Genomic DNA, 59,281 nt, shown 5'->3' on the forward strand with positions numbered 1-59,281 from the left:
AGATACTATGCAACGTGCCCCTCAATATTATGACTACCTCTCCACCTATTTATACATAGAATTTACGTGGTTTAAACAGATTGGCAAATACTATAATTATTATAAAATGATTTTTCAAAATCTGTATTTGTATCTAACAAAATACTAAAAAAGAACTGTGTCAAAATAAAATATTAGAATTTCATAAGTCTTTTGTGCCTAGAAATTGCTGAGATGTAAACCTTTTTTCATGAATGCTTTCTCTACTGACTCCTCCTCCCCCTGAGTTGATGAGTACTCTGCCCCTTGCTCTTTGTGCTAAACACAGACAAGAGTGAGTGGTGGTGGTCTGTAAGAAATAACTAGATTACAAACATTATTGCATTATCTTTCATAGAAGCCGTAACATTCAGGGGATGGTAATTCATAGGTAGATATAAAGTATATAAGGAAACAACAAAGAAGACGCTTCTGTAGAGCTTAGAGAGAGACTAAGAAGATCTGAGACAGGAGGAGTATAAGAGAAAACAGGAAGCTGACTTGTGGATCCGAGGAAAAGCCCTAAAGATGGGTCTGAATTACAGGGACTGCAGCCAGGTGAATGGGTAATCCTGTGTTAGAACCATCCTGAGGCTCACAGTCTTCTCACTCCGGACCAAGGGAGTGATGCATTTTTAGTAGAGATGGGGTTTCACCATGTTGGCCAGGCTGGTCTCAAACTCCTGACCTCAAGTGATTTGCCCGTCTCAGCCTTCCAAAGTGCTGGGATTACAGGCATGAACCACCATGCCCAGCCAGTTATTTTTAAATGTACAGTTAATTTTTTTTTTTTTTTTACTATAGTCACTCTGTAGTGCTAGCAACTAGTACGTCTTATTCATTCTTTCTATTTTTTTTTGTACCCATTAACCATCCAACCAACTACCCTTCCCAGCCTCTGGTAACCATCCTTCTGCTCTCTGTCTCCATGAGTTCAATTGGTTTAAGTTTTAGCTCCCACAAATAAGGAAAACATGCAAAGTTTGTCTTTCTGTGCCTTGCTTATTTCACCTAACAATGACCTGCAGTTCCATCCATGTTGTTGCAAATGACAGCATCTCATTCTTTTTACCAGATGAATAGTACTCTATTGTGAGTATATGTACCACACATCATTTATCCAGTCATCTGTTAATGGACACTTAGGTTGCTTCCCAATCTTGGTTATTGTGAATGGTGCTGCAACGAACATGAGAGAGCAGATATATTTTCGGTAATTGGATATGTACTTAGGAGTAGAATTGCAGGATCATATGGTAGCTCTATTTTTAGTTTTTTGAGGAACCTCCAAACTGTTCTCCATAGAGGTTGTACTAATTTACATTCCCACCAATGGTGTATGAGGGTTCAACCTGGGGAGCTTTTTAAACACACCAATGCCTGGTCTCATTTGGATCTGACTTTTGGGGCTGGGGCCTCGACTTCTGCTCCCCAGGGGACTTTGGTGTGCACCAGCATTGGGACACATCAGACTGTGGACTCTCCCTAAGGTGGCCCCAGACAGGAGTGGTAACCCTTTCCATCCAGGGGCTTTTGGAAATGTGGGAAGGTATTCTTGGTTGTCATGTCAACCAGGTAGGGCTCCTGGCATTTTGTGTATCAGGGAGGCCCAGTATCCTGCAGATCAGCCCTGTGCAGTGGAGAATGGTTCTGGCCCAGATGCCAATAGCATCCCTATGGGTCCTGCACATTCTCCAGCCAGGACTGGGAGTCCTGTACTCCAATGCTGGTACAGCATTCCCCCAGTTTTCCCCTTCTTGTAAAAATTAGGCTGTCTGTGGTTCCAGCGAGCTTGATCACAGGCCATCAGTTCCTGGGGGAGCTGGCCTTTGACAGGGGCTAGGTGGAACTTGCCCAGCAGGTCTGATGTTGGCCATTTCAACCTTTTAAATAATGCCATCAATTTCTTTAAATAAGCAGATGTTGGTGGATACCTAGTATGCAACTTCCTCAATTTGGGGAACTCACAGATCTGAGACTCTGTCTCATGCAACCTGTCCAGAACAGTGCAATTTCCCTGAGTGGTATTTCTAATATCCCCTCTGACTTTCTGGTGTCATTCTAAGGACACTGAAAGCACAAGTCTGGCTGATCTCTGTTGCATTGTCCTGTGTTGTGGGACTCTTAGGATTTTTAGGTCTCAAATTCCAGACAACATCCCCCAAAATGTACTCAAGGAAATCTGGTGTTCACACATGGTCTAGTCTCAGTCCATCTTTCCTAGTGTGGTGTCAAATGCAAAGAAACAAAGCCTGGAAGAATGCTGAGGGATGGCCAGATTTGTAATAATGTTGTGGAGAGAACAGTTGAAACCAACACACAGGCTGATACCTGCAAAAGGAAATTATAGCATTTTTTACTATGTGTAATATTTCACAATAACAAAAGTTAAAAGAAAAAAATAGCAATAGTTTCAGGTTGTCTGCCAGCCATCTTAAAAACATTTTCCCAGGAAATCCTGACATTTAACCCTCCTAATGGATATTATAATTCCAGTGTTACCACTGAGGCAATAGGCTCTGAAGTTAGGTGACTTGGCTAATGTCACACAGCAAATAAATAGCAGGATTAGAATTTATATTCTAATTCCAAAGCTGACCCTTTGGTCTGGGTGCACCTTTGTTCTTAGGAGATAAATATTTCTTGATGTTAAGATGTTTCATTGTGATTAAACCTCTCGCACTTCTGAGAGATTGAACTCACAGAGCGTTTGGTCAGAATGTCCATGGATAGAATCACAGCATATTAAAGTCATGGGACTTTTTGTTTGAAAGCCCTCCCTGGCCCCCAGATCTCTCCCATGATGGTCACCTGCCAGGGCTCTGACATGGCTACAGACACCTGGAATAAGAGAAGCAGGCCTTTCTCAGGTGTTCCTCCCTTTTATTGGAAGGAAGACAAGAATTCACCCTTGAATTTCCCAATTGTCTTCCTGCTGCCCGTCTGCATAGAAGAGATGGATGGATGTCTTGGGTGCTTTCAGGATCCATGAAGAGGAGTCGGCAGTGGTGTGCCCAGTGATTGACGTGATCGACTGGAACACCTTTGAATACCTGGGGAACTCCGGGGAGCCCCAGATCGGAGGTTTCGACTGGAGGCTGGTGTTCACGTGGCACACGGTTCCCGAGAGGGAGAGGATATGGATGCGATTCCCCGTTGATGTCATTGGGTCAGGAGTTGACTTCTGGGTGACTTGTTTTTTAAGCATGCCTCGTTGCATCTGGCCGACCTGTCAGCGGAGGCCCTCGGGAGGAATGGTTAGCTGTCAGCTTAACTACCTCCCCTCTTCCCACTTTTTTGTCCAGAGTATTTGCTTATTTTTATTAAACATGTCTGCTACACATGTCGATTTTATATGGGTATATTTTATTTATTTAATTTTTAAATTGTGGTAAAATATGCATCACAGAGAATTTACCATTGTAACCATTTTGAAGTATGCGATATTAGGCTGAGCCTGGTGGCTCATGCCTGTAATCCCAGCACTTTGGGAAGCCAAGGGAGGAGGATTGCTTGAGTCCAGGAGTTTGAGACCAGCCTGGGCAACATAGCAAGAACCTATCTCTACAAAAAAATAAAAATCAGCTGAGCGTGGTAGTGTGCATCTGTAGGCCTAGCTAGCTGGGAGGCTGAGATAGGAGGATTGCTTGAGTCAAGGAGTTCAAGGCTTTAGTGAGCTATGATCATGCAATTGCACTGCAGCTGGGGCGACAGAGCGTGACCCTGTCTCTATAAAAAATAAATAAATAAAATAAAGCATGCAATTTTAGCAGCATCGAGCACATTCACAGTATTGTGCAAACATGATCTTTACCTATTTCCAGGGCTTTTTCATCATCCCACACAGAAAATATCCCCACTAAGCAATAACTTCCCGTACCCCACTTCCAGCCCCTGGGAACCTCTGTTCTTTCAGGCGCCCCATGTAAGTGGAATCGTACAATATTTGTCCATTTGTACTTGGTTCTTTCACTTATCATCATGTTTTCAAGTTTCCTAGAGAACATCATTCCTTGTGATGGCTGAGTAATATTCCTTTGTACATATATGCTACATTTTGTTTATACATCCTTCTGTTGGTGGACACTTGGGTTGTCCTTTGGTTATTGTTAAATAATGCTGCTATGAACATCGGTGTACTTTTATCTGCTTGAGTCCCTGTTTTCCATTCTTTCGGGTATACACCTAGGAGTGGATTGCATTCTTGAGGAAACATCATTAGGCCCCTTTGACCCGGGGTGTGGGTGGATCCATGGCAGGTGGAGGAGCCCGCTCTGGCCAGTGGGTGAGTCAACGTCTGAGTAGAGTGGGCCCAAGGGAGGCTCAGCAGCTCTCATTCTGGAGGTGTTGAAGTGATAGCCTGGCTTCTTCCCCCCTTCCAAATTCAGAAGCAAGTGGGAGACAGATGTGGGAGTTGGGCAGAAGGAGGTCAGGACTTCAGCCTCACCACTGGTGTGTTGAAGCGGAAGTAGGCTCTTAGTTCTGCATTCACATTTGGCATTTGGGCTTCTGAATCCTTTCACCAGAGTCCTGACCTTAAGATGACCCGCTGCTGGCTGGAGTGGAGCAAGCAAGGAGAGTGTCCAGAGATAAGGCTGGAGAGATGTGAGCGGGGCCAAGGGAAGGGATTTGGACTTGACCCTGAGCAGGTAGAAGCCACTGAAGGGATCCGAGCAGGAAGTGACCTGAGTATGTGCCATGTGCCAAGTGGTGAGGGCCCTGGAGGGACTGTTGTGGGCAGGGATACCATTAGGAGGCTCTGCAGTCCTCCAGGTCAGAAACAATAGTTCAGGAGATGGTGGGCACTGTGGATTCCAGAGATGGTAAGATGGAAGAACTGGAAGAAATTGAGTGGGAAGTGGGGAAGGAAGGAATTGAGAATGGCACCCAGGCTTCTATAGGAGCCCTTAGTGAGAACATCTTGCTCAATCCCTCACTGAATAGGTTTGGAAACTGAGACACAGAGTAGGAGGCTCTAATCCAGGCTACTTAGGCAGCCTGTAATGAATTCATGGGGGGCCATGAATTCTGATTGCCCCCTTACCCCACATGCTCAGGGCACCTATCCTACCCATCCCATAATATCCCTGTGCCTCAGTTATCTCATCTGTATAATAAGTACCAGCATATCCACCCTGCCTGTTTCCTAGATTTTTAGGATAATCACACATGAAGGTGCTTTGTAGTCTAGAACCTTCCCTTCCACTGGGGATGTTGCTGTTGTCTTCTCAGTTGGCCCCACGCTTGGAGTCCAGGGCAGGCCCCGATGCTGCAGGATGTTAACATTTTTAGTGGTTGTGCTCTCAATGTTCTCTTTCCCTATTTCTTTTTTTTTCAAGTTGGGGTCTCGCTCTGTCACCCAGGCTGGAGTGCAGTGGCATGATCTTGGCTCACTGCAACCTCTGCCTCCTGGATTCAAGTGATTCTCCTGCCTCAGCCTCCTGAGTAGCTGGGATTACAGGAGCGGGCCACCACACCCGGCTAATTTTTGCATTTTTTTTTAGTAGAGACAGGTTTTCGCCATATTGTCCAGGCTGGTCTTGAACTCCTGACCTCAGGAGATCCGCCTGCCTCGGCCTCCCAAAGTGCTGGGATTACAGGCGTGAGCCACTGCACCCGGCCGCCCTTTGCCCATTTATTAATGGGATTATTGGTTTGTTTTTGACCACTGATTTGTTTGAGTTCCTTGTATTTTATGGATGTTAATCTCCTGCCAAATGAGTAGTTTACAAATATTTTCTCCCATTCAAAAGGGTGCCTTGTCACTCTGTTGATTATTTCATTTGCTTTGCAGAAGGATTTGTTTTTAATATAGTACTATTTGCCTATTTTTGTAGCCTGTGATTTTGAGGTCTTAGTCATAAAGCTTTTGCCTAGACTAATGTCCTGAACAATTTTCCTTATGTTTTCTTCTAATATTTTTAGTAGTTTGGGGCCTATATTCATCTTGAACTGGTTTTTCTATATGGTGAGAGATAGAGGTCCAGTTTCATTCTTCTTCTGGTTATCCAGTTTTCCCAGCACCATTTCTTGAAGAAGGTATCCTTTCCCCAGTGTTTATTCTTTACCGCTTTGCCAAAGATCAGTTGGCTGTAAATATATGGATTTATTTCTAGATTCTCTATTGTGTTCCATTGGTGTATGTGTCTGTTTTTATGCCAATACCATGTTTTCTTATTCCCTGTGGCTTTGTAATATATTTTGAAGTCAGATAGTGCAATGCCTCCAGCTTTGCTGTTTTTGCTCAGTATTCCTTTGGTTAGCCAGGCTCTTTCTTGGTTACATGCAAATTTTAGAATTTTTTTTTTCTATTTCTGTAAAAAAAAAATTGGTGTTTTGATAGGGATTGCATTGAATCTGTAGATTGCTTTTTGCAGTATGTCCATTTTAATGATATTAAATTGAAGAGGACACAAACAAGTAGAAAGGCATACCATGCTCCTGGATCAAAAGAATTAATTATTCTTAGTTTAGACATGCAGCTACCTTATGCTAAGGACACAATAAACTTAACTGCCATTACAACAAACCGCAAATCTAGGATACCAGGGTCTTTAAGACCAAAATAATGCTATTCCTTATTATACTCAAAGCAGTGTGAGAGGGAAAACATGTTGTGTTCTTTATCTCTCACAGTGACTATGGGAAGTCAGTGGGAGTTGTTTCATGTGGATAATTCAAGAAATAAAGGTTCCAGTGGCTATGTACTTAGAAATGGGATTCTGTGATAACACCTAATATTTTATGTAGTTAAAACCACTTTTTTCTTGGAGAATGGATATTAAAAGTGGAAGAAGAGGTGACTTTTTACTGTTTGTCTTCTATTTGTTTACAGTATGGATTTGATGCCATAAGCTTGTGCTATTTTTTATGTTTATTAATATTGGTATAATAATTTATCATTTCCAGTATTTTCAACAATTCTGAATATCTTATATGACATGTTTTTATATTGGATCATAAAGCTCTTCAATAACTATATGCACTTTTGTTTATCAATCATTAGCACTTAATTTAAGTACTTGTGTATACAAAAATAACAGAAAAATAAAATTGAAAAAAGGAAGGAGGGGAGATAGAAAGGAAGGGAGGCCTCTAACCAAATGGCTTTGGAAAGAATAAATCAGTCAGTCCCAAAGTAGTTTCATATAAATATGTACTTTTCAAACACCACGCCTAAAGCACAATGATTGAGATTACATTAATAAAATGTTGATTTAAAAGTCCTAACAGTTATTTGCATGAAGAAAAGCATTCAAGATGATATATAGTATTTTATGAATTCTGTTGTTGTTTTGTTAATGTCTACAATCCTCAAAACTAATGATTTCTGATTCACTGGTTATATTTCTTAATTTACCTTACCAGCATTACATATTACACATTGCAGAGATTAGCAGTGTATTCATTTATAAGAAAATGTTTTCTCAAATGAGAAAAATAGTTATTTTAGCATATTCTAGAAAGTTTAGGGAAACATGTAAACGTTCATCTACCTCTTAATCATAAGCTGCTAAAATCTTGGAGAAAAATCTATTTTGGGTAAAAAAATAAATCACTTGTTATTACCATCATAATGTAGTTGATAATATTTTATCCATATAGCATACATCTTCTACATTAAAATTATATTATGCCAACATAAACTATACAAATAATATCATATAAAACTTAAGTGTAATATATATGATATTGTTACAAAATTCTTAAAATCGAGTGTGTTCATTTTTTAATGCAGCCATAAAGAATGGCCACAAATATGGTGTCTTAACACAACACAAATTTATTACCTTAGAGTTCTGTGGATCAGAAGCCCAACATAGATTTAAGGTGTCAGTAGGGTGCATTTCATTCTGAAGATTCTTGGAAAGGAGAATTTGGTCCCTGCCTCTTCCAGCTTCTAGAGTCCACATAGTTTCCTTGGCTCTTGGCCCCTTCCTCCATTTCAAAAATCTGTCGCTTTGAGCCAAGTCCTTCTCATACTGCCATATCTCTGGTCCTCTCTTCCACCTTTATGTGCTCTTCTGATTACATTGGACTGAATATAATCATGCTAAGGTCAGCTGATTAGCAACTTTAATTTCATCTACATATCCTTATTTCCTCTTCGCCATTTAATGTAACATATTAGTAGGTTTCAAGCATTAGAATATGGAAATCTTTGAGGGGCCATTACTCTGCCTATGACACCAAGATATATAGGTGTGCAGTTGAAAATATTAACTGCAAAAAGTAATTATTTCATATTAAATTGTTGTATAAGGTCCTTTTCAAAATGTAGCCTGTTTTAAAAATGAGACTATATGTAATGCATTTGAATAAATATGCAAATTATATATATTTCATAAACTGAATAAAAACTAAAATGCACAAAAGCACATTACTAAAAGTTTTCTCTATCTTCTTTTATTATTATTCTAGCTATTATATTTGAAATTAAGAATTTAATTTGGTTTATAAATTTATATACTACATTACTGAGTAAGGAGTGTAACCATGCCATTTGTAGATGCAACTTTAATCATTATGATATAAAATTATTTAGTTTCTAAGAAACTTAGATTAAAAATACATATAATTTAGTAAGTATTGTATCACTTTGAAGAGTTTTTCATAAAATGTTAGAAAGAAAAGTAGTCATAAAACTTCAATACAGAGTAATTAAAAATCATTTAGTTTACCAGTAATCTCAGTATTAGCCCCAAAATACTAAACTCTCTCTCTCTTTCTTTTTTCTCTCTGTCACAGACACACACAAACACACTCACATACACACACAGAATGTTCAAATATGTAAAGATATTAAGAATAGAGAGCCAGATTTTCTCTTAATTGAAGAAAGAATTTACAAATTTGAAGGGTAAAAACTTGTGTGGTTGGATCAGAATTAGAAATAAGAGAAATAACAAACACATATTTAATATGCAGACTTTTCATCACCTCTGTCCCTTTCTTGATGCACTGATGCTTCTTCCCCTGCATCAAGATCCTCCCTCCCCACCCCACAACAGTCCCCGAAGTGTGATGTTCCCCTTCCTGTGTCCATGTGTTCTCATTGTTCAATTCCCACCTATGAGTGAGAATATGCGGTGTTTGGTTTTTTGTTCTTGCGATAGTTTACTGAGAATGATGATTTCCAGTTTCATCCATGTCCCTACAAAGGACATGAACTCATCATTTTTTATGGCTGCATAGTATTCCATGGTGTATATGTGCCACATTTTCTTAATCCAGTCTATCATTACCATAAAACCTAAAGTATAATAATGATAATAATAATAATAATAATAAAAGAAAAAAAAAAAAGATCCTCCCTCCCTTGTCCAGATTTCCCCATAATGTGCAGACAATTGTTTACAAGAAAGCCCTTCTTGAGCTGGTTTGACTTGAACTTCCAGCCCGAGTGTCCCCTAACAGAATGTTCTCAACCTGCTCAACTTCTAACACCCCACACCAGGCTGCACACCCATTTCTAGGCCTCTCTTGGACTCTGATTTCCATGCTTGAATGCCATATCGTTTCTCACCTACAACACTTTTCTACCCAGCCTGGACTCTGACAACATGCCCTCCGTTTTGTTTCCCCCTTCTTTGCACAGAGACACTTTCCTAATCCACCTCATGTTGGTGTGTCCATCTCTTGTAGAAACAAGCCTCACCCTGCTTTCGCTCTGAAATGATGTCCTGGGTCACCATCCTACTCATTACTTTCTCACACTACTCAAAACACACCACTAATAATCCGTCCCCACGGCACTCTTGTCATCTCCCTCCCACTCCTCTGTCACCTCTTCTGTAACACTGTCTTCCCCGTCCTTAACATAATGCTGCTGTATTTGGCCCTACCTAGGAATAGAGTAGTTGAAGAAGAGAAAGGAATAAAAGGGAGGGAAAAGATGAAGTGGTTGTTTAAAAGAAAGATGATGAGGAAAATGAACAGCCCAATATAATTCTGAAAGTCATCAATATTAGTGTTTATTTCAGGTTAAATTTTTAAATGAAGTATCTTTATATCTTTGATGAAGAAGATACATCCAATGTACAGTATTCAGCTCAGGGTTTTGTATGGAAAAGAAATGTTTACTAATGAAGATCTAAAAAACTGTGAGCAGGAAGATCAAGTGTGAAGAAAATCATGTCATAGAAATATCTAAAGGCACAAGATGTGGCATAGACAAGTAAAGTGTTTGGAACATGAATGTATGATGATCTGAGTATTAATCGGAATGCCATATGCAAAACCGCTGTATTTATTCTGTGTGGTTTTGAAGGGATAACTGGGTAAAGCATAAACAGAAAAACCTAAACTAGCCTTTCTAAATATAAAAGCCATTAAAAAAATAAGAAAGGCTTTTTTAAAAAATACGGAGGTATGAGCACATGCTTCCAACATTTTCCTCACTGGATATGCCCTCCATCATTACCTAACAAAAATATTTGACTAGCCAAAAAGTATGTAGACACGTTGGAAAAACTGGATGTATGCTGGTGATTTTAGAAGTGTCTATTTTCAAATTCAAATTATGTGAGCATTCTTTTAGATACTGTACCAATGGATCAAGATGAATAGAAATCAGCAAAGATCAAATAAAAACTTGAGTTCCTGAAACAGGTCCTCCATGGCATGAGAATTAAAAATAAGCAACATGAACAGAACTCTACCAGTAACTTCAGAGAGAGAGAATGGTAGGTCCACTGGGCACACGACTGCTCCATAATCACATCTGCTTTGTTTGGTGTGACATCAGATAGAAAGCCTGCAGCATGGTGGCCTTTACTTGTCAGGGCTTTCTCTGATGCTGACCGTTTCTCCATACTTCTCACCCCTGTGAATTTGGAAAACCCACTTACATTTTGTGAGAAAATAAATGGAAGTGACTACTGAATTGGGTAAATACACCGAACTGGCATTTAAAGCCATTAAAAGTTTAATTAACTGAAAACTGTCTAATTAAAACTCAAAACAGGATTCCATTTATTTTTCTTTTTTCCAAATGCTCACATTTACCTTCACTTTGACCCCTTGTTTAAACTTTTTTTTTCTATTTGTTTGCTTGTTTTTGTCTGTCTTCGGCTAATAAATGGAATGAATAGGGGGATAAAAGTGAAATAAGATGGAAGAGAAAGGGGAATAAAGAGAAGAAATGAGAGAAAAACTTTTTGTGAGGTAAGTTTAGATATATAAAGTGAGCACTGATATATATAAGTACTAGGAACAAACTACAGAGAATGCTCCAATGTGTGAAAAGATTTTAATGTGGTGCTAAAGGAAATGTGTAAGACTGAGTTAAAATGGGATGCCATGCACACAGTCTTTATTTGGTGTGGGATCTGGGGCAGGACAGTTAACCATATACAGCCCTTTCTTCTGTCAGTGATTACAGCATCAGCTGATGGAAGAGGTAATAAGGAAAATAATTTCATCCTGTACTTGAAGTCGTGAAATGTAAGGAGAGAGAAAGCTACGGTATGGACATGACAGAATACTTTTTCTAAAAACTCCTAAAGGTATGAGTTACTAATAAAGAAATAAGGATTTCTAGAATTTAAATCAATTCATTTATAGCTGGAAAGAGCTAATATGCCTTATGTATTTTGTTATTTTGTACAAGCCAAACTAATAAATTTATCTTGGTAGGTTTTCAAATAGGAAACCTATTGTGTAAATTTTAAAACCAATTCTGATACGTCACGAACTGTAATTCCCAAGAGCATACTTTTTCTAATTATATCTTCTTTAAGAAAATTTACGATGAATGTAACACAAAATATATTAACATAATCTTTCAGATTCTCTCAACACACATTCAAAGCTAAAATGTTTAAAAGTAACATGTTATAACACAGCTGGATTAGAACTACTTGACATGACACCTTTTAAAACACCTGTGTTTCAAAGTCTAGTAGTAGGCTCAGTTGGAAGATATAAAGCTGAAAAGAATACTTAGCACAGGGAGAGGGTTTTACAAACCGGAACTGCTCGTGGGTATTACAGTAATAATACAATTTCTCTTTGGCTTGAAATCCACTATGCATTGCTCACACTCTTCGATAAAGAGGTTTGAGTTCCAATAACCCGGTCTCTTCTGTCATCTCTTTGAGATAGTTCAATTGAAGAGCAGGTAGTTTTCTCAGTAGGTGTCTTTACACGAGACCTTAATAACTCAGTACCTGCATTGGTCCACAAGGTGAGAAATTGAGTTAAAAACTACATGAAAAATGTCGCTATGCTAAAATTTGTATAATGCCAAATTAAATTTAGTAGTGATTTTAAACTAAATTTAACAGTGATTTTTTTTGGTCTTATAGTGGCAGAAATGTCAACGTGGCATTGTGATGTTGTGTAAGCATCACCTTGAGTACTGTCATAATCACTGGCACAGCATACACAATGTGCTCATGAATAAAAAATAGGTGGTAGTTTGATTTAGTTTTTATAATCATATATTAATCATAAACAATTTTATATTCTACTCTACATAAATTACAAGCATAAAGGGAAAATATTTATGCAGTGAGTCAAATATTTTTACCAAAGCAAAAGGTATTCATAAAACACTAGGTAATAAAGAAAATAAATTATGCTTTTTTGCTTCCTTAATAATGCTGGGATGTTAGGAATTCAGTATAATTACACAGATAAATGGAGAGTCAGTATTAGAATTAAAATGTAAGGGAAATATATTAGTGACTCTGACAGCACAACACAACTAATTTAAGGGAAAAAATGCAAGAACACATTTATAAACATTTCAGATTTCCATGAGTTTCAGAAAATAACATGGTACATAGTCATTTGTACTAATATAAAGTAAATATAAAAACTAACAGAATACGAATAAAACATGCAAAAGCTTACAATAATGTACCTTTTACAAATAAGTAGCATATATTTGCTATTCAATTTGTGTGTTGTGTTTGTGTACAAAAACAAAAAAACCCAAAAACGCATATTTAAATTATTAAATTTTATTTTTATCTGGATTGAAATACACACATTGTACGTTACTAATTATTCCCTAATTTGCTAATGTCATGCACTTAGCCAAACTTTGGTTAATAGGTGGTTGTGGTACTGAAGAATGAGAAACAAAAGATCTCCTTCTTCCTTTTATGAAAGTAAATGTAATTTATTTAGTGTATCAGTCTTAAGAACTTACATATTAATAAGTCTTCCAATTGTTGTTTTTTGCATTCCAAAACAAAACTACTGTCTACCATATTTTTAGCCAATTTGAGTGATTTTCCTTATTCATAATCATTTTGTTCTATTGTGGCAAATGGGTACATTTATAAGGTGAAGAGCTGATTGTAAGGTGCCATCTGTTATGCTACATAATAGTCTTTTTGTTTGATGTGCTGTATAAGGATCAGACCCTCAAACTTGACCTCATCAGCATCATGAGATAGATAATGGATCTAGTTAGTACCGATATAACTCATTCATATTCTATTGTGAAACACATTGGAGTCTCAACTCATATTTGATTACATTTCCATTAATCATTATTAAAGATTCCTCTGTGTAAATGAAATGGCATTTAGTTCATTTAACATATAATTGAGTTCTAGTGGAGCAGAAACTGTTTCGTAGAATTCTTAAGTACTTTTTGAACGTAAAATAACACAGGTACCAATTTGTCGGTAGTTTTCTGTACCAATGTTTTCCCATTAACTTCAATTTCCATATACTGGACCAATAGCTATTGGTTCATCTTGCCCATCACGGTCCTCATTCCTCATTCAGTTATGTGGTATCATACACTTAATGAAATAAGTTACACCTTTGGATATCTTCTAAATGAAATATTTTTAGTTTTGTATGGAGCGATAAATGTCCTCATCGTGAAAAGAAAGTGTAAGCACGCACTCTTCTGTTAGGGAAAACCTCATATTTAAGAGGATGCTATCTGTAGTTTATGAGTAATTCCTTCAAACAGAATTAAAAGTATCTTATTTACCCTAATCAAAATTATAAATCAGGGTTGGGCATGGTGGCTCAGACCTGTAATCCCACCACTTTTGGAAGACGAGGTGGGTGGATCACTTGAGGCCAGGAATTCGAGACTAGCCTGGACAAAATGGCAAAACCCCGTCTCTACTAAAAATACAAAAATTAGCCTGTCTCAGCTGCTTGGGAAGCTGAGGCATGAGAATTTCTTGAACCCATGAGGCAGAGGCTGCAGTGAGCTAGGGTCGCACCATGGCACTCAGCCTGGGCAACAGAGCAAGACCCTGTCTCAAAAAAAAAAAAAGAAAACAATCTTCATCAAATGTTTTCTTCTTAATTTTTTGCAATTTATTGCAATTTTGCAATAAATTTTGCAATTTATTCCCAATTTGAGAATTCAGTCCTCTATACAAACCATTTTTGTTCATTTTTACATTCATAACTCTGTAAGTGTAAAACCTCTGTAAGTTTAAAACTTTTAATATAAAAGTTTTATTTGTTCTTAATTTTTAATATCATTTGATCCTCATTAATCTTGGATCCCTTGGAAATTTGTCTACTTCATAAAATTTATTTATAACCTCAAAATTAACACTAGCAGCACTTTTGTGGTCATTTGTGGACAAGTGGTGAGTGGCAAAAACTTTCATTCACATTGTGCACAGGTTCCCAGCTAAAATTAAATGAGCCAAAGCTGTTTGTTTCAACTCTATATTGTAAAGAAATGGCCCTTTCATGATCTAATTGGTGCCATATTTTTCACAACTTTGTCCTTTCTCTTGGTGATTTCACTATTTAAATATCTCCCAAAGATAATGCTGAAGTGCTGCTTGGTTTTTCTGAGGGAAAACAGCTGATATGTCTTAGGAAGAAAATCTATGAATTAGCCAAGCTTTGTTCAGACATAATTTATATAGTGCTGTTGGCTGAGTTCATATAAATAAATCTGTATTTTAACATAGATTAAATAACATGTCTTTAAATAGAAATAGACATAAAACTAGGATATGTGTTGATTGCTTGGTAAAATGTGACCAGAGACTCACAGAAATCTAAGCCTGTGTTTCTCCCAGGAGTAAGCCTTCAACATTTGTTAATTCAGTGTTATCTGTGAATTTATAGAACATAACAACTGCATATAAGGAAAAATGCTTGCATGTGAGAGAGTAAGCTGGAAGAATTTGGAAAATAATATTTTTATCAATCTTAATATTTCTAATCTCAAAAAGCTTATAATTTCACTTATGAGACCTAATATAATCAAACTCATAGAAGCAGAGAGTATATTGGTGGTTTCCAGGAGCTGAGAGAAAGAAATGCAGAGCTATTGTTCAATGGGTATGAAGTTTCAGTTACGCAAGATGAATAAGTACTAGCCATCTTCCATAAAACATAGTATCCAAAGTTAACAACGCTCTATTGTGCACTTAAAGAATTTTTGAGAAGGTAGAACTCATATTGTGTTCTTAAAACACACACACACACGCACACACCAACACACACACCAACACACACACACAGCCCAAAACCAAAACAACAACAGCAATCAAGAAAACAAAGGAGCCTGAGGAAGCTTTTGGAGGTGATGGATGTTTATATCCCTGTGGTGGTGATTTCATGGGTGTATGCAAGTGTCCAAACTCATCACATTGTACACATTAAATATGTGCAGCTTTTTGATATATCTATTATACCTCAATGAAGCTGTTACAATCACTAATCAAGACAGAGAATATTTCAATATTTTTTAAAAATCAAAATTAATCCAACAAAGCTATGTTGACCAACATATAAAAATTTAATACATGAAATGTAACTCTGCAAAAAAAGAAAGAAAATGCAAGTATTTTCAATCTAATTTCAGTGTTTCCCGTATGACTCTGAATTTCTCAATCACTCGCTATACAAAATAAAAATTCGTGTATATATTTGACCCTTTGTATCTATAACCTTCTGCATCCGTGAATTCAACCAACCACAGAGCAAAAATATTTTTTAAAAAAACACAAAAAATAACAATACAGTAAAAAATACAGATAAAAATACAGTATGCTATTTACATGCATTTATATTGAAGTAGGTATCATAAGTAATCTAAAGATGATGTAACGCATATGGGAGAATGTACGTAGGTTATATGAAAATACTATGTCATTTTATTTATTTATTTTGTTTGTTTTTGAGACGGAGTCTCGCCCTGTCACCCAGACTGGAGTGCAGTGGTGCGATCTCGGTTCACTGTAAGCTCCGCCTCCCGGATTCACACCATTCTCCTGCCTCGGCCTCCCAAGTAGCTGGGACTACAGGCACCCGCTACCACGCCCGGCTATTTTTTTTGTATTTTTAGTAGAGATGGGGTTTCACCGTGTTAGCCAGGGTGATCTCGATCTCCTGACCTCGTGATCCACCTGCCTCGGCCTCCCAAAGTGCTGGGATTACAGGCGTGAGCCACCGCACCCAGCCAATACTATGTCATTTTATATGAGGAACTTGAGCATCCATGGATCTTAGTATCCAAAGGAGTCCTGAAACCAATTCCCTATGGATACCAAGGGAGGACTGTACATTGTTCTAACATTTGCCTTCATTTTCATCCTATTCTGAGCTGTACCATATCTATTATAAACATATGAATGTGTATTCATTTATTGTAAGCATTTTTTTCTGTAAACTGATGCAAAATATTTTTAGTGATCTTGATCTTGTAAATACATAAATAGGAAGCCAATTAGCATTTTAGGTTCACATTTGCTTTTGAAATGCCAAATCATCATGTTTGAGTTATTCATAGTGTCATTTATAATTGGGGTTGTTTTTATTTTCACTTCAATTTTTAATAATGTTTTAACTTACTTTGTATTTTGTTCATGACTCTACCACAACATTCTGTTGCATCTTTGTCTTATGTTTTCTAGTTACGATCTTTCTTGTTGCAGCACAACATGTAGCTGTTTCACTATAGACCTCTTTGTTTCTTATTTTTTCTCTGTTTTACATACCTTTTCATATTTTTATATTTTTAGAGAATTTCCTTTAGTACTACTCTCATTTCACATTAGTTTGTATTTAAAATCATAGTTTTAATTTCTCAGAGATGCATAGTTTCTATTTTTTATGGCATTTCTATCTTTTTATATACAGTATCTTCTCCAATAACACTGAGAAAATAAATTAGTAATTTCTTAAATATTATCCATTGTGCACTGATCTACTTCTGTTTTATCCTCAACTTTCTAAATATATTGACCTCCCTCTCTTCTTCCTAGATGCTGATTTTCTTCATATAACTATTGATCTATGGCTATTTGTTCATGGTTTAAGAAATAACTGGGTAGCTCCTTCTTTCATGAAGGATTGACTTTTATGAGATTTGCCCTCATGCTAAATACAACTAGAACCTTCCCCCCAAAAAATGTAAAATGATTTATTTTAAGACAAGGAACATTAGGTAGCACAGGACTGTGATACCTGAGAGAAGGAAAACAGAGTAAATTCAAAATCATTGTCAGGCCTCAGAACAAGTAGGGAGAACCCAGGAGGAGCAGTGTTCTTCTGCTTATATGTGGAGATGAGGGCATTAAGTTCAGGAAGGCAAAGATGGCTAGACTGCTGGGTGGGGTACTAAGAGGAAGAAGCTGATACAGAGAGAGTGACAGCTCAAGGGATGTGCTGAGGCATTTCCCTGAATCAGACCAAAGAGTGATGTACACATGTGTGAGGAATCTCTCTAGAATAATGGAAAGACACACCTTGAAGCACACAACAAACCAACTGGAGCTTCCAGAGGGCTAGGAAACATTTTGTTTCCACCAGCTAGGATGGAGAAAGCTTGTAATAATTCACAGGGCATAAGAAATAATTATAAGGAAGGTCATGTTGTAGAAGGGGGCTGCATTTGTACCAAGTAAAGAAAGGCTGTTATGGATATATTAATTAGAAGATTGGAAAATGATATACCATGGAAAAACAAAGTCTGAAGTAGACTTCAGATAAAATACTATTTCTAGAGATAAAGAGAAATATTCCAAACTATAAATGGTGTAAATTCATTAAGAAAACATAACAATCTTAAATGTATATGTTCCTAACAACAGAGCATCAACAAATACAAAATAAATACAAATATGAAGTAAAAACTGAAAAGAAAAATCCTGATTTTTATCAAGTAATTTAAATTCACATTATATATTTATTTATATTATAAATTTATTTATATTATATATTTCTCCAGTCTCAACTCTGAGTGCAAGTTTTTATCTGCTTTTTTCTCAAAACCTATCTGTGGAAAAAGAAATAAAATGGTATTTTGAAGGAATTTTTGCCCCCAAGGTTTACCATTTCATGTTTGTCCTATCCTTACTTGCTTGAAACCTTCCTATTGCATTGTATGCCTTTAGCACCATTCTAAATTGTTTTTACATTTTCAAGGATGGTTTTAAATTCCTAAGATTTGCCTTTTCCCAAATATTTATCTCAGAATTTTTGAGACCTGGGAATTTCGGGTGTCTAAAGCACAGAAAGGCTTTTACCTCACATGTTGAGATACCGTAAGAAACTTAGGCTGTGGTACTTTTCTCTGAATTATCAGTTACCACCTTTCCATCTGCCTTCTATCTTCCAGAAATGTATTGTTATCTCCCTGCTACTAATTGTCCTAGTTTTATAAATGTGCTTGGTCTAAATCGCCAATGTTCTTTTGAAATAAATTTAATGTGGCCTCTTAAAAAGGAGGAGATTAATATATATAGTGAGGCAGCTATGATAATTTCAAACATTGCCATGTTTAATCCATGTTTAATATATTTTATGTGATTTAGTCTTTTTCTTATTTACTCATAAACATCTATTTTTTAATTGACAAAATTATATATATCGTGTACAATATGTTTTGTAGTATGTTTACATTATAAAATTGCTACATATAGCTAAGTAACATATACATTACCTCATATACTTTTGGTGGCAAGAACACTTAACATCTCTTTTCTTAGCAATTTTCAGGAATTCAAGGCATTGTTATTAACTATAGACCTATGTTGTACAAAACATCTCTTGAACTTACTCCTTCTAGCTAACTGAAATTTTGTATCCTTTGATTAACATCACACCAACACTCGTCCGCACCCCCATCTGCAGCCCCTGGGCACCATCATTCTATTATCTAATTCTATGAGTTCAGCTTTTTTAGATTCCAAATATAAATGAGATCATGTGGTCTTTGTCTTTCTGTGCCTGGTTTATTTAACTTAACGTAATGTCTTTCAGGTTCACTATGTGTCACAAATGATGAGGTTTTCTTTTTTAAAAAAAGGTTGAATCATATTCCATTGATTAAATATACCACATTTTATGTATTCATTTATTAATGAACAATTATGTTGATTCTATATCATAGCTAGTGTGAATAATGTTGCAATTAACATGGGAGTGTAAACATCTTTTGGCATACTGATACCATTTTCTTTGGATATATACCCAGTAGTGGGGTGGTATGATATGATAGTCCTATTTTAAGACTAAATTAAAAATTTCCATTCTGTTTTCCATTATGTCTATAATAATTTGCATTCAACATACAACAGTATACAAAGGGTCCCTTTTCCCCATACCTTTGCCAATGTTTGTTATCTCTTGATATTTTGATCCTAAAGAGGATGAGGTGATAACATATAGTTGTTTTGAATGCATCTCCCCGATGATTAATGATATCGAGCAGCTTATTATATAGTTGTTGGCCATTTTTATATCTTCTCTGGAGAAATGTCTCTTTAGGCTCCTTGCCCATTTGTTAATTGGGTATTTGTCTTTCTGAGTTGCATGAATTCTTTACAAATTTTAGGTATTAACCCTTTTTCAGATATGTGGTTGACAAATATTTTCCAAATCCCTAGCTTCCATTTTATTTTGTTGTTTCCTTTGCTTTGAAGAAACTTTTTGAATTTGATGTTTTATTTTTATAGCATTGCTTATTGGTATGGTTTGGCTGCGTCCCCACCCAAATCCCATCTTGAATTGTAGTTCCCATAATCCCCACATGTCATGGGAGGGACCCAGTGGGAGGTAATTGAATCATGGGGGTGGTTACCCCCATGCTGTTTTTCTGATAGTGAGTGAGTTCTCATGAGATCTGATAGTTTTATGAGGGGCTTCTCCCCCTCCGCTGAGCACTTCTTTCTCCTGCTGCAATGTGAAGGAGGATGTGTTTGCTTCCCCTTCCACCATGATCGTAAATTTCCCGAGGTCTCCCCAGCCCTGCAGAACTTTGAGTCAATTAAAACTCTTCCCGTTGTAAATTACCCAGTCTGGGGCATTCCTTCATAGCAGCGTGAGAACGGACTAATACACTTATGTAGCCTGAGCTTTTGATATGATATCCAAAAACACAAACAAAAAAAAAATCATTGCCAAGGCTGCTGACAAGGAATTTTTCTCTGCATTCTCATCTAAACGTTTTATGGTTTCTGGTGTTACATTTAGATCTTTTGTGCATTTTAACTTTTTTTGTGTTTTGTATAATAAATGGGTCCAATTTTCCTGTTTCCATGTGGAAATCCAGTTTTCCCAGAACCATGTATTGAAGAGACTATGTTTTACCTATTGTAACCTCTTATTGCCCTTGTCAAAAGTTACTGGACCATATAAGTTTGGGTTTGCTTCTGTGGTCTCTATTATATTCTACTGCTCCATGCGTTTGTGAGTGAAATAGATGATTGGAAATCAAATTTGAGCAACCATTAAATGTGTTTTCTTCCTCCTTGTGTTTCTTTTAGTATTGAAGCTTTGCATTTTTAAGTAATTGTACATGCATAAGAAGTTGCAGAAAAAGAACACAGAGGCCCCATGTCCTCTTCATCCACTGAAGAGGATGAAAGTCCCACCTTTCCACTAATCTTCCTACACCACCACCACAGAGGGCAGCAGAAGTTTCTCATTACCTCCTGGTGGTGGTAGAAGTCCAGGTACCTAGTGCCTCTGAAGGCACTATAAGGTTGGGGGGTGGGGTAGAAGATGTTATTTTTTGGTGTTGGTGAAATTTCTGGTTTTCCAATAACCCCCTTCTCACACTACTTGAGGAAGGAGTGGGACAGGCACCTCTTATAGTCATGCAAAGTTGGAAGTATTCGCTTTCCACTCAGGCTTTGCTGATGTGTGTATAGATGGAGACACAGGTTTAGGTTTTTCTCATGGCTAGGGTAGGAGTAGAGAAGTATCATTATTGAAAAATTTTACTGCTTGCTAGGATCTTCCTTTCCTGGCCCTTTGTCTAGAGAGGACAAGCTTTTCTTTTTTCTTGGTGTGACTCTTTGCTGTTTCTAGGTTGTAAGTTTCTCCAGTATCCAGTCCAGTTAAAATGAAGTGAAAAGAAACCCCAGTGGAACTCACCTTCATGTAATTCTTCTGGCACAAGGTCTTTAGCATGTCTGCCTTCTTCTCTCCACGTTTTTATGTTGTTTTACAATTTTAGCTGTACATAGCATGAAGAACACTGAGAAGTATTTCTATTACATCTTTCCTAAAACTTGGAATCTCTTTCCCTTTTTGAAACATGTTCTGTATATAAAAATTAACTTTAAAAATATTCTGCATCTTTTATTTTAGTTTCTTTAAAACATTACAGCAATAAAAAGAATGCAATCTTTAGACAAAAAAAAGGTTAACTAAGCTCAAGTGAATATTTACTTTAAAATAAAATTCTTCATTTTGCACAGTAATTCACTTTCAAATTTCAATAATCTCTCTCTTAAATATAATACGTGGTACAATTCCTTTGAATGTAAAAATTTACAGGACTTTTCAGGTACCCATCATTCTATAAAAGGATGCATATTTGTATTGAAAATTCTAAGACTGGCACTGGGAAGCTGATTTTAGATACTGTCTTTATTTATTTTTCTTTGAATTTGTATTAATAGTAGAAATTCACAAGTGCCTCACATTCATAACAGTGTTCTTTGTGCTTTGATCTATAGTTGTAATCTTCCCAGGCACTGGAGGCAATGTTGTTTACTCAACATAAAAAAGTAAGGGTCACAGCTTTGCTTGCATTTTCAGCCTGAATATGCTGAGAATATTCTTATAAGACTCTTGGATCATTATTACATCCATTATGCACATAGCTATTACACTAACTTTAATTTGAACTTTGTTTCCAATGATGCAAAAATCCCTGAGTCTGTAGTTAAGCCAGCATAGTCTGAGTGAGTGTAGAGATAAACCCATTATAGGAAAAAATACATTCTTACTACTAAAAGGTCACAATGTTCCCAGACTCCAGAAAAGGGTGAAAAAAAATACTCGTCTTTTCCCATGAAATGCTGTTTGTCCAGCTTTGATGGTGATGCCAGGCCAGAGCCCCTTCTTCCATTATCTTCTTCTGTCTTCTTTGCTTTAGTCTTTTATCTTCTCTGCCCTGACCCAGACTCCTAACTTCAATACTCTGAGGTCCTTGTAATCGTCATCACTGTTTTGACTTCATGAAAGTTGGAAGACTGACAGCAGTTATTATTCTGCTTCATTTTGGAGGACTTCACCATTTTGGTTTCATCTTGGAGCACTGACAGCAGTTTTCTACTAAGTCCCACTCTGTGCTGTTTCAACTTTGAGGTTCTTTAAGGTAGAGCTTTTAAAAATAAATAAATGTTTATCATGTACACAATATAATGTCTTTGCTATACATAAAAATATATATAATATTTAAAATGTTGAGCACATTGATAGCAAAACTTGATGAATCATGCTCACGGAGTCTTTGTCTTTATGCCCCTCAAAGTCAAGCAGAAACAGAAAAAGAGATGAAGTGGAATGAAAATCTTGCTTTGCCATATGAGGTTTAGAATATTTAACTTAGTCTTAAATTTATTTCTCTTACAAGTAGCTGGAAAGATTAGAAATAGGATTTTCAATGTCAGTAAACATTAAGCATGCTGATATCATATTTACATTCCTGATTGTTTTATGTATGTAAACACATATATTGGAAATACATAATATATATAAATACAGTTGACCCTTGAACAACATGGGTTTGAGCTGCACAGTTTCACTTATACATACATATTTTTTCAATAAATATACTGGACAATGTTTTGAAAATTTGCAACATTTTGAAAAAAATTGCAGACAAACTGCACAAAATATAATTTATCAATACAACTTATGAAAAGTTAGGTAGCTCATGAATGCATAAAATATATGTAGATGCTAGTCAATTTTATTATTTACTATCATGAAATACACACAAATTTATTATAAAATGTCAAAATTTATACAAAACTTACAGACCATACATGGCACCATTCACAATGAAGAGAAATGAAAACAAACATAAAAATCCGGTATTAAAACATAATTGCCTAAAATTATAGTACATTTTGTACTACTGTAATGATTTTGTAGCCACCTCCTGTTGCTATTTTGGTGAGTTTGTGTTACAGGCATCCACTAAAAACATGGTGTGGCTCTAGTCAACTTCGAGTGAACAGTTCATCTCTTCAGTAAATTGTGTATTCAAGTAAAAAGTGTTCTCTCACAGTTCTTCTGTTATTTTTCACTGTGTTTAGTGCAATATCATAGACTTTGAATAACACAGGGGACCTATAGGCAGTGCTGCCATTGATGCTAGAAGTGCTCCACAGAAGCATGGAAAATCCATGGCATTACAAGAAAAAGTCAAATTGCTTGGTACATACCAAAGATTGAGGTCTGCAGCTACAGTTGCCCATCATTTCAAATAAATGAAACTAGTGTAAGCACCATTGTCAATGTAAGAAAAAAAACTGCTGCAGCTATGCTAGCAGGTACAGAAACCTTGCACTTTTCATGAAATACATTTTTTATCTCATACCCTTATGCTAGTATAGAAAAATGCAGCTCTTATGTTAGCATAGGATTGTTATAAGGAAAACATACCAATAGACTCTAATATAATTCAAGAAAAAACTAACCATTATATGGAACTTAAATCAAAAGGAAGATGAAGTATCAAAGCTGGAAAATTTATTGCCAGCAAAGGATGGTTTGATAATTTTAGAAAAAAAAGTTTGGCCTAAAAATGTCTACATAACAGGAGAAGCAGCTCCTATCAACCAAAAGGCAGCAGATGAGTACCCAGATGCCATAAAAAATAATTGAAAAGAAAAGGTATCTGCCTGAACAGGTTTTTAATGCAGGTGAAAGGTCATAAGGACTTTTAAGGCTCATTATGCATGGCACTCTATGGAAATAATTTTCAACTCTATGGAAGAGAACCCTGATAGAACATCTGGAAGAATTACACTGTTAAATTTGCCATCATTGTTACAGAAAAGCAATGAAAACCATCAAGGTTGAAACAATAAATTGCTGCTGGAGAAAACCGTATCCAGAAAACGGTGCTTGACTTCACAGGATTTCTGGCAGAGCCAATCTAGGACATAATAAGAGAGATTGTGGATATAGCAAAAAAAGGTGAAGTATGAATGGTTTCAAGATATGAGTCTTGGAGAAATTCAAAAGTTAACAGACACCACACAAGAGGAATTAACAGAAGATTACTTGATAGAGATGAGTGTTTCTAAACTAGTGCCAGATAATGATGATGGGGAAGATGTAAAATAAGCAATGCCAGAAAACAAGTTGACTTTTGACAATCGGTCAAAAGGTTTCCAATTATTCAAGACTGCTTTTGACTTCTCTTACTATAAGGAACCTTCTTTGATATGGGACTGAAACATGATGGAAGACAGATTTTTACCATATAGGAACATTTTTAGAGAAATTAAAAAGCAAAAAAGTCAGAAATTATTATGTATTTTCACAAAGTTGGGCCAACTTTGCCTGCTTCTCCTGACTTCCCTTCTATAGCCTCCACAAATCTGCCTGTGCTACCCATGAGATAGCAAGACCAACCACTCCCCTTCCTCCACCTCAGCCTACTCAATGAGAAAATAAGAATTAATAAATTATGGTGACCAACTTCATAAATAGTAAATATATTTTATCTTTCTTATAATAATAATTTTATATTTTTAGCTTAATTTACTGTTAGAATACAGTACATAATGCATATAACATTTAAAAGATATGTTCATCAAATGTTATGTTACTGGTAAGGCTTCTGGTAAACAGTAGGCTATTAGTTAAGTTTTTCAGGAGACAAAAATTATACACAGATTTTTGCCTTTGTGGGAAATCAGCACCCCTAATCCCCACATTGTTCAAGCGTCAACTGTAATACATAACTCATATAAATATATATATTATATACATAGTAATCCAATACTCAAAAATACTAACCAGGGAAACACGCTTTTCCTGAGAAATTAATATTTTATTAAATTGAAAATATATTGTGTTTTCATTAGTTTTCATTAGTGACTCCTTTTTGTGAGGTCATAATAAAATCCAAAATAAGGTCCATGTGGCAGTGGAACCAGCAATAAAAAATATTTGAATAGCTAGATGAGCACTGAAATATGACACCCAGAAAATATCATGACAGACAATAGCTGGATGTAGAGCGTAGAAAGCAGTCAAGGAGGCAACAGATGACATAGTGGAATTTGGGTAGATTTAGGTGGATGACCAGAAGACTGGAAGACACAATATAGGGAAGTTAAGGCAGACTGTTGTGACAGAAAAACGATAGCTGAAGGTGTCATTCCTACCATGATCATTTAAATTGTAGCAATGGGTTTAAAGCAGGTGTGGTGATTCATGTGACCACATGAAAAATAAAATCCCCTGGGTAACCACATCAAACATACTCCTACACTCTAGGGAACATACGGGGAAGGAAGCTGATGGACAGTAGATCCCTACAGAGGTTATACAGTAGGCTTCTGGAAAGAGCAGATTGTTTTGTTCAAGACAGAATTAATCTTTTATACTTTTGCTTTTCTGCACAACAAGAACATTATTTAGCTACTATGTATAAGCAGTTAAATTTGATTTCTTTGGTTTATAATAACGTTAAGCATGGTGTGTTTTTGTAATTCTAATCCAGTATTTTAAAGATTATTAAAATTATTATCACAGTTGTGATTGTGCATCCCATTTCATTTTTTTTTTATCCTGATACCTACATTCTGACCTCAAGTTTCAATTTTTTTATAAAACTAGGTTTCTTCTTTGCTCTGGTTCTCTATGTTTCTGTTTGGATAATGTGTCCCTTGCATGATTTTGCCTTCTAACTAGAACCTTAAATGGATCTTGGCACAGAAACGTTCGATAGTTTCTCACTGTTATCAGAGAGTACATCTTTATAATTCTGTGTTTCTACAATTCAAAGAGTCATCAGCCTCACTAGTCTCCATTATTTTTTTCTATATAACTCCAGCCATTTCCTGCCCTTGATATCAAATCACTGATGTCTTGCTGGAATAACCTGCTTGATACCACCAAGTAAATGCCATGAGCCTACTGATTAATTCAAATTTCCCATAAGTCCCCATGCATGTCATATCTCAATGATTAGGTCAGGTTCAAAAAGAGTACATATTTTTTTTTCTGCCAAATTCTCCTTAATTAGTACAGGCTCAGTTATAGCTTCTGGTTTTAGCAGGCAGTTATAGCTGCTGGAATGCAGATTTTAAAATATCCTCTCTGGGATATGTTATGTTTGGAGTAATTTCTTTTTCAGATGCCATTCTTGAAATCTATCAAAAGGCTAACTTAGAGATGACTGATTTTATCTACTATGCTACTCCAGTATTTGTCATGCAGAGGAAGTGTGACCATGTGCTTGCTCATATCTTGACTTTCACTGTGTTATTTTATTTGTGGTTTTTTGTTTGTTTTTTGTTTTTGTTTTTTTGTAATTGAGTAACTGGATGAGGGTTGTGGACTTCTATGAAGATCTAGAAATGGCTATCTTATTTTTTTCAGATAAAACTGGATGTGTGAGTTCAAAGGTCTACATTTTGCATTAGGAGGTAGGATATTAGTGTTAACTTTGTTACCAAGGCATATTTTACTTTTTCATTTTTGAGACAGGCTCTGACTCCATTGCCCAGGCTGGAGTGCAGTGGTGGATTATGGCTCAGGCTCACTGAAGCCTCAATCTTCTGGGCTCAAGTGCTCCTCTTACCTCAGCCTCCCAAGTGGCTGGGACCACAGGCTAGTGTCACCATGCCTGATTATTTTTTGTGTTTTTTGTAGAGATGGGGTTTCACCATTTGCCATGGTTAGTCTCGTACTCCTAGGTTCAAGTAATCTGCCCACTCCACCTTCCAAAATGGTGGGATTACAGGTGTAAATTACCCTAAGGCATATTTTTCAATCAAGCTTTTACTTCAGCTTTGCTCTTGGTCTAAAATTTTTGTTCTTTATCTCGATATGCTCTTGTTTGAGAACCTTGTAGGAGATGAATCCTATTTGGTGCATAAACCCAAAACAAAGTAATCTTTAGCAAGACTGCTATATACAGAACACAGCTCTGTGACTGATAGTAATGACACTCAGCAAGTACAAAGTCAAAATGCAGATATAAAAGTAGCAGTTACTAGTAGTGGGATTGATATTTTTGATAGAAGAATGTATCAGAGGCCAAGATTCTAACCAATTTTTTTCTGAATTAATTTTCAGAGAACAGCTGAATTGAACTAGGGAGACATACATTTGTTATGAATAAATCTGGCAGCAGGAATGTGTTCAAACTATGGAGATATGATATACAGTGAATAAATTTGTGGTTAGCAAAATGATGTTACAGTTTTATGATAATAAATTTCTTAGTATCTTGCACAGTGCTGGCGTGAATTAGATATTAAAACTTCCTACTCCCAAATTTAGCAATACATTATTAGAAAATGTTAGTCAATATTTACCAGTATGTATGCCCCAAACATTTTGCAAAGTATGGGAAATGCAAATTTTAAAAGTCATTGTCTTTGCCTAAGGTCTTTCCATTTTATGAGGGAATAACATCAAGAATGGAGAAAGAAGAGTGGACAGTGTTGGATAAAAGTGACATAGAAGTGGAAAAAAGTATGAGGAATAGAAAGTGTACACAAAGCAAGAAATAACAACAGTGATGAGAAGAAAAAGGAAAGAAGCATAGTAGTGAATACTGAAGAGGCGAGAGGATGATGAAAAAGAAGGATAAATAGATGCAAGTGGAGGATCAAGGCAGAAAGGAAAAACAGAGAAAACGTTAAGGGCAAATTAGACCAGAAAGGAGGACTAAAGGGAACAGGACTACAGCCAAATGTTTCTATATCTGCTATAATTAATTCATTACAATAGATGATACATGCTTTTACTCTAATAGGTTTAGTAGTAACTGATTTGAAATTATTAATATATATATAATTTTGAAATTTGTTTTAGAAATATTAAATTGGTGGCAGCAAATAAATGACCACTATGTAGAAAAATAATCGTTAAAATTTAAAAGGATAAATTCTTGACAGAAACCTGCTGCAATAACAATCGCTATCTTATGTAACAAACACAGAACTTCCATTAGCTCCAATTTAAATCAAACTGACATGTTTCACTCAGAATTTGTTATGACTACTAAACGTTCTTGTAAAATTATGTAAGAAATAAATCTTCTTTATGAAATAGCAGTCATATTCCTGAAATAAAATGTAGATACCAGGTTGTTTTACCCACTCCACCCCATTGGAGATTGATAATTAATTATAAAATATGCATACATGCACAATAATGCAATTAGCACATATAAGCATATTACTCTTTATCCCTCACACAGACGTGCACACACACACACACGTACAACCATTCATGCACACACACAGAGTTATTGCATATGGATAATTTTAATTGTTGCTACTCTTTTCAACTGTCATTACCACCCTTGTGTCTTTTTCTTTATGACTAATTGCTCCCCACTGTTAGAATGGAATGAAATCTGATAATCAAAAGAGAAACTTCTTGAGGTTTCTCTCCTACGTTCCCCATATCCCTCAGCAAATTTCATCTTTAGTTTTTTTAAGCTAAGAAAAAAAAGATTAGAGAGCATCTCTGTCTCCTGACTGAAACAACATGCATTCATCATCGTTGCACAGTAAACATGTCGCATTGGTCCAGCCCCAAACATTGCTTATTTGTACAGCCTTGGCCTCTAGCAGTGGGTACAAACTAGGCCCAGGTATGGTTTTGTCCTGTGGATCTAAGTACTTCTGCTGCATTTTCAGAAATTCCAAAGTCTAAAATTGTCTAGTGAAAAGGAAAGACATGCAATCTAAGTCGTTATCTTCAGTAGATTGTCATTTCAGAATATACTAAAGCATGTGCAATGAGTTGTTCGTTAATATCAGGAACTGACAAAGTCTGGAAATGTGCCTAGAAATCAAAATCTATCATAATGCCATTATAAAATATATAAAATAAAGGATCAGGAAGTAACTGCTGCTACAATGAGAAAAATAAATGTCGTTTATGATTGTTTGCTAAGTCTATTTCTGAAATATTTTATGATTATAAAATGATTGACATGCAAATAATTCTCATGATTTTCGGGTAAAAGCTAAAAATTAAATTATATTTATATGACCTGAATCAAGACAGTGGAATAAAACAGTAAATATTCATGAATGTACACATGGAGAGAAATGTATTTTTTTGTTTCCTAAGATTTGACTGTGTTCCCTGAAAACCCAGTGGGTTGTTTTAAACTGGCAAGGAGGAATAATCCAGCTTGTTTATGATGTGGCAGCCCATATCAGCATCCTATTCCACGCAGTCCTTGAAAATCTTGAAAATGAACACATCAGCATTATCATTACCTAAATATACATCCTATGTGAATTTATACAGCTAGAATGTAAGATTAATATGAACAATTCAAAAGCATCCTTCCCTTCCTAGAAATTAATTTATATTACCCTCTTATATTCATATCTTCCATAGTATAGTAAAGGTGCCTTCTCACACTTTTCCCCCTATCTTGAGCTTCTGCCTTCCTTTGTTTTTAAACTAAGTTACTCTCTATTTCCTGAAAATGCCTCCACTTCTAACACTGAGTCTTTACCCACGGAGACCCCAAACCCTTCATATATATTAACTCATCAGTTTTCCTAACATCTGGATACTTCTTACTTCTCTAATCTCCTCAGTCTTCATTCCTTCTCAAGAACCCTACGTGGTTAAAATCTTGCTAGACTGAGTCAGGCATTCTCAAAAGGATATTATTGTCCACAATGCGGTTACGATTGGCTCTTGAGGGGGAAAATATTCTTTAGAATTACAATAGTTTGGGCCGGGCGCGGTGGCTCACGCCTGTAATCCTAGCGCTTTGGGAGGCCGAGGCGGGCGAGTCACGAGGTCAGGAGATGGAGACCATCCTGGCTAACACGGTGAAAACCCATCTCGACTAAAAATACAAAAAATTAGCCGGTCGTGGTGGCGGGCACCTGTAGTCCCAGCTACTCGGGGCTGAGGCAGGAGAATGGCATGAACCTGGGAGGTGGAGCTTGCAGTGAGCGGAGATGATGCCACTGCACTCCAGCCTGGGTGACAGATTGAGACTCTGTCTCAACAACAACAAAAAAAATTACAACACTTTGGGTCTCCGCAGTTTAACACTATAGGACAAGATCTTCATTGTTAAAATTTAATTTCATGACAGAATGGTGGTGATTTTATAAAAGCATCTAAAAGGGATCCTGGTAGGGAGAGGAGTGATAATAAAAGAAGATTGGGAAACACTGGGCACAATCATCATCCCAGTTGCCCTCAATATATTTGGAAAACTCTGTACCAATACACATGTTGTTGTATCTTGCCCGGACCCCAAATCTATGTTATCCAATGTGGATTTCTGGTTTCCAACATTGTTCCTTTATTGCCATAAACCAAGGAGTGATAACCATAAACCAAGAGCCTCCAATTTCATTCCTGTAACACTGAAGTTATTCCTTTCAAGTCTTCCCTATCATTTCTCAGAGTGTATGTTTTCCCTATTTTTCTTCCTCTTATTTTTCCCCGGCACAAGCAAATAAGTAGCTTTCTATTCTCTATTGAAAATATTGAGTATCTAAAATATGACATATATTTTAATATTCATTTTTATATAATATCTTATTTAACCATCACAACTCTACTGTGATATATACAGTTTGTTCTCCTTAAACAGCTGAGAAATATCCTCAGTGAAATGAAGTAAATAATCCAAGAACATACTGCTATATAATGTTAGAACTTGGACATATAGATCTTCAAACTTGAATATAGGTAGATAGATAGATACCTCTATAGACACATATCTCCACTATATGTATATGTATGTGTGTGTTTGTGTGTGTATATATATATATATATATATAAAATATATATATATATATATATAAAATATATATATAAAAAATATATATATATAAACTGATTCTATATAACTGATTCCAAAACTTTGCTCTTGAAATATACAGTTATGAGGCAATTACCTAATCTTATTTTTCTCCCCAATTTAGTCAAATTGCTTTAATTTTGATTGAGATCTCTATGCTTTTGGATGTATGTGGCCTAACACATCTCAGGTAGGCAGCCTCCATAGCTCATCTATTCCCTCAGTAACTATGCTGCCGAAATCTTGAACTTCCAGACTTCTCCATCACAACCCAGAGCACACATACACACACAAAATGTATGCTTAGTCTCAGTCTATGTCCTATTCATGGAACAGCCTTTTATCCATTGTTGCTACCTAGAGCCTTCTGACATATTTGGGTCTTGAAGTTTGTCAGCTGGTTGACATACCACACCTCACTTCCCATGTCATTTAACACCTTCCCTTCCCAGGTAGCAAACTCCCTCTTGCTACTTCTTGCTTCTCTTATTATTAAAGAAATATATTGAATTATTTTATAGGATTTATAGTGAAATATTTGTATTTCCTATAATGTAAATAATGTGTACACTTTCCTTTCCATTTTTTAAAAATGCTAATATTGACAGTGGGTTCAAGTGTTAGCCTAATCTTCTGCAGCATTTCTCATAATTTTGGGTAGCCATTGATAATAATTTTTTGTGTCTACAATTTCATTCGTGGTGCAATATGTTGATACTACAATTCTATTAATCTTTTTTTCTTTATCAGCTGGAATTCTTAATTTAAAAAATATTTCATCAATTATTTAGTTGCAGTTGTATAAGAATATTAGGATGAATGCTAGAGTTCTTCCCTTTCTTTCTCAGTTTACAGAATGCATTGGTTACCTAGTATTCACCAAATGTGATTAAGGAATTTTTATTAAGTAAAAAAATTATCACTTTTTATCACTAATTAAGGTCAATCAATTTTTCAGTAACTTCCACTTGTTTTGCTACTAAAATTGCCTCTTCCTAACAATAGAATCCTCTTCCAGTTGTACCATGAGAGTTTTTGATATGAAGTTTTTGAAATCTTCGTTACATTTTTAGGATAATAAGTTGCTTCAGACCAATTCTGTACATTTTTTGCACCGTATCCAGATTTAATCATTTATTTGGGGTCCCTGATTTGTTTTAATGTAAAATGCTACATAAGAGGCTACACTCTGCTTGCCAAGGTCATCAGTGTTACTGGGCTTGTCATTGTTTTAGGCTTTTTAGAATATGAGGCTTGGAAACATATGGATATAAAAGATAAAATATTTTATGTGTATAATATTTTTTATTGCCAAAGCCAAACTAACAAAATATTACCACCAATAAATGTACTATGGATATTGAAATAGTGATATTTAGTGGTGAGATTTTTTTTCCTTTTGAACCAAGCACTTTTTTACCCACTCCTCCAAAGTCAATCTTTAAACCATTCATTTCCAACATGGGAAAAATTATATTTCTTTTTATTTATATGACAGTGTTATGATGACACATTTATAAAAATGTGAAAATGTTTTAAAAATTAAAATGTTGCAGTCAGCTTTTAATTATCAGAAAGCAGCTTCTTCTTTGGTATATCCTACCTTTGAGAATTATTGAGGAAACTTCTAAATGATTTATTTTATTGGCAAAACTTTCTGAAAATGACACAGATGCAAAAATAAACAAAATCTTTAAACAGAGTTAGCAACCAAGGAGTGTGCATGACAACCAAAGTCAGCGCAATCCCTGCTGACATGTCCTTTGTCCAAACATGAAGGGAATAATTAAGGTGCATATTGATTTCATTGCAAAAAGCAGAATACTATTTTGTGCATCAGACTGCAGCATAAGACTCAGGACCTGTAAAGACCATGCAGAACAACGGGGCCATCTGTAGATGAATGTTTGATGACATTTTTGAAGCACCTGTGATGACATGGGTCGTTCACCCAGACTCCAACTATCTCACACCCTCACTGGGGTTCAGCTGAGTAACTTTGAAGCAACCCAATGAAGAGCTATTATTGACATTTTCTAAAAATAAGACATGAGAAAGGAAAGTTTCAACAAACGTCTTCCATTCATTTCAACTCAATAAACATTTTTGAAGGCTCACTAATGTGCACTGTCTTTGCTGCTCTATGCATCTCTCTCATCTATTAAATGTTCATCCTGCTTCAGATTCCTGTCAGATGTATCCTTCATGCTGCTGATACAAGAATGTTTTTCAGACATACTCCTGGTAGGGTCACTTCTCCACCTAAAATCCCCAGGATAAAATTCAATAACTTTAGCAAGATATAAAATGTCATTAATTATTTGTTCCCTCCATCTCCTCTCATCATATCTCCTACTTATCCCCATGCACCTGACATGCAAAGCTATTTATATGTCTTCTGGTGTTATTCTCACCTGAGTCATTTGTGCAATGCTTACATTATAGCCTCTTCCTGAAATGGCCATTCTGTCTTAAATGGATTATATGCTAATTGGCTTTTTGATAACTCACATATTGCCTTCTACACAGAGTCTTCCATGATTTTTCAAGCATGCTTAAATATCTGTGGGTTCTTTCTATTAGAATGTGAGTGATTAAAAGGCAGGAGGCCGGCTCATAAGTCTCTTTGTATAACCACCCCCTACTTCTGCAACAGTACTAGGTAAAATAAAATGTAAAAAAAAATTAATGTTTTATTTAATTACTCAACCAACCCTACAATATATCGAACAGCTGCCATTCCATTAGAGTCCTGGGTATCTCAAAGACTTACTCAACATCTCCGTTTCAAGGGGATGTGAAAGAGAACATTTCTTAGTAGAAAGCTTTGTAATTATTTGAAAAGCAAACAAAGAAAATGAAGCACAAAATGGATTACATGGAGTAGTTTTATACTTGTCAGAAAGAAGATTGATTTCTGAATCTTCAGAGTGGCAGTTCATTATTTTATTGATTTCTAGTATAAGTGAGATATCCAAATATAAAAGCAAATAACAAAGGGATTCCATAAACAGATAAATATTATATTTGCATTGACAGTCTTCATTGTCTCATTGCTTTTGAGGGTGCCAAGACATAATCCAGGCTGTCTTCCTACTCAAGCCACTGGAAAAGCACTAGACCTGGAGATGTAGGTGACTCCCAAAGTGAAATAGCTGAATAATAGCAGAAACTGAAAACATCCCTTGGTTTCTGAACTATTAATCCACTGTGCATTTTACTAGAGTAAGGGCTATCAAATTATAAATAATATATATCACAGTAAAACACCTTCATTAAATATTTTGTTTCACAATAAAAAAATTCATTATTGACCAGCATTTAATTTTAGATTCAAAATTCATAAAAATATTAGGTTATACTTTTCTTTTTTGGATAGATATTTAATACCTATTTTTAATTTTTTCAAATTGAATTATGTTTTAGACCTTGTATGAACAGCTTTATAGTTATTTACAAGAGGTAGCCTATTTGATGGTCCAGTTAAGAAAGCTGCGTTTAACTTACAGCACTGAGTAAGGTTAGTATGTTACAAACAAAATTAATGAGGGGAGAATGGAGCAACCAACTTTTTATATAAGAAAATAGGATTATTTGAAGAGAAGTAAAAAATCAAATACAAATGATCAAAAATGTCACAATAAAGAAGATTTGAGACAGAAGAAAATGGAAATGAGAGACATTGTGATGTTCAATACTGATTATAAATATTAAATAGAGAAGATATAAAAAATGATATTGATATATATACTATGGCCTGAATGTTTGTGCTCCCTCAAATTTCATATTAAGTGTAAATTAGGTACTAAAACTCATATAGATATGGTATTAGGAGGTGAGGTCTTTGGGAGGTGAAAGAACCTCTTATGTAATTAGTGCACTTATAAAACAGGCCCAGGAAAGCTCCTTTGTTCCTTCCACCTCATGAGGACGCAGGGAGAAGGCATTATCTGTGAGAAAATGGGCCCTCACCAGATGCTGCACATGCCTGCGCCTTGATTTTGGATTTCCCAGCTCCCAGGACTGTGAGAAATACATTTCTGTCGTTTATAAGCCACCCAGTCACCCAGCTGATGTATTTTGTTACAGCAGCTTGACTAGGCTGCAACAATCTGGTAAAAACATAAGAAATTATTTTTATCTCTGAAGGAATTTTTTTTTTTTTTTTGAGACGGAGTCTCACTGTTTCACCCAGGCTGGAGTGCAGTGGCGAGATCTCGCCTCTCTGCAAGCTCCGCCCGCTGGGTTCACGCCATTCTCCTGCCTCAGCCTCCCGAGTAGCTGGGAATACAGGTGCCCGCCACTACCCCTGGCTAATTTTCTGAAGGGACAGACATCCACAAGAGGCTCTCCCCTGACGATGCAGATTTTGTGGATGTCCCCCACACCTACATGCATTCCTTCAGCTTGAGCACTGGTATTTACATGCCCAGGGGCCACATTGACGTCTATCCCAATGGGGGTGACTTCCAGCCAGGCTGTAGACTCAATGATGTCCTGAGATCAATTGCATATGGAAGGGAGTTCCCTCTTTTCTCCTTTGTGTTTGACTCAGTTTATCCCATTTCCTTCTAAATCAGCCAGAGCCTTTAGTGCCGCAGGCACTATTTGTTCATTATTCTCACCTCTCACCACAGTGGCCCTCCAACACTGTGTTTAATGTATATCGTTGTCCTCCAAGACTAACTGACCTAGTCGTTCCTGCTCTGGTTTCTCATGCTTTAAGGTTGCAGTTGTTATTAGTTGTTTTCTTTCTTTCTTTCCTTTTTTTTTTTTTTTTGAGAGAGAGAGTTTTGCTCTTTTTGCCCAGGCTGGAGTGCAATGGTACAATCCTGGCTCACTGCAACCTCCACCTCCCTGGTTCAAATGATTCTCTTGCCTCAGCCTCCCGAGTAGCTGGGACTACAGGCACATGCCACCATGCCCAGCTAATTTTGTATTTTTGGTAGAGATGGGGTTTCACCATGTTGGCCAGGCGGGTTTCAAACTCCTGAGCTCAGGTGATCTTCCCACCTCGGCCTCCCAAAGTGCTGAGTTTACAGGCATGAGCCACTGTGCCTGGCCGATTAATTTCTTTTTATGACAAAAGGAATACACACATTTGTTGAAAGAGAAATCAAGCATTATAGACTTGCATAAAGCAAAAGTGCACTCCCGCTCCCACCTCTACTTCCTCTCTTCAGATGTAGCCAGTATGAGTGCTTTTGCGTGTATCCTTCTAGTCTTCTTTCTTTGCAAATTTATTTGCATTTGCATGCAAATTTTCCCCCAAATCACATTGTTCTGCAACTTTCTTTATTTTTATTTTTTTCAGCTTCATTTTTTTCTGTAATAATATATTATGGATACTCTTTTTCTTTTCTTTTCTTTCTTTAAAACACAGAATCTTTTTTTGTTGCTGTTGTCGTTGTTTTGTTTTTGTTTTTGTTTTGTTTTGAGATAGATTTTCACTCATTGCCCAGGCTGAAGTGCAATGGCACGACCTCGGCTAACTGCAACCTTTGCCTCCCAGGTTCAAGCAATTCTCTTGCATCAGCCTCCCGAGTAGCTGGGATTACAGGCACCCACCACCACACCTGGCTAATCCCAAAGTGCTGGGATTACAGGTGTGAGTCACTGTGCCCGGCCACATCCTCTTTCTTTCTTGAGACAGGGTCTTGCTCTGTCACCCAAGCTGGAGAACAGTGGCACAATCATAGCTCACTGCAGCCTCAACCTCATGGACCCAAATGATCCTCCCACCTCAGCCTCCCAAGTAGCAGAGACCATAGGTGTGCACCATCATGTCTGGCTACATTTTTTATTTTTGTAGAGATGTGATCTCACTATGTTGCCCAGGCTGGTCTCAGACTCCTGAGCTTAAGCCATTTTCTCACCTGGGCCTCTCAAAGTGCTGGGATTACAGGTGTGAGCCACCATGCCTGGCCTTGGTATTCTTAATAATATGTCTTGGAGATTGTTTCATATCATTATATTTAGAGCTACCTCAGTCTTTCAACAACTGCATATAATTTCATTGCATGAATGCATCATAATTTATCTGGCCCTTATAAGTGGACATTTAGGGTTTTAAAAAATCTTTTTCAGTTATGAACAGTGCTACAATGAATGCCTTGTCATATTTTTAAGATGAGTTTTAGAGCCAACGTACTAGAAGATGGAAGGAAGCATGTTTCTCACCCATTCCATTTCAGACTTCATTTTTAGGGGAAATTGTGCTATTTGGAGAACCACATTTGGCTTAGAGGTTCAGGAGTACTTGGATCCTACCCTGGTGTAACTCTTCCCTCCCCTACGTCTGGGCCGATGAGAGATGGAGAAAAAAAGCAAGAACCCTCATTCTTAGAGGGGCTGAAAGCCTAAAGCCGTGCTCTCTGGAGGACACCCCTTCCCCTAAGCCAGGGCTTCTCTTTGACGTTTGGGACTAGATAGACCTTTGTTCTGAGGGCTGTCCCATGCATTGGAGCATGTTTAGTAGCATCTCTGGTCTCGACCCACTAGATACCAGCAGCACCTTCTCCCTAGTTGTGACAGTGTCTCCTGGCTGAGATCTACTGCTCTAACCCAACGTGGACCTCAGAATCGTACCACCCACAGGCTGGCACAGGGCAGGAGCCTGAGGCACCAGAAGTGCTTGGCCCAGAATAGAAGTGGAAGTGAGATGACCAGGCTTAGCACAGCAGGATCAGCCTGTCCTGCCAAAGCAGGCTCATGGAGACAGGGGTACTCCTGAGGGCCCCAAGTGCACAGCCTTTTCATGGTGGTGCCCCCCACCCCGCCCATTGGCAAACGTGGCCCCACGACACCCTGGAATCTATCCAATCATATAGTGACCTCTGCAGGAAGGATGGGTGGGAAGCCTGGGAAGATCTTGAGGCTATATTCATGCATGCGCAGAGTGAACCAATGCACCCGCCGACCACGGGTGGCCTCCATCAGAATGGAGACAGTAGATGTGAACTTTGCTTCCACCTCAGGGTCTAAGGACAAAGCTGCTGGAGCTGGCATTTTTTCCCCCACACTTCTGGATCAGGCTGTTTTTGAGTCCATGATCAGCCTGCATTTCTTTAATTAACTTGAACCAGGGGTGATAGATAATCTATACCCTTTTTCCTTGGATGGTTGGTCTTCACTTTTCCCCTGGTTGGCTCCTAGGAATTATGTAATTTTTGGTATTCATCTGATTTGTTGCTGCGGGACACCAAAAGGGAGGAACTTGGCACTCAGACATCAAGGTGAATGTCACAAACAGAGGCCAGTGGAGGGTGGAGGCTCCCAGGGGAGGCACGGGGTACAGATCACAATGTCAGGCTTAGGCTTTCTGATAAAGCTCCCGGTTGTCTTGTGATGGGGGAGGGGAGAGCTGAAATCAGGATTGTGAGCTGTGACTGAAATATCTGCAGCAGCTCCAGGTAAGAGAGGCCCAAGACCTAGGATGGCAACAAAATCTCCCAAGATCTAGCCAGCCAAGCAAGCCTCTATTTTCTTCATGTTCTTCCCAATCCATAAAGATCACAGCTTTTGCCAGCCATAATCCCCGCCTATAATCGCAGTACTTTGGGAGGCCAAGGCAGGAGGATTGCTTGAGCCCGGGAGTTTGAGACCAACCTGGGTAACATGCGAGACCCCATTTCTACAATAAAAAATACAAAAATTAGCTGGGTGTGGTGGCATGCACGTATAGTCCCAGCTACTCAGGAGGCTGAGGTGGGAAGATTGCTTGAGCCCAGGAGGCAGAGGTTGCAGTGAGCTAGATCACACAACTGCACTCCAGCCTGGGTGGCAGAGTGAGACCCTGTCATAAACAAAAACAAAAATAAAAACAAAGAAAAAAAACCCCACAGCACACAGCTTTTAAAGAGATGGAGTGACAAAGATCACACAACAAAGAGTTAACAAAAGAACTGGGTTGTAGGGCTGGGCAGCAATTGAAGCTGTTTTTCCTCCCAGATGATTGGACGCCTCACCTTTTAGGGATGAGGGGTCCTCAGGGGCAGGGTCTGGGTATGAGTAGGAGAGAAGCCTCCTTCAAAACCAACTTTCAGAGAGTTGGATGCTTTTTCTTTTTGAGATGGAGTTTTGCTCTGTTGCCCAGGCTGCAGTGCAATGGTGTGATCTAGGCTCACTGCAACCTCTGCCTGCTGGGTTCAAGTGATTCTCCTTCCTCAGCCTGCTGAGTAGCTGGGATTACAGACACACCACCACGCCTGGCTAATTTTTTATTTTTAGTAGAGATGGGGTTTCACCATGTTGGTCAGGCTGGTCTCAAACTCCTTACCTCAGATGATCTGCCCGCCTCGGCCTTCCAAAGTACTGGGATTACAGGCATGAGCCACAATGCCCAGCCAGAGTTGGATGCTTTTTGGAGAGGAATGAATTTGGATTAGGCATTCACATTTATTTATGCCCTTACATGTTAAAGAAGGTGAAACTGAGGCCAGGTGCAGTGGCTCACACCTGTAATCCCAGCACTTTGGGAGGCTGAGTCGGGTGGATCACGAGGTCAGGAGATCGAGACCACCCTGGCTAACATGGTGAAACTCCATCTTTACTAAAAATACAAAAAAAATTTAGCCTGGCGTGGTGGTGGGCACCTGTAGTCGCAGCTAATTGGGAGGCTGAGACAGGAGAATGGCGTGAACCCAGGAGGCAGAGCTTACAGTGAGAGGAGATCACGCCACTGCACTCCAGCCTGAGTGACAGAGCAAGGCTCTGTCTCGAAAAAACCAAACAAAACAAAAAACTCAAGCAAATTCGATCTGAGGAAAAGCCCAGTTCTCAGTGATGAGGATTCTGATCTTGACTTTGATATCAACAAATTGGAACAGCAGAGCAAGGTGCAAAGCAAAGGACATGGAAAACCAAGAGAAAAGTCCATAGTAGATGAGAAATTCTTCCAACTCTCTGAAATGGAGGCCTATTTAGAAAACAGAGAAAAAGAAGAGGAACGAAAAGATGATGATGAGGTGGCAGATACTGATTTTTCTGAAGATACTGATTCTGATGAAGATGAAGGGGGACTGTTTGGAAGTAAAAAACTTCAGGTAAAGTTTTGAGAGAGGAGAGAGCACTTTCCTCCTCCTCAAATTAGCTTTTGTTCTGTTTTTCTAGGAGAGATGTAATTGTGGTTAGAAGATTTGAAGCTAAGAAATGTTGTGCTCTATCTTATCAGTTATAAATGAATCTGTACTTCCATTCAGTTTGTGTTCCAGTTGTTCTTATAACAGTTTTATGGTAATGTTTTTAGTTGCCAATTTCACCTAATAACTATTTTTGGTTTGTAGTGTTATTAAGTTAGAAAGTAATGTAGACATACAGTATACACACAAATATATATGCATGTGTTAATGATGTATTTTTCTATTCCTAGTTAATAGTTTTAAAAACTTTTTATTTTTGTCAGATAAAAGTTCCAGAAATATGAAGTACAAAGATTTTTTTGATCCAGTTGAAAGTGATGAAGACATAGCAAGTGATCACGATGATGATCTGGTTCAAACAAGATGATGAAATTGCTGAAGAAGCAGCAGAAGAACTAAGCATTTCTGAAATGTATTTAGAACCATCCTTTACATTGTTAGCTGGAATTGCCCAATCATGTATTGGTACTTGTGGTTTTCACATATGTTTGTTTTAAGAAGTTAGATTCTCTCCTATCAGATATTCTCAAGATAGCCAGAGGAAAGTCTGGATTTAAAGGGACATTAGAGATCATTTAATGAAGAAAAATATTACTGGCAGTAGCAATCAAACCTTTCTTACCAGGAACTTTGATTTGGTTTTGTGCCCAAAATATCCTGTTATTTTTGTGAGATAGGAGGTTTGTATTATAGATTGATGAATAATTTATTTTCTATATATTGGACACTTTTTGTTCTGTTTCTTACATAGCATGTCACTTAAATGATACCTTCTCTTCCTCCATACCTGAATGATTTTGGAAGTTCTGAGCATTTGGTGGCATTAGGCATATAAAAGAAGAACTTTATTAAGGGAAAATATGTTTCCTTTTGTTTTTCTAATGGAAAGCAGTATATTTTTTTTGTAAGAGTTTTGGTAGTGCAGGGATGGAGATGATGACCTGGAAGAAAGTGAAGACAGTAAACAAGGTAAAGAAAGCTGGAAAAGAGTGACCTTTGCTTCACCGGATGATGAGGCAACTGAAGATGCAGGTGTTTTAAATGTAAAGAAAAATTCTGATGAAGATAAATCCTCTTTTCAAAAAAGACAGGAAAAGGTAGTTAGGAATTTGAGGAATTTTTAATATGCTTGACATGATTGTGGAACTCACAGACTACTAACAAATCTTCTCTATTTTTCTTTTTTTTTTTTTTTTTTGAGATGGAGTCTTGCTCTATCACCCAGGCTGGAGTGCAATGGCACGATCTTGGCTCACTGCAGCCTCCGCCTCCTGATTTCAAGTGATTCTCCTTCAGCCTCTTGAGTAGCTGAGATTAGAGGTGCATGCCACCAAGCCTGGCTAATTTTTATATTTTTAGAAGACAAGGGGTTTCACCGTGTTGGCCAGGCTGGTCTTGAACTCCTGACCTCAGGTGATCCTCCTGCCTTGGCCTCCCAAAGTGCTGAGGATACAGGTGTGAGCCACTGTGCCCCAGCCTTCCCTATTTTTCTTGTGGTAACTAGTAACCATCCTTTGAAAACAAATATGTTGGCCAGGTGTGGTGGCTTACACCTGTAATCCTAGCATTTTGGTAGTCTGAAGCAGGAGGATCGCTTGAGCTCAGGAGTTCAAGACCAGCCTGGGCAACATAGTGAGAACTTGTCTCTACAAAAAATACAAAAATTAGTGGGACACGGTGGTGTATGCCTGTAGTCCAGCTACTCAGGTAGCTGAGGCAGGAGGATCACTTCAGCCCAGGAGTTCAGTGCTGCAGTGAGCTATGATCACATCACTCTCTCCAGCCTGGGTGGTGGAGCAAGATCCTGTCTTCAAACAAACAAAGAAACAGAAAACTGAAAATCTTGCTGCTACTCTCTAATGCAAAAGCACAGTATATAGAGTTGCCATATGGAAAGCATGTGATTTGCAAAAATCAGTGCCCGCATTACCCAGCCTATAGCTTTCAACTTGGGGCCTGTGTGTAAAATGATTGTTTCTTTTCTGTCTCCCTTATGTCTTTATATGCATAGCATATCTCTCCTGACAAAGCTGTCCTGAGAACCTCTTCTTGTAACTGTTTTGACTGCTCCGGAGGATGCCGCCTATGTCTTTAAGGTGCTCCACAGATTTTGATGAGTTCCAAATAGTCATAATTTTAATTAATACCATGAAAAAGATATCTTCCAAAGTATGTCATGATTTCAGACAAGTGAAATTTCATTTAATTTTAGTAGATGTAGTCCGGCTCCAATAATTGGGCTATATTATTTATCCAATCTTAAAATTTTATTATAATAAAAATGAGAATCGCGCCAGGCACAGTAGCTCACACTTGTAATTCCAGCACTTTGGGAGGCTGAGGAGGGAGGATTGCTTGAGCCCAGGAGTTCGAGACCAGCCTGGACAACATGGTGAAACCCCATCTCCACTAAAAGTGTAAAAAATTAGCTGAGTGTGGTAGCGTGAGCCTATAGTCTCTGCCACTCGAGAGGCTGATAGGGGATGATCACTTGAGTCCAGGAGTTCAAGGCCACACTGAGCTATGACTGGACTATGGCACTCCAGCCTGGGCAACAGAGCTGGAGAATAAGCAAATAAATGATACCAAGAATATCAAAAGAATTATTTTTAAAATCTGTGAATCTAAGTTAAATTCATCATTGTCAGATTGTCCCTGGAAGATAAATTCTAAAGGAGAAAAAGAAACATAAAGTATCAATGAGATAGTGTCCTCCCATCCTGCTCCTCCCACCCTCCCCCACAAAAAAGAAAGAAAGGTTTGGTTTCGCTATGAAATTATATCAGAGCTTCAAGCAAAGTTTTCAGTAAATCACAAGTAATTTATTGCAATTTCCACATATAAAGAATAAAGTAGAACTTTCAAACTTTTTTCTTTTGAAACTGTTAGAGCATGAAAACCCAAACCTGACAAAGGTACCTGACAAACAGAGCATTAAAACCCACACACTCTCTCATTCATGACTAGTGATGCAAACGTAGCACAGTGGGAAAATTATGCCACACAACCACATGAGCCTTATTCTCTTGAATCACTATTAGAAGATCTGGTATGATTCCTGCTGGCAAGATGTTAAGGAGAGAATACACGGTTCCATCCATATATGTTAGAAAGACCTTTGATAAAATTCAATATTTATTTCTAATTTTTTTTTACTCCTAGTGGATTATAAATACATCTATCCAAAAGCTGCCATCATGCATGATGGGTGAAATTCTAAAAACATCCCTTTAAGATCAGGAATAAGACAAAATGTCCAGTATTACTGTTACCGCTGTTAATTAACATTAACAGTTAATAACCAAATAAGCCAGTGCAGCTACAAAAGATAAAGATAAGAGATTAGGAAAACTGCTGGGAGCAGTGGTTCTCACCTGTAATCCCAGCACTTTGGGAGCTCAGGAGCTCCCAGCACTTGAGCTCAGGAGTTTGAGACCAGCCTGGGCAACATAGTGAGACCTCATCTCTGTAAAAAAAATACAAAATTATCTGGGTGTGTTACATGTGCCTGTGGTCCCAGCTACTTGGGAGTCTGAGGTGAGAGACTGCTTGAGCCTGGGAGGCAGATGTTGCAATGAGCTGAGATTGTGCAGCTGTACTCCAACCTGGGCAACAGAGTGAGACTCTGTCTCAAAAAAAAAAAAAAAAAAAAAAAGATTAGGGATACTAAAATGAAAACACTAGTGTTTGGAGAGAAAACTGAATGGATAAACTGAATTGACATTAGGAAAATAAGAGCATTCTGTAAGATAGCTGAAAAAGCTGGTATTTATACACTGAAGTCATAATTGTTGTCTTTTAGAAGTTAGAGATAATAAGAATTTGAGTTTAGAGTCAAAAGGGTCAACCTCCATCAAATACTAATATTCTAATCAAAGAATTACTTAGGCGGACATGATGGCTCATGCCTGTAATCCGAGCCCTTTGGGAGGCTGAGGCAGGCAGATCACAAGGTCAGGAGATCGAGACCATCCTGGCTAACACGGTGAAACCCCATCTCTACTAAAAATACTAAAAATTAGCCAGGCGTGGTGGTGGGTGCCTGTAGTCCCAGCTACTCAGGAGGCTGAGGCAGGAGAATGGCATGAACCCAGGAGATGGAGCTTGCAGTGAGCCGAGATCACGCCACTGCACTCCAGCCTGGGCGACAGAGTGAGAGACTGTATCTCAAAAACTAAAACAAAAACAAAAACAACAATTACTTAACTTTAGGATGCTCTAATAATCAGAATTGATAGTGGCTTGTGAAGAGATAAATCACTTGAATAGAAGAGAACCCAGAAATAAACCCAAATGCTTCTGGGGGAGTGTAGTATATTATAAACATGACATTTTAAACCAATGAGGAAAAGAAATCATTTGCAGCTCACCCCACCATAGGCAGCAGGAATAGGAAGTCATTGGAAGAATAAAAAGACGGTAAGAACAGAACAGAATTGTAGAACAGTACGTTTCTTGCTTCCCCATTTTTCAAAGTATTTTTTGCTTTTTCACAAATGTAAGTGTAATTTTGTTTTCTAAATGAATACTAATTCTTTTTTCTCTTTCTTAGATGAATGACAAAAATTACATCTTTAGAAAAAGAGTTGTTAGAAAAAAGCCTTGGCTGCGTGTGGGGGAAGTGACAACACAGAAGAGACCAGAGAAGAGCCTCCTGGAGGAGAGCTGCGCTTTGACCATGCTGTCCGGATGGGTGTGGTGCACTCTTCTGCAGTGTTCACTTCTATGCTTTTTCTATGGTCCCATTTCATAGAAAGATTTGGGGTGATGTTTCTTTCCCTCAACTTTTTATTTTAAAAACTTGCAAACACAGAAAAGTTGATAAAATCATGCAGTGAACATATGTATGCTATTCAACTGGATTCACTAGTTAACGTTTTGTCATATTTGTTTTCTCTCTTCCACGTATGGAAGATTGTATATGTGCCCTTCTTCCCCCTGAATGATTTCAAAGTAAGTTGGCAGTATCAGAGCATTTCACTGTTAAGTACTTTTGCAGATATCATCTAAGAACCAGGACATTCTCCTATATAATCACAATGCCATTAATCCACCCAAAAATTTTAACATCAATACACTAATGATATCTAATGTATGGATTATAATCAGCTTTCTGGCAGTAATCTGTTTAGAAGGCTTGCATCCTGTCACTGTCCACCGATTAAATTTTGAACTCTAACTTGAAACCCTGGTCATCTCATTGCCTTCTTTCTTATACCCATTAAATCCAAAGGAGCTCTCATTTTATTTCTACAGAAAAGAGAATGGAAAAGAGGGGAAGAGTCCCTAGTACCTTGGATAAAGTATGAGCACTTACTACCATATGTATTCTAGTTCTGTAGTTTTCAAACTTCAGGGAGCATCTCAAGGCTTATTAAAGCACAGATAGCTGTCCTTCCCCACTCTCTGATTCAGGAGGTGTGAGGCTGGCCCAGGAATTTGCATGTCTAACAAGTTCCCACATGTTGCTGATGCTGAGGGTCTAAGGAATACAATGCGTGAACCCGTGGTTTAGTGGATATCCACCTAATGAATACATGTTGTATTTCCTTTTGCACCTGTGATTACAGAGGAAACACCTTTCAACTGGAAGATATCATTAAACAGAGGATAACAGATCAGGTCAGTAAGAATTAAATTTAACTTAATTGAAATGTCACTCAAAAGTTTAGAAATAATATGACAGGCCAGACACAGTGGCTCATGCCTGTAATCCCAGCACTTTGAGATGCCAAGGCAGATGGATCACTTGAGGTCAGGAGTTCAAGACCAGCCTGTCCAAGATGGGAAAACTCCCTCTCTACTAAAAATAGAAAAATTAGCTGGGCATGGTGGTGCATGCCTATAGTCCCAGGTACTCAGGAGGCTGAGGCAGGGGAATTGCTTGAACTCGGGATATGGAGGTTGCAGTGAGCTGAGATGCGCCACTGCACTCCAACCTGGGCAACAGAGTGAGACTCCATCTCAAAATAAATAAATAAGATAAAAATAAAAATAAAGGGAAGATGGGGCAGCTTTGTGTACTGCATGTCCCGAAAATGGGCTGATTTCTCTCAAGAGGCAGGGATTTAAGCTCTGTAGCCTACATGGGATACATACAGGAGAAAAAAGAAGAAAAAGAAAAGAAATGTAAATATAAATAAATGAAAATAACACTTCTCCATGATTATAAAGGAAATCACATTGTTTTTGTAATAATTTGGATGACAAAATATAAAGAAAAATCTTTAATTTTGCCACTCAAAACATTCCGGTTTGTTGCTTTTCACACTTTTTATGCTACAAACATTTTAAAAAGTAGAATCATAGTACATGGTCTTTTGTCACTTACTATATTTTAAGCATGTTTCTATGGGAGAAATATATCCTGGCATCATCACTTTTAATCGCTGGGTGTATGGTAAGTGAATGATTGCCACCCCAGAGGTGAATTTCCTTCTATATATATTTTAATGGACTCGAGTGAGGATTTTTACACTGAATTCATAGAAGTAGAATTTCTAGAGGAAAATAGTATAAAACAGTTTTAGGATTTTTAAAAGAAATGTTGAAATCATCCTATAGGAAAATTGGTTGGGTTTATACTCCCACCAACAGGGACAGAGCTCCAGGTTCCCCCTTCCATTTGTCATCTTCACTGGTCTTTAAGCAGAAAATCTCATTGTTTTCATTACCTTTCTTTGATTTCTAGCGCTTTTGAATCTTTTTCATTTGCTTATTGGCCATCTTTATTCTTGTGGGAGGTGCCGGTTTCTCCATTGTCCATTTTCTGCTGGAAATCATTCATTTTTTTTTCTGAGTAATTTTAAAGATTTCTTTATAGGCTAAGGATACAAACCTTTAATCTGTCATTGAGGTTACAAAGACCTTCTCCCAGTAAGTAATTTGTCATTTCACTTTATTTATTTATTTTTTGCTAGCAAAGCACCAAAGTCAAATTTCAGTTAATTTTTATCCTGCTGAATGAACACATTTTAACTTAGTGATTTTAGTGGAAACAGGAGCAGGACAGAATGTAATAACTAGATCTTGCTCTGTCACCCTAACTGGAGTGCAGTAGCATGATCATAGCTACTGCAGCCTCAAACTTCTGGGCTCAAGTGATTTTCCCACCTCAGCCTCCCAAGTAGCTCTAGGACTACAGGTGTGTGCCACCAAGCCCAGCTAATTTTTAAATTTCCTTTGTAGAGATATGAATTCACTATGCTGCCCAGGCTGGTCTGGAACTCCTGACTTACCCCACCTTGGCTTGCCAATATGCTGGGAGTAGAGGCGTGAACTACTGCTCCCGGCCAAGAGCTTACTTGTGTTTGCTAGCGAGATTCTTGCTATCTTTTTATATTTGAGGCTTTCGTGCTAGTGCTGAAGTATTACACTCACCATCTGAGGTTTACAGGACTTTTGTTTTAATGTTGAATAGAGGGAACTGTTTAGTTTTGCACCTTTGCAAGTATACAAAATGTGCCTACCAGGACTTTGCTTTATATCCATTGACAAGCAAGAAGTAACACAGTAAAAGTATGCCTGGCTACAGGCTGTGGAAGAATGGAGTATTCTGGTTTAATTCTATTAACTTGGAAGGATGAAGGTGAAAAAAATTCAAAACTTTAATTTCCTGTTGAATGCAATTTGAAAATATAGCCAGTGACTCCACTTTTCTTCTCTAGTAAGTTTGGACATTCAGATCTACATTGCCTTTTATCATAGAATTCCTAGTGCGCTGGAGTCTTATATTGTGAAGATCCTTTTCTAAAACTTTAGATGTAAGAGAATAGAAATGATATTGGATGAGATCAGGCTGGATGAGAACTGATACCTGTAAATATATTTTTTAGATGAAATCTCTGATTGCCACACGTTTTCTTATTGAACTCATAAAAATAAAACACACTGGCTGGAGGGTGGAAGTAGGAAGGAGATTTATGTCTTTTAATTGCATGTCATTGTTTCATATCGAGACAGAACATATAGTATCCCTGGCTTTGGACCTATAGAAGGAAACACATTTTTCTACCTGCTGTATGGCAGAGGTTCCTGAACACCTGGACAGCTTATTGCAGCACGGATTGCTGGGCCCTACTCCAGAGTTTCTGATTCATCAGGTCTAGGGTGGGGCCTGAGAATTTACATTTATAAGAAGTTCCCAGGTGCTCCTGGTCCAGAGACTATATGTTTGAGAGCCACTCTTACATACTAACTGTAAATTGTAGAAGTCTATAAAAAAGCTTAGTTTGGTCTGAGATAAGAAGCACACAGGTAATGGAGCAAATCATGAAAAAGTCAACCCTTGATCCCAGGTAACAAGTAATACACAGTGACAAAACACAATTCTTGGTTTTCATGATTGCAAGTCATAGCCAAGTATCTAGTGAGAAATTCAGTTTCATTTTCAGGGCTTAGAGGCCAGGTGATTCTAGAAAAATAGGATTTAGTGATTAACCTCATGAGAGTGGGAGTTATTTATGTCCTTTTTCTCTCCCCCATCACTTACCATTTAGCCTTACATTAGAAGGGTCCTGTATTTGCTTTAACCCTGTAAAGAACTTTGAGTGCTTATTAAACAGAAAGCTTTGTGTGTGTGTGTGTGTGTGTGTGTGTGTGTGTGTGTGTGTACGTATATATTTAGAGACAGAGTCTCATTCTGTAACCCAGGCTGAAGTGCAGTGGCATGATTTTGTCTCACTGCAACCTCTGCCTCACAGGTTCAAGGGATTCTCCTGCCTCAGCCTCCCAAGTAGCTGGGATTACAGGCACCTGCCACCATGCCCAGCTACTTTTGTATTTTTAGTAGAGACAGGGTTTCATCATGTTGGCCAGTCTGGTCTTGAACTCCTGAATTCGGGTGATCCACCCACCCCAGCCTCCCAAAGTGCTGGGATTACAGGCATGAGCCATCACGCCGGGCTCAAAAGCTTTGTGTTTTTAAAGATATTAGACATGTTTCTTGTTTTTTTTTTTTTTAAACTTAACACTAATGTAGGAGAATAAGAGAAAGTTTTTCTAAAAAAGAGAAAACATTGTGATTACTTTATCTTATTGGAATGTTGGATACTAAAGTCTGCTTTATCAATCATCAAGCACACTATAAAATTTCCATTTTAATAGGATTTGTACCTCAATTGAGGTAATAAAGTTTTAAAGTTTTTCAAGTGAAAGCCAGCCCCGCCCCTCTCCTGGAGTGGGCGGGGACAGCAGTTGCAAGGGCAGCTTTCCTTGTGACAACACAGGTCCTTCATGACACGCTGCTGTCTGGCCACACCTCCTTTTCCTTTCATCTTTCTCATTGGCCAATGGGCTTCAAGCATTAAGGCCACGCCCCTATTCTGCATTCTAGTGCAGCCCTGGTTACGCCTCCTCTGGCTCAGTCACACAGCGACGTAGAGGTGACTGGAGGTGTATAGTTGTCCTCACCTGGATCGTGCTGATGTGGCCCCAACCCCACCTCCCTGACAATCCCCACCTCCCTACCCATCCCCACCTCCCTACCCACCCCCACCTCCCTACCCATCCCCACCTCCCTACCCATCCCCACCTCCCTACCCACCCCCACCTTCCTACCCACCCCCACCTCCCTACACACCCCCACCTCCCTACACACCCCCACCTCCCTACACACCCCCACCTCCCTACACACCCCCACCTCCCTACACACCCCCACCTCCCTACACAGCCCCACCTCCCTACCCACCCCCACCTCCCTACACACCCCCACCTCCCTACCCACCCCGACCTCCCTACCCATCCCGACCTCCCTACCCATCCCAGCCCCCCTACCCACCCCCACCTCCCTACACACCCCCACCTCCCTGCACACCCCCACCTCCCTACCTACCCCCACCTCCCTACACACCCCCACCTCCCTACCCACCCCGACCTCCCTACCCATCCCCACCCCCCTACCCACCCGCACCTCCCTACCCAACCCACGATGTACAAAGAAACCCGACAGAACAAATTGGCCGAGGCCAAGGAAAAGGTAAACGCACCAGCACCCCAACCCAAGTTGAGGCTCCCTCTGACAGCCGAACTGCTGCCAGTCTGTGCCACTCCCGAGGCACACCGGGCTGGGCCCCCCCCAGTACCTCTGGGATCCCCACACCAAAATCTTGTCAGTCAGCCCAACCCCCACATGAGTCCTGCCCCTGCCCTGCCTGGCACCCCAGGGTGACTTTGAGCAGGTGACTCCCGGGGCTTCCAACTCCATACTCTGCCCTTACCTCCTGCTACCCCAAACCCGACCTCCCTGGGCTCTTTGGGCTCACATCTCCAAGGACCTGGGTGCCCCAGAACCTGCCCTCACCAGTTGCCACAGGGTGACTTTGGGGACGTGACTCCTGGGGCTCCTTGTTCCTTACTTGGCCCTCACCTCCTGCCGCCCCAAGCCTGACCTCCCGGGGCTCTTTGGGGTCACATCTCCAAGGATCTGGGTCCCAATTTTGTGACCCCCCTCCCCAGTCTCAAAGCGGCAACTTGGGCATTGCACTCATGTGTTCCCCCCACCCCCGCCACTGCACCGAGGAGTGGAATGTAGTGATGTCACAGTCCCTCTACAAACTGTCATTACTACCACGAGACCGGCCTTTGGTCTTAGGACCCAGTCCCCTAAGTGTTCTTGCCCACTTCTGTTTCCTCTGGTTGCAGCACAGGTTTCCAGCTGGAAGGGGAATGGGGACCATGGGACCTAGAAGAGAGAGGTTTCAGGCTGTCTGACTTCCTTGCCACAGACGTTGACAGTGTGAAAAGCCTACACCTCCCCCATGAGCTCCACATGTTGACAGTGTCTCTGGGTGGCAATGGGAGAACGGGTTGGGTTGGATTTTCTCCCAGGCTTCTACTCTCCAGAGAGACTTTAACATTTTTTCTGAGTTCTGCACCTCAGATTTGAATTCTCCATTGTTCTGGGACCAGAGTGCCCCTCAGTCACTGGTTTCTGGAGTGAGATCTGCTTATCTTCTGTGGAACAGATCTTGGGAAACTGGACTTGACAGCTTGAGTCTTCCTCATCTCATCTCAACCTGGGGTACTTTGAGTGCCACAGGATAAATATGGGGCATCTTTCTGAAGCATCAGTTTCCCTTGATTCTATTGAGAGATGAAACATTAATGTACTTAGGGATGAAAGTCACATAGATTTATAAGAGTATACAAAACTTCTCTCTGAAATGAGGCTTGGGTTGTCCTCTTTCTGCTAAATTCCCGGATTTAACAGAAAGGCTGCCTTCTGCCATGAGGATACATTGATGTAAAGGTTTGAGAGGTACTGGTGTACTTCTTAACACTAACAGACGTGTGAGGGTGTACAGTTCCTGCCTACTTAATATTTGCTTTTCTACCTCTGCCTCTGGTTTTGGTCCCTGGCAGCTGCTGATTTGTGGCAAAATCCCAGAGCTCAGAGTCAGAAAACTGAGTTTAAGTTCCATTACTGCCTTTTTTTTCAGCCATGGTATCAATCTCTCTCAGTCACTAAGTGATTGTGACAACATTTCCTACAGTTGGTGGCATTAAATCAGATGGTCTATAAGAGTATTTAGTATAAACTGTAAAGCAGGATGTGACTGTAGGAGCTTGTAGTTCTCATGAGTATCACTGCTCTTCCTTTCCACAGTTGAGAGACCATCATGCCCAGACCAACCCTAGTGTTGGTGCAGGAGCAAGCGACACCAAAAAGAAGAAAATAAATAATGGCACTAACTCTGAGACAACCACTTCTGATGGTTGCCACTCACCTGAGAATGTGAGTCTTGGCTGGCCAGGCTCCGGGGGACAGCGGGCCCAAGGGGTGGTGGAGGGTAATTGTTAAGATTGTGGAAGAACTGCCAGGTACTGGTTAAGAATTCTGGATTTGAATCCTACCTCTCCATCTGCTAGGGATATGATTTAGGGCAAATTGCTTGAGCTCTTTGGGCCTCTCTTTTCACATCTGTAAAACAGGAGTGGTATTGTTTTACTTGTATTTGTGAAGTTTAAATGAGATTTGTCATTGTGTTTTTATGTTAATCCCTAGTCCAGGGCCTGCTGTAAACTCTCCTTCTTGGGCTTGCATTTGCTGAGGTAGAGTTAGAGAGTATCAGAGGTTTCTGTTAGCTCTGAGAGCCTGACAGTTAAAGGCCCACTAGAATGGAAATCTCAGGGCCAAGGACTCCTGTCTGCCTTTTCTAACCTCTATCCCCACTGTGAGGAACTGTCCCTGGCTCGTATGTGCTCAATGTTTGCTGAATGAATCCACCTTTCTAAATCACAAGCTGGCAGAAGGGTGGGCTTTTCTCACACTCCATCTCTGAAGGTTTCTGTTACTGTCTTTTCAAGAGAATCTAGTTTCAGACTTTGAGTTCCGTGGCTGTGGGCAAAAACCAACAAAGACCCAAATCCTTCTTCTTTGGGAGTTGAGGAGAGTTTACCAGTTTGTGTTCCCATTGGGTCTGAGAACTGTGCCTTTTAAATCCATTCCTGACCCCTGCCTACTGCTTCCTGGCCTGGGGAATAGAGTCAAGGAGGCCACCCTCAGTCACCTTCCTTTGACTCTCCCCACAGAAACAACAGAACCGAGCTCAGCTGGAAGAAGTAACGCGATTTCTTTGTTTGCTCATGACATGACCGCTGGGTTTGGGGGCACTCAGATGTAGAGGCCCCAGTCTCATCTCCCCCACTCCTAGCCTGGGGAAGAAGGCTCACCCCCCTTATTCCACCCCATCCCCACAGGGTCCCTGATGAACTGGTCCCATGGGTGGGCCTGTCCTGGGGCAGTGGTGCCATTCTGGGGGCATGTCTCTTGCTGTGCCATCTCTGCCTCCTCCTAGCAAGAGCTCTGTCTTCCTCTTTCTATAGGAAAAGAAGGCAAACTACCAACATCAGGAAGCTCTAAGGAGGGAGCTAGAGGTGAGTGGAGGGTGTGAAGTTCCCTCCTGTCCTCTGGGGAATGTTTCTTTGCTTCTCTTTCAGCATTTGCTTGTCTTTTCTCCCAAAGGCCCAGGTTCATACCATACGAATCCTTACATGTCAGAAAACCGAGCTTCAGACGGCACTCTATTACAGCCAGCAAGCTCTCAAACAGTTGGAAGGTGGGAATCTGGCACCCCATCATCCTTGAACCTGGCACTTTGACAGGCCTTTAGGGGGAGTCCTTTGGGCCACATCTGAATGTCTCTCATTCCAGGAGAGGCCAGGGATCTGATCGGCCGCCTGCATGATTCATGGAAGTTTGCAGGAGAGTTAGAGCAGGCTCTCTCTGCCGTCACTACACAGAAGGAGAAGGCGGATAAGGTGAGTCCAACCACTGCCCCATACACTGGGAGCCCAGCTTCGCAGATGGAGGAGTGAGCCTAAAGTTCCCTTCTGTAGGATGGAGGTGTCCTGCCCTGAAGGCAGCATTGCCATTTCTTGCTGCTTTTGTGTGTGGTTGTTAGAGGCAGACTGGGGCTGAGTGGGCTGCTGCAGATGAGCTGGGGAGCATTGTGGGGAGTGAGCACTGGACATAGAACTCAGAGGCCAAGTGCCCGCCCTGCCCATCCTTGGCTGTGGCCTTGGCCAAGTCCTAAGTGGCGGTTAGGGTACTTTTACCATAAAGGTACAGAAGAGTATCTTGAGTATGTTATTATTTGTGTGGAGAGAGGGAGCAGGTATATATGTGTGTGTGTGTACATATTATGGTAATATACATAAAACATGTTTGTAAGGATTCATAAAAAAAACTCAGGATAGAGGCACAGTGTGGGGGGGAGATATTTCCCTTCTGGACTTTCTGAGTTTTGGACTATGCGAACGTATCACCCTTTCAAAAATTCGACAAAGGATTAATTTCCTCCTTCTTAACTGTGCCCCTACCTCCAGCGAAAGAATGGGCTTAGAGAATCAGATATACCTGGGTGTTGAAATCCCAGCTGTAGGTGATCTTAGGCAGCACTTAACCTTTAATACCACATGTTTTTCATCTACACAATAGAGATAATAATGGTAACCATCTCCTATGGAGGTTATGAGGATTAAATAGGATTATTAGCATAGTGCCTGGTGAAGCACTCAATAAAGGTTCCAACAGTGGTAGTAATAAGAATAATAACAATAGCAATATTATCTGATCTCTCTGGGCCCCTGTTAGCCAGCCCTAAATTCAGTCTCTTTCCCTGTCCCTTCCACCTTCACTGAGTTCTTTGAAAAACAAATGAGGGCCGGGTGCTCTTGCTTATGCCTGTAATGCCAGCACTTTGGGAGGCCGAGGTGGGTGGGTCACCTGAGGTCAGGAGTTCAAGACTAGACTGACCAACATGAAGAAACTCCATCTCTACTAAAAATACAAAATTAGCCGGGTGTGGTGGCACACGCCTGTAATCCCAGCTACTCGGGAAGCTGAGGCAGGAGAATCACTTGGACCCAGGAGGGGGAGGTTGTGGTGAGCCGAGATTATGCCATTGCACTCCAGTCAGGGTAGCAAGAATGAAACTCTGCCAAAACAAACAAACAAACAAACAAATGAAAAACAAATGAGACCATGGGCTTGGAAATGCCTTGAGAACATGTCAGGTGTGATTGAGAGTGAGGGAGTGTTACTGTGGAGTAGTCACAGTAGCTGTTGTTCCTGGTCGTCCAGCTACTCCTCTGCCTGCTCTGTCTTGACTTAACCTTTCTCTATTTGCAGTACATCGAGGAGTTAACAAAGGAGAGGGACACCCTGAGTCTGGAACTGTACAGGAACACGTAGGATGGGGGAAGGTGGAATGGGAGGTCTGGGGGCCCTTAGCGTGGGTGGTGTGCTGGGAGGTGGGGGGTACAGGTGAGCATGGGGAGAGGCTCCTACAGGTTTTCATGTGTGCACAGGGAAGCTCTAGTTCCGGCTGTGCCACTGACTCATGGGGTAGCCTCAGGCAACTCATGTCTTCTCTCTGGCCTGCCACCTGTGACCTTTAATTCCTGGGGTCCCTTCCAGTGCCACGGTTCTGTGGTTGTGGGCTGAAAGTAGAGGGTTGATCACCAAAGCGGTCCTTTCTGTTCTTCGTTCATTCCTTTCTCTACTGCCTCTGGCCATAGCATAACCGATGAGGAGCTGAAGGAGAAAAATGCCAAACTACAAGAAAAACTTCGACTTGTAGAATCTGAAAAGTCTGAGATCCAGCTCAACGTAAAGGAGCTAAAAAGGAAGCTGGAGAGGGCCAAGCTCCTGCTGCCACAGGTGAGCGGCTGCAGCCCCGGGGGTTGTGGGAGCCCCACCCAGCTGGGACCATGGTCTAGGGATCATGCAGGGTATGGGGAGGCTCCCGCCAAGAGCTGGAAAATTTGGGTTCCTGTTCTGGTCCCACCATAGAATCCTCTAGAGTGTGCTAAAAATGTACAAATTGGGGCCCTGCCTGGGGAATCAGAATCTCAGAGTTAGTGCTTAAAATATTTTTTTAAAGGATACTGGATGAAAACCATTATTTTATAGATTACATTTATTTATTTATTTATTTTGAGTTGGAGTCTCACTCTTTTGCCCAGGCCAGAGTGCAGTGGCACAATCTTGGCTCACTGCAAGCTCCGTCCCCCGGGTTCACGCCATGCTCCTGCCTCAGCCTCCCAAGTAGCTGGGACTACAGGTGCCTGCCACCACACCCGGCTAATTTTTTGTATTTTTAGTAGAGACGGGGTTTCACCGTGTTAACCGGGATGGTCTCCATCTCCTGACCTCGTGATCCACCCACCTCAGCCTCCCAAAGTGCTGGGATTACAGGCATGAGCCCCCGTGCCTGGCCTATAGATTACATTTATATGGCTAGCTCATGAGTCTGTTTCCTTCTGAGGTTCAAACCAACACTTTCACTATTCCAGCAGCAGCTGCAGGCGGAGGCTGACCACCTGGGTAAGGAGCTGCAGAGTGTGTCAGCAAAGCTCCAAGCCCAGGTGGAAGAGAACGAGTTGTGGAACCGCCTGAACCAGCAACAGGAGGAGAAGATGTGGAGCCAGGAGGAGAAGATACAGGAGCGGGAGGAGAAGATACGGGAGCGGGAGGAGAAGATACAAGAGCAGGAGGAGAAGATACGGGAGCAGGAGGAGAAGATGCGGAGGCAGGAGGAGATGATGCGAGAGAAGGAGGAGAAGATACGGGAGCTGGAGGAGAAGATACATGAGCAGGAAAAGATATGGGAGGAGGAGGAGAAGAGGCAGGAGCAGGAGAAGATATGCGAGCAGGAGAAGAGGCAGGAGCAGGAGGAGAAGATGTGGAGGCAGGAGGAGAAGATACACAAGCAGGAGGAGAAGATACAGGAGCAGGAGGAGAAGATGTGGAGGCAGGAGGAGAAGATGCATGAGCAGGAGAAGATATGGGAGGAGGAGAAGAGGCAGGAGCAGGAGGAGAAGATGTGGAGGCAGGAGGAGAAGATACGGGAGCAGGAGGAGATGTGGAGGCAGAAGGAGAAGATGCACCAGCAGGAGGAGAAGATACGGGAGCAGGAGGAGAAGATGTGGAGGCAGGAGGAGAAGATATGGGAGCAGGAGAAGAAGATGTGGAGGCAGGAGGAGAAGATACGGGAGCAGGAGGAGAAGATGGGGAGGCAGGAGGAGAAGATACGGGAGCAGGAAGAGAAGATGCACGAGCAGGAGGAGAAGATGTGGAGGCAGGAGGAGAAGATGCACGAGCAGGAGAAGATACGGGAGGAGGAGAAGAGGCAGGAGCAGGAGGAGAAGATATGGAGGCAGGAGGAGAAGATACGGGAGCAGGAGAAGATGTGGAGGCAGAAGGAGAAGATGCACGAGCAGGAGGAAAAGATACGGGAGCAGGAGGAGAAGATGTGGAGGCAGGAGGAGAAGGTGCAGAAGCAGAAAGATACGATGCAAGAGCAGGAGGAGAAGATACGTGAGCAGGAGGAGATGATGCAGGAACAGGAGGAGAAGATGCGGAGGCAGGAGGAGAAGATGTGGGAGCAGGAAGTGAGGCTGCGGCACCAGGAGGAGAAGATGCAGGAACTGGAGGTGAGGCTGCAGGAGCTGGAGGAGAGGCTGGGGGAGCTGGGGCGGAAGGCCGAGCTCTGGGGGGAGCAGACGAAGGTGCGTGGAAACCCTCGAGATCATACAGAACGACCTCACCACAACTTAGCAGATGGTGGTTGGCTCCCTCTGCTTTTCCACCAGTCTGTGGCCTACAGTTTAAATGGTGGGAAGAAGGGTGTGAGATTTGAGGCTGGGGAGGGAGGCATGGGCCTCTAGGCAAGGGAGGTAGTCATTTAGGCCTGGAGGAAGGGGCCAGGGCAAGGGGCCTGGGCAGGCGACAGAGCCCCGCAGTGCCCTCGCCACCCTGTTTATGGGCCCAGAATCTGGAAGCCAGCCACTACCTACCCTGACGCCTATCCTGCAGGTGGAGCTGAAGAGCCAAGAGGCTCAGAGTCTGCAGCAGCAGCGAGACCATTACCTGGGTCACCTGCAGCAGTGTGTGGCCACCTATCAGCAGCTGGCCTCTGAGAAGGAGGCACTGCCCAGCTGCAGCAGCAGGAAGCTCAGGGCGAAGCGGTGGCCGAGGTGGCCCACCAAGAGTTGCAGGAGACCCGGTTGAGGGAGGTGATGAGGGCGGGGCCCCAAGCGGGATGACCTGGCAACCTCCGTGCCTTCTCACTCTCTTTCCTGGCCCCTTAGGAGCACCTGGAAGCTGCCATCTACCGAGCAGATGACAAGAACGCACAAACAATAAACATGTAAAAGCCGGCAGCAAGGCCTGGAGAAGAGTAAGCTGCCACGTGACTGTTTAGAATAGAGTCTGAGCACAAACCTGAAAAAAAACATTTATTTATTTTAAATTGTGGCAAAATACTAGCCAGGCACGGTGGCTCATGCCTGTAATCCCAGCAACTTGGGAGACCGAGGTGAATGGATGACCTGAGGTTAGGGGTTCAAGACCAGCCTGGCCAATACAAAAATTAGCCGGGCATGGTGGCGCGTGCCTGTAATCCCAGCTACTTGGGAGGCTGAGGCAGGAGAATCGCTTGAACCTGCGAGGCAGACGTTGCAGTGAGCTGAGATCGTGCCACTGCACTCAAGCCTGGGTGACAGAGCGAGACTCCGTCTCAAAAAAAAAAAAAAAGTTCTTCCTTACATGTATGTTTCTATTGTGTTTTTTCTTGGTCTTTCTCGTTTAGTCTTGTGTTGTCTTATGGCATTCCTAATAAACTTTGTTCTGCCTCCAGAGAGTATTGACTTTGACTTTATGGCACACAACTGGAGTAAGGGCACATCGCCTTCATCTAGTTTGGGACTAAGCTGGTTCAAAGCAAGTTTTAGGTTTTATGATGGCTGGTCTATGTTTTATTCATTTGGACTCCTAGGGGTGGCCCTTCCAGGGTCCCCACCGAGGTCCCATCTCCTTCCTGGGACCCAAATTCTCATTAGATCATTTCAGCCCTGTGAGAGTGCCAAACATTCAGGTAGGCTCTCCAGCCCCTTAAGTACTACTTCATACTCAGTTTCTTAGCCTCTTAGCCCTCTACTGTTGACCAATCACCAAATGTGGGAAAAGCACCACAGACTGTCAGGGTCACCTCCTAGGCATGGTCACTCAAGTTCTGGCTGAGGTTTTCAGTTACCTTTCAACAATTGTTTTTGATTGGGGGCAGGGCACACTTTTGTCCAGTTTTTCTAACTGCTCTTGTGGGGAGGCGAATCTGTCACAAGCTCCTCTGCCTTTAGTGAAAGTTGAAAACCTCCATCTGTCCTTTTTTTGTTGTTTTTGAGATGGAGTCTCGCTCTGTTGCCCAGGTGCTAGTGCGGTGGCACGATCTCTGCTCACTGTAACTTCTGCCTCCTGGGTTCAAGCAATTCTCCTGCCTCAGCTTCCCAAGTAGCTGGGATTACAGGCGTGTGCCACCATGCCTGGCTAATTTTTTTGTATACCTTTAATAGAGACAGGATTTCACCATGTTTTCCAGGC

General features: G+C 39.9%; 1 protein-coding gene across 3 annotated transcripts; it reads left to right on the forward strand.

Moving 5' to 3' along the window:
- Positions 1 to 49,709: 49,709 nt before the first annotated feature.
- Positions 49,710 to 58,540, forward strand: LOC129050311 (golgin subfamily A member 6-like protein 26). Of its 3 annotated transcripts, none has more exons than XM_054532197.1 (10): positions 49,710 to 50,374; positions 52,004 to 52,132; positions 52,930 to 52,959; positions 53,224 to 53,274; positions 53,363 to 53,456; positions 53,552 to 53,658; positions 55,031 to 55,089; positions 55,420 to 55,561; positions 56,197 to 57,336; positions 57,994 to 58,540. In XM_054532197.1, exons 1-10 carry the CDS (start codon positions 49,823 to 49,825, stop codon positions 58,054 to 58,056), a joined length of 2,367 nt encoding a protein of 788 aa, XP_054388172.1. In that variant the 5' UTR covers positions 49,710 to 49,822; the 3' UTR covers positions 58,057 to 58,540. The 3 variants fall into 3 exon arrangements, with proteins under 3 accessions (XP_054388172.1, XP_054388173.1, XP_054388174.1); XM_054532198.1 differs by having other exon boundaries at positions 56,200 to 57,336; XM_054532199.1 differs by lacking the exon at positions 52,930 to 52,959.
- Positions 58,541 to 59,281: the final 741 nt, after the last annotated feature.

This window comes from Pongo abelii, chromosome 16 (assembly GCF_028885655.2).
Source record: "Pongo abelii isolate AG06213 chromosome 16, NHGRI_mPonAbe1-v2.0_pri, whole genome shotgun sequence".
Lineage (NCBI taxonomy): Eukaryota > Metazoa > Chordata > Mammalia > Primates > Hominidae > Pongo > Pongo abelii.

Coding starts and splice junctions, on each gene's coding strand:
- LOC129050311 (XM_054532197.1), top strand. CDS start 49,823: ATGTGGCCCCAACCCCACCTCCCTGACAATCCCCACCTCCCTACCCAT. Junction 53,457..53,551: donor AGCTCTCAAACAGTTGGAAG/GTGGGAATCTGG, acceptor CTCTCATTCCAG/GAGAGGCCAGGGATCTGATC. Junction 57,337..57,993: donor AGAAGATGCAGGAACTGGAG/GTGAGGCTGCAG, acceptor CTGGCCCCTTAG/GAGCACCTGGAAGCTGCCAT.